Source organism: Lepus europaeus, chromosome X (genome assembly GCF_033115175.1).
Source record: "Lepus europaeus isolate LE1 chromosome X, mLepTim1.pri, whole genome shotgun sequence".
NCBI lineage: Eukaryota > Metazoa > Chordata > Mammalia > Lagomorpha > Leporidae > Lepus > Lepus europaeus.
In genome coordinates this window covers 70607-139787 of record NC_084850.1, presented here as the reverse complement: position 1 = coordinate 139787, position 69181 = coordinate 70607, and the positions used below count along the sequence as shown (strand labels likewise).

The 69181-nt window shown below is 50.6% G+C and overlaps 2 protein-coding genes and 2 pseudogenes across 2 annotated transcripts; 2 read left to right on the top strand and 2 right to left on the bottom strand.

Moving 5' to 3' along the window:
* Nucleotides 1–12302: 12302 nt before the first annotated feature.
* Nucleotides 12303–13241, bottom strand: LOC133753667 (olfactory receptor 10V1-like). Its single transcript, XM_062184355.1, has one exon. The coding sequence runs from the start codon at nucleotides 13239–13241 to the stop codon at nucleotides 12303–12305; it is 939 nt and encodes a 312-aa protein (XP_062040339.1).
* A 34811-nt stretch (nucleotides 13242–48052) lies between these two features.
* On the top strand, nucleotides 48053–50084 carry LOC133753666 (olfactory receptor 13H1-like). Its single transcript, XM_062184354.1, has 4 exons — nucleotides 48053–48059; nucleotides 48272–48369; nucleotides 48634–48837; nucleotides 49101–50084. Exons 1-4 carry the CDS (start codon nucleotides 48053–48055, stop codon nucleotides 50082–50084), a joined length of 1293 nt encoding a protein of 430 aa, XP_062040338.1.
* A 3780-nt stretch (nucleotides 50085–53864) lies between these two features.
* LOC133753664 (DDB1- and CUL4-associated factor 6-like) lies at nucleotides 53865–57271 on the bottom strand (annotated as a pseudogene).
* Nucleotides 57272–57410: 139 nt separating this feature from the next.
* Nucleotides 57411–58213, top strand: LOC133753663 (actin, alpha skeletal muscle-like; annotated as a pseudogene).
* The last annotated feature ends 10968 nt before the right edge of the window (nucleotides 58214–69181 follow it).

Below are 69181 nucleotides of genomic sequence, written 5' to 3'. Positions count from 1 at the left end.
GGCCAAAACCAGGAGCCTGGTGCTCCATCCTGGACTCCAACAGGAGTAGTGGGAACCCAAGCATCTGAGCCATCTCTTGCTGCCTTCCAGGGTGTGCATTAGCAGGAAGTTGGGATGAAGAGCAGAGCTGGGACTCAAACCCAAGCACTCCAACGTGGGAAGTGGACATCCCAAGTACAACTTAACTGCTGTGCCAAACACCCACCCCTGAAAATGTTTTCTTATGGAAATTACGTATCTACACAAACACAGAGAGAATAGTATTTTCAAAAATCTACCTTTCTCCTATGCCAACAGTTCTCAATAGTTTCCTAGACAACTTTGATAGTTGGGCAAGATCTGAGGGTGTGAGCAGTGAGAGCTGTTTTCTTGAGGAGACAGAGAGGCTCAAATACACGGGTGCCCACAACAGGCTTCAAGGGACAATATGTGGGTGGGGTGGGTGTTGTCAGCACCAAGCAGCTGCTAGTTCCATCACTATACTTCTCTGGTTATCACTCCCAGACACTTTCTCTCTCTCTCTCTCTCTCTCTCTCTCTCTCTCTCTCTCTCTCTCTCTCTGTCACATGGATTTTACTCATTCATTATTATTAAAATAAAGAGAAGAGATTCCATGTAGTTCATAGATACAATTCTAAGAATATAATGATATTTCTCTCCTTCCCACCTCCTTCCTTTCTTTTGTTTTTTTTTTATCTTTTTAAACATTTGTGATAACAAATTTTTCTATCTTTTTTTAAGATTTATTTTAGTGGGGGTAGGCACTGCAGTGTAGTGGGCTAAGCCTCCACCAGTTTGAGTCCCTGCTGCTTCTCTTTGGATCCAGCTCTCTGCTATTTTCTGGGAAAGCAGTAGAGGATGGCCTAAGTGCTTGGGTCCCTGCACCCTTGTGGGAGACCCAAAAGAAGCTCCTGGTTTCTGGCTTCAGATTAGCCCAGCTCTGGCCATTGTTACCCTTTGAGGATTGAACCAGCAGATGGAATACCTTTCTCTCTGTCTGTAACTCTGGCTCTCAAGGAAATAAATAAAATCTTTTATTTCTTTGAAAAACAGAGTTAGAGAGAGAGAGAGAGAGAGAGCAAGAGCGAGAGAGAGAGAGAGAGAGAGGTCTTCCATGTACTGGTTCACTCACCAGATGGCCACAATGACCAGGGTTGAGCCAGGCAAAAGACAGGAGCCAAGAGCTTCATCTGGTCTCCCACTTGGGTGCAGAGGCCCAAGGACTTGAGCCATCTTCTGATGCTTTCCCAGGCACATTCCCAGGGAGCTGGATTGGGAGTGGAGCAGCCAGGACTCAAACTGGCGCCCATATAGGATGCTGGCATTGCTGGGAAAACATATTTTTATTTTACTTCATAATCACAGGCTCAGTGCTGTACTAAACAAAGAGTCCAACAAGTAAAAAGCAGAATGATTGATATTCAGCAGGATTGTCGACAAGGGTTATGAACAATGATCAAATGCCAAGATGTCAATTTGACTCATATACATGAAATTGTTTTCTTTTTTTTTTTTTTTGTACTCTGTATATTAGCTACCACAAATCATTTAGCTCTCATTTCGGCTTCCCTTTGGTCAACCTGGGATTGCCACCTAATGCAAGGACTTCATGATGGTGACCCCTTGCTGCCTGTTTCCACCTAAGGATGCAACATTGCCCAGTTCTGAGGGGGAGGCGTGGCCTGAAGAGGGTTGGCAAAATGGAGGCACCCAGTACGGCGCTAAGCTGTGTCTAATCCTCATCCCCATTGATTTGGCACCTGGATGCTGGGCCCTGGGCCATGTGTCGCTCTTCATGTGTCATCTCACGAAATTCTCACTGGGAGATCCGGAAGAAGCTCCTGATTCCTGGCTTCGGATCAGCACACTTCTGGGCATTGTTACCATTTGGGGAGTGAACCAGCAGATGGAAGAACTTTCTCTCGGTCTCTCCCTCTCTCTTTCTGTAACTCTGCCTCTCAGAGAACTAAATAACATGCCTGGATCTCTGTGTGTGTCTCTTGATCTTTCTCCCTTGCTCTCTCTCTTATGCTCTCCTTCTCCCTCTTTTCCTTTTCAGCCCCTTTCCTCTGGTCTGATGGGTCTCCCCACCAATAAACCCTTTTCCTTACTCTGCTGTTTTGTGTATTTTGTGGTGGCCTTACATTGGTGCCGTGACTCAGATCCAGGCTCCCCCAGTGACTTTGCTCTTCCTTCGGGGATCTCTGAGCTGCCTTGGGGTCCTGGATTTCTGCCAGCCACAAAACACACCCCCGGAACTCCTTCCACACCACCGAATGCTTTGTGATCTCCATCCACACACTGGCCTTTCAAATTCTGAGGTACGACATGGAACAGGAAATTCTCATGGCGACTTCCGCTGTGGGTTGTGCTTCTACTCCCTCGCCAGGCACGGCCTTGTGTCACTATGAACACTGTGTCTGGGCAACAGTGGGTGTGGGTGATGACTCAACCTCCTGTTTCCTTTCTATGGGCTAAGCCCTGGGCTCCAGCGGGCACGTGGGTGACGACCCCCACCCTCCATTCCCATATCGTCTTATCAGTTTGATGGCCATGATCTCAGGGACGCCTGATATCTAACAATACGACACTGCAGGTCTCCATGGGTGTTGCAGTTGAATTCTCAACAATGTTGCAGTGGGTTCGTTTCTGAGAAGATCAGTGTGGTGGGGGCAAGAGGCGCGGAGTCAACACAGAGACCCCGGGAGTCGGGTGAAAGCAGGCTTGTGGCGAGCAGCCGGCAGACTCGTTTATTACAGTTGGTACAACAGCTTATATAGCCAAGACCAGCCAATCTGGTCAAGGGGCGGTCTATACCCCAACCAATCACAGCCTGTTGCCAGGCAGTTTCCAGAGCCATCCAATCACAGCCTGTCGCCAGGCAGTTTCAAATCCATCCTATCACAGCCTGTCGCCAGGCAGTTTCCAGAGCCATCCAATCACAGCCTGTCGCCAGGCAGTTTCAAATCCATCCAATCACAGCCTGTTGCCAGGCAGTTTCCAAAGCCAGGTGGGTTTCAAAGCCATTCCTGACTAACTGACGCTCACTTGCCAGTGGCCACCTTCGCATGGCCTTCTTATTCCACTACACATGGGAGCTTCTTTTCTTCCCAAGTTTTGTCTGATTCTCCTCTGGATTGGCCTCTATGTAATATGGTCCCTCTGAAATTGGCTCCAGACTTCAAATGCCGACCCTGATAGTTTTATCACTTCTGTGAGTGATCAGGAAAATGGAAGGAGATCCCATACGTTCAAGCATTCCTATGTTCGATCTAAACCTCTCATGTGTACTTCCTGCTCTCCTGCCCAGGTCCTTTTGGCCTCCACAGTTTTCACTAGAGGTCAAGGGCCTGAGCCGAAACCCCTTCCCTCTACGTTCGCGGCCCCGACTCTTCACTGTCTTGGCTCACTGTAACTCCCCCTCCCACCTAGGAATTCCAACGTTATCTTTTTTTTTTTGACAGGCAGAGTGGATAGTGAGAGAGAGAGAGACAGAGAGAAAGGTCTTCCTTTTGCCGTTGGTTCACCCTCCAATGGCCACTGCGGCCGGCGCATCTCGGTGATCCAAAGCCAGGAGCCAGGTGTTTCTCCTGGTCTCCCATGCGGGTGCAGGGCCCAAGGACTTGGGCCATCCTCCACTGCTTTCCTGGGCCATAGCAGAGAGCTGGCCTGGAAGAGGGGCAACCGGGATAGAATCCTGCGCCCCAACCGGGACTAGAACCAGGTGTGCCGGCGCCGCAAGGCAGAGGATTAGCTTGTTAAGCCATGGCGCTGGCCCCAACGTTATCTTAGAACCAGGCCTGGTCCAAAGTCTACTCTGCCTGTCTTATCAATGATCCTCCCGCAAGTTTGCAAGTGGCCGTCTCCATGCTTTCACCCTCCAGCCCTTGTCCTCCAACTGGTCTCTGCCCCTCCCTCTCCTGTTCCAGTTTTACCATAAGACTAGCAAGGGAGTAGAGATCCCATCCCACTGTGAAACAGTGCCCTTTGATGGCTCTTTTGTTTTATCATGAGCAAGCCAGACAGGAAAATCAGGTCTTTTGACCTCCACCGTATTGGACTTCTTGTCTTTGGTGCGTCGCCGCTGGTCCACAGTCACCTTTGGGAAGTGTCTGGCAGCTGTGTGAACTTTTGTTTCAGAGTCAGTCCCAAGTGGCTGACTGTTGACTAGGACATCATTGGCCTAAGGTGTTCTTAGGGTAAAAAACTAGACACTGAGTTTGAAAAAAAATTTCTCTCTTCAAATCTAGGCAGATCACTACCTTTAAAAATATTGCTGTGTAACTTGCCGAACTTATTTTGCAATTTATTTTAACAGGTTTCTGATGCTATAGCGATAGGTAATCAGTACTTGATGAAACAGCAGTGGGTAATCAGTACTAGTTATAGATGAATGCAATTTTAATTTTAATACATCAGCATCTTAAATCATTTAGGTGTAACTGCTGAATGTAAAATTGGGTAAAGGCAGATGAGATAAATGCGTCTAAAAGTAAACTTTGGTACTCTCCACACATTATATTCTTTTTTTTTTTTGACAGGCAGAGTGGACAGTAGAGGGAGATAGAGAGAAAGGTCTTCCTTATTGCCGTTGGTTCACCCTCCAATGGCCGCCGCGGTAGGCGCGCTGCTGCCGGCGCACCGCGCTGATCCGATGGCAGGAGCCAGGTGCTTCTCCTGGTCTCCCATGGGGTGCAGGGCCCAAGCACTTGGGCCATCCTCCACTGCACTCCCTGGCCACAGCAGAGAGCTGGCCTGGAAGAGGGGCAACCGGGACAGGATCAGTGCCCCGACCGGACAAGAACCCGGTGTGCCAGCACCGCAAGGCGGAAGATTAGCCTATTGAGCCGCGGCGCCGGCCCACACATTATATTCTATAGAAAAACTATTTCGGTTTGCTAACAAATAGGTTTTCATAAACTGTCTATGTAAGATAGTTCAATGCTGCTTAAGAGAAACTAAGGCTCAATTTTGATGTTACCTTATTTTAAAATTTGTCCTTAATTTGGAGATTTTTAACAGGTTATTTCAAAACGTATATCAAACGAGGTTAAGAAGGAAAGAGTGTTCTTGTTAAGGAAGGCCAAGAAGGAAAGAATTTTTTGAATAAAGAAAGGACGTGGTTTGTAAGAATTACTTTACACTGATGGCTAGTTTAGACTGGAATGGAAATGATAGGATGGTTCAAGTAAGTTGAAGAGGGTGTGTGGAAGTCACAGAAGGTTATAAAAGAAAGAAATTTTGGATACAAAACTATTAATCTATTTCTCTTTGACATAGGATTAGGATCTGATCCTCTGTTAAAGCAATGAGTTAAAGTAATCTACTAGGTTCTCTTAATGTCTCTTTGAGGTTCTAATTGTTTAAAACAGCTGAGTTTTCTTTAAATTAAGAGTTTTGATTTGTTTGACTATATGCTTATTCTTTTTTTAACTTTTATTTAATGAATATAAATTTCCAATGTACAGCTTATGGATTACAATGGCTTCCTCCTCCCATAACTTCCATCCCACCCGCAACCCTCCCGTCTCCCGCTCCCTCTCCCCTTCCATTCACATCAAGATTCATTTTCAATTCTCTTTATATACAGAAGATCAATTTAGTCTATATTAAGTAAAGATTTCAACAGTTTGCACCCACATAGCAACACAAAGTGAAACATATGGTTTGAGCAATAGTTATAGCATTAAGTCACAATGAACAGCACATTAAGGACAGAGATCTCAGATGAGGAGCAAGTGCACAGTGACTCCGGTTGTTGACCCAACAAATTGACACTCTAGTTTATGGCGCCAGTAACCACCCTAGGCTGTCGTCATCAGTTACCGAGGCTATGGAAGCCTTCCAAGTTCGCCGACTCTGATCCTATTTAGACAAGGTCATAGAAGACAGGGTGAGGATAGTAACCAATGATCCTAAGAGTGGCATGAACCAGGTCTGAACAATTATACAGCATTCAGTGGGGAAGAGGACCATCAGTACACACAGGTTGGGAGTAGAGCCATTGGTGGTAGAGTAGAGGTTGTGATTACGAAGGAATGAGGCCCAAGTGCACTAGACAGGGTCTAGAACAAAGGACAGAGTCATTATTAGAGGAGCTAAGAAAGGTGCTGTCTAAGCTACAATTAAGTTTTCTGATTGAGAGGCAAATAGAATCTGACAGACGGGGCTTGGTAATAATCTGTTGGGCTTTAGGCCTTGTAAGTGAAGAGGCCCAGACCTATCTATCTCTTCACATGGGGTACATCCTAAGGGAGGTGTGAACCTCCTAGGGGAAGGCACTCTGTTGACTTTCATTACTTAGCTGGCCTGGGAGGAGAGCTGGCCAGGTAAAGGCAGGTGGCATCTCTAACAAGAAATTTACAGTTCTGCCTGCAATGTTGCTGACCCTACTTGGCCATCCCCTCAGCTGCAGTGGTCACTTTGGAAGTTGGGCTGAGTGAAGGTCTTTTCAGCTTAGAGCCAATGAGATCTGTGGCTCTGACCTGGGCATCCTTCGACTTCAGGGCACGTCCATTTCCAGTGATCCAACTCTTGGCAGGGCTCTTCACAAGTTGACTTCTGCTGAAGCCCAGGCTTACCACATTGAAAGCCACTGCAGTGGACTGGCCTGTTGGGTCTGCTTGAGGGCAGATCACTGTACAGATCAGCCATTAATAGGCCTGCCACCCATTGCTTCTGATGCCAAGCTTTCTTTTCCTCCTGGTTTGTGTTAAAGCAGACCAGAGGATGCAAGTCAAGGGAGTGCCCAAGTCCCATCTCTAATCTTCGGTGGCCTGAACTACAAGTCTATAGTCACAGGCATGTTCTGTAGTAGTTTTTCTAAGGTAGACAATGCCCATGAGGAAAATTATATTCTCACTTTAAAACTTTCTTTCCCTTTGGTCTGAAAGGGAGGTTTTTTCTACTTACTGTTTACTTAGCTGATGGTGAAGTAAATCTAGCTATGAGATTATAATTTAAGCTCTTATTTTGGCTATGCTATTACAGAAAAATGTTAGCCATCTCTTTTATAAGGTCTAAAGATTAAATTGTGCGTCCTACAGATTCCTTCATAATAGAATTAGTTTCCTACCTTTAGGAGAATAGAGAAATGCAAGAACAAGTTGGGCTTAGAATAGAGAAATGAGGGAGCAAGTCCTAGATCGCTTGCTGACAATAGCAATATTACATGAATACTTAGAAAACAGTTTCAACCATTAGATAACAACTTAAGAAAACATTTACCAGAAGGTCCAATGCCTTCTATAAATTTTAAGAATCATGTATTTGGAAACACCTCTTAAATATCTAACATGGTGTAGTTTGTTTAACCAGTAAACTTAAACACAACCATATAAAATGTTTTTAGTTTCTTTCTACCAACAAGTATAAAACATATGATGCAGAGATTCAGGTCACATGAATTAAAATGTATCTTTGATTAATTTTAGCAGCTAAATTATGGACAATCTTATCTATAAGCCAATTAAAATAAAATTCTTAATAAAATGTTTCCATGTGGACATACAATATGTACACACATATAACATAACATAATAGGCCAATATAGCAATTTCAATAATAGCTTTTAAAATCTTTAACTCTTTTTGTAGATTGCCAATTGATTTGAATTGCTTTTTGTTTTTAGCAACCTCAGTTAACCATACTTTCTCTCAGTTGGTACTGTTAATACATTATTGGCTTCATCTGTTTACAGAGCCATCCCAAAATACTGAATACAATAGAAGTGGCTGGAAAAAGTCCATAGGAACCTATAGGAGGACAGCTAAACACAGAACCAACAATGCTTTAGTTTTATGAGCAGCAAATCATATATAACTGTGGATGACAAAAGACTTTAAGTTGCCATGTTTAAAATTATAAACTCATCGGCCGGCGCTGCGGCTCAGTAGGCTAATCCTCCACCTTGCGGCGCCAGCAACACCGGGTTCTAGTCCCGGTCGGGGCACCGATCCTGTCCCGGTTGCCCCTCTTCCAGGCCAGCTCTCTGCTGTGGCCAGGGAGTGCAGTGGAGGATGGCCCAAGTGCTTGGGCCCTGCACCCCATGGGAGACCAGGAGAAGCACCTGGCTCCTGCCATCGGAACAGCGTGGTGTGCCGGCCACAGCATGCCTACCGCGGTGGCCATTGGAGGGTGAACCAACGGCAAAGGAAGACCTTTCTCTCTGTCTCCCTCTACTGTCCACTCTGCCTGTCAAAAATAAAAAAAAAAATCTAAACTCATCAACCAACAAGAGGCACTTGCTTACTTCACAGTATTTTTGAAAGCACCTGTAGGATTTTACAAGTATTTAACCCTTTAGGCCTCTGGGGCTTTCTCATTAAGATAACTATCATGTCTAGTAACACAAGATCATTAGACTTTTTAATTCTCAAACATTTGTATTAATAGCATTTTCCATTATAGAAACTTAAAATTTAGTACCACGTCACATCTTGACAGTACTTCTAATATAATCCAAATAGCCTGATTAGTTGGTGTCTCTATAAGATGAGAGACATAGGTCCCTCGATTTTTTCAGTTGGGCCCAAACTGGAAAAACCAAAGTCCAAGATTTACTGGAAATTTTAGAGTCCAGATTGTTTGAAACTTTGATTTTTTTGAATGCCTCTCAAGAATGCCAAGAAGGCTCAAAATCCAAAATATCTGGTTGAAATAAGATTCCTTAAAATCATGACATAACATAGACCAAATTTGATCATTGTTACAAGGTGATTATTCACATCTTTGAAAATAAGCACATATTTAAATAACCCATAGCTCTTAATAAAAATTCAGCTGTTTTTGAACAATTAGAATTTAACAGACATCAAGAGAACATCATAGATTACTTTAACACATTGCTTTAACAGAGAATCAGATTTTAATTCTATGTCAAAGAGAAATTGAGCTTCCTGCGATCTTATGCTGTGAGTTTTCCTTCCTTTACCTTCTTTCACATTGATGACTGTGTTTCTGTGTTTCTGTGTGTAACACATCTTTAAGCATCTTTTGCAGGGCAGGATGAGTGGCAACAAATTCTTTCAATTTCTGTTTGCTATGAAAGCTCTTTATTTCACCTTCATTCACAAATGAGAGCTTTGCAGGATATAATATTCTGGGCTGGCAGTTTTTCTCTCTTAGTACCTGGGCTATGTCTCACCATGCCCTTCTAGCTTGTAGGGTTTCTGATGAGAAGTCTGCTGTGAGTCTAATTGGAGATCCTCTGAGAGTAATCTGACGTTTCTGTCTTGCACATTTTAGAATCTTTTCTTTGTGTTTCACTGTGGTGAGTTTGATTACCACGTGTCGTGGTGAGGATCTCTTTTGGTCATGTTTATTAGGGGTTCTATGAGCTTCCTGTACTCGGATTGTCTCTGTCCTTCTCCAGACCCGGGAAGTTCTCTGCAAGTATCTCACTAAAAAGGCCTTCTAATCCTTTCTCTCTCTCTCGACTGTATGCTTATTCTAAAACATTTGAATAATCACCTTGTGACAATGATCAAATCTGGTCTATATTATGTCATCATTAAGGGATCTTATTTCAATCAGATATTTTAAGCCTTCTTGGCATCCTTGACAGGCATTCAAAAAAATCAAAGTTCCAAAGCATTTGGACTTTGGTATTTCCAGGTGAGGCCCTGGATATATCAAAGGATATATGTCTCTCATCTTGTAGAGACAGCAACTACTCAGGCTATTTGGATTATATCAGAAGTACTGTCAAGATGGGAAGTGGTGCTAAATTTTAATTTCGATAATATAAAGTGCTACTGATACAAATGTCTGAAAGTTAAAAAGTCTAATGATCCTGTGTTACTAGACATGATAGTTATCTTAATGAGAAAGGCCCAGAGGCCTAAGATGGTTAAATGTTCTGTAAAATCCTACGGGTGCTTTTGAAAATACTATATGAAGGAAGCAAGTGCCTCTTGTTAGTTAGGACCCACATGGTGGCTTTCCTTCAAGATCTACCACTCCATTCTGGGAGTGCCCCTGTGGTGGCCCCAAAGGCAGGGTCATCAGCTAGGCATGGCGAGGAAAGGGGTGGGAGCTGTGGGTGGAGGAGAGCAGGCAGGGTTGGAAGTAGGTGATGACTATGGATGTTTTCCATGCCTCAGCTAGGAATGCTGCGGGGGTTCAATCCACAAGGAAAGGTATTGCTGATTGCACCCAGAGCCTGGAGCGAGGTGATCTTGCTGTCGGTTTATTTGCCCAAGGTGAAGGGTCCATCAAGCACTCGGGCTCTCTCCTTCTTGACCCATATAAACAGCGTGTGGGTGTTTCCAAGTGTGGGGGCCGTGGTGATTCTCCCCCTCCTATGAATGAGTAGGAAGCAACCATTGTGTTAAAGTGAATTCTTTCAGTGTCCAAGAGCCCAGGCTGATCTGTGCACTCCTGGAGGGCAGGGACCTTGTCTTGAGTTTTCTCCGCATCCCCGGGGCCAAGCCCAGGGCCTGCTACACAGGAGGTGCTCACTCATTTACTCACGAAATATTTGCTGCTAAGGGCTTCGGCGGTGGGAAGCAGAGGGACCTCTGGCACTCAGGCCAGCCTGTGGGGTGGGAGTGGGTTCAGCAAACACTTTCCTGACGTCCCTTCTCTGCCCTTGAATTACAGAGGCCTTGGCCCGACAAGGGACTAAGTGTTTGTATTCCCGTCAGAACCGGGATCCTACGGGAATTCTCTGCTAAAGCACGTGGGAGTTCCCGATTCAGTCCAACGGCCACTTACTGAACACCTGCCACGTGCCAGGTGCTGCAGTGAGAGTGAGGAGCTTTGGGCCATCAGGGAGACAGAGAACACGTTCCAGTATTGTCATGAGGCACATGGGTCAGAGAGGATGGGCATCTCCCCCACCCCGCCGGGCCTGGGAGGGGCAGGGTGCAGGACTTCTTGGGAGCAAGTGGCCCTCTGAGTGCAATTGGAAGAGGGAGGAGGAGTCAGCGGGCCTGGAAGCACACGTGGAGCAGCTTCCCAGCTGCCCTAGTGAGGACAGGGAGCGGGTGGTGGGTGCAGAGTGGGCGGCCCTGGGCCTCGAGGACGCTTGTGGCGGCAGCTGCTAACGCTGCTGCTTGCCTTTGCCGTGGGATCTCTCCATGAGCTAGAGAAGACCGCCCCTTAGTGAGGCAGGAGTTCGGTTTCTGGGCTGGTCTGCCTGTCCACCGCTCCACTTTACCTAGTCTGGGTCTGGGAGCTCCTTGCATTTCTATCCCCGCTGGCTCTCTGACCGGGGCAGTTGCTGGCTGAGGCCGTCCAGTGGGACGGGGGCACATGGACCCCTTCAGACATCGGCAGAATGTCCTGCACAAGCAGGCTGCCGGCTGCTGCTGGAAAGCCTGTCTCCGGACCGACTGGCACCCCCCCACCCCCCCGCCACTAATACCTTCTCGTGCCGCGTGTGTGACCTCGCGGCTTTAAATCACACCTTCAGGTTGGGTGCAGTCTTTCACTCAGAGCTGGCCGGGGGAGGGGCTGAGCCCCTGGGGAGAGTCCGACTGGCTCCAGGAGACCCTGGCTATCTGTGTGACCTTGAGGCTATAGATCACACCTTCAGGTTGGGTGCAATCTTTCACCAGAGCTAGCAGAGGAGGGGGTTGAGCCCCTAAGGAGACGGGACGTCTCCAGCAGACCCTCACTATCTCCATGAGCCCCAAGCCAATCAACATACACATGTGAAGCCCCCGTCCAATGGGCACCCCCAATAGGATGACCCAGTGAACAGACAGTAATGCCTTAGAAACCCAGGACACTTCCTCAAAGCCAGGGTCCCGCTCAGGCACTCCACCTGCTCTCCTCCCGGACCAGACGCTTTCTCTGCCGCTCGCCAATCAAATAAACGTTTATTTTCTAATGAAAGTCTCTGCCTCTTTGCAAATCGCTTCCCGGCTTTTTATTTCTAGGCTGAGCTGAGGAAGAGAACCCGTGTGACTTCGCTCTGGCAACTGCCCTCCCCTCTGAGACCGGTAACAATGGGCTCCGGGTCCTGTTTGGGTCATCTCGTGGCCTTCCGCTTGCCGGTGCCCACGTCTCAGGTGGTGCCCCAGATGATGGGTGGGGTTGTCCCTGAGGGCGCCGTGGAGCAGCCATGAATGCTCCGAACTGCCACATCTCAGAAGACCTTGGAATGCCATTCACGTTTCAGACCTCAGCACAGGAGCCAGTGGGCGGCAGGTGTGCTCAGAACCATGGATGCGCCCCCACACGTGAGGAGCCGGGCCGCAAGGTCTGCGCTGAGGTGACAGAGTGCGTTCTCCAAGGGAGGCCACGTTAGTCCTGGCGGGCCCGGCCCTCGCCTCCGGCTTGCCCTGGGCTGGGCCTCAGTGGCCGTGGCTCTCCAGCAGTCTCCTGAGGGCACCCTTCACTTCCTTGTTCCTCAGACTGTAGATCATAGGGTAGAGCATGGGAGTCACGTTGGTGTAGACTAAGGACACGATTTTGTCCTGCTCTGGGGTGTAGCACGACTTGGGGCGAATGTAGATGAAGATGGCACAGCCGTAGTGCAGAAGAGAGACCAGCAGGTGGCCCGTGCAGGTGGAGAAGGCTTTGCTCCTGCCCTCAGCGGAGTGCATTTTGAGAACAGCAGCGATGATGAACGCGTAGGAGAGCAGGATCAGCACGAAGGGAATCAAGAGGATGAGCATGCAGACAACGAAGATGGCGACCTCGTTGGCTCGCGTGTCCGAGCAGGCCAGGAAGAGCACAGCGGGGATGTCACAGAAGAAATGGTTGATCTCGTGGGACTGACAGAAGGGCAGCAGGAATATCAGTGTGGTGAGGGTGAGCGAGAGGGCAAAGCCGCTGGTGCAGGCCAGGGCCAGCATCCGCAGGCAGAGGCCCCTGGTGATGAGGAGTGCGTAGCGCAGGGGGTTGCAGATGGCCACGAAGCGGTCATAGGCCATCACGGCCAGGAGGAAGCACTCGGCCCCGCCCAGGGCGATGAAGAGGTGCATTTGCAGCGCACAGGCCAGGAAGGGCATCCGCTGGCTCCTGGACAGGAAATTGGCTAGCATGTTGGGGACAATAACCAACGTGTAGCAGATTTCAATGGCAGAGAGGTTTCGAAGGAAGAAATACATGGGGGTCTGGAGGCAAGAGTCGATGAGGGTGATGAGCACAATCGCTGCATGCCCTGCCAGGGTGACAAGATGCATGATCAGAAAGAGTCCAAAAAAGAGGATCTGCAGGTCAGCCATCTCCCCAAAGCCCAGGATAACAAAGTCAGAGCTCAAGGTGTGGTTCTTCCGCACCGGCTCCATCCCGTGCGCCCCTCCGGACGGCCCGTGGGCTGGGGAGGCCAGCCTTCGCGCAAGTCTCCAGGCCTTGGGAAACCCCGGAGCCCTGTGCACGGGCCAGAGTGTCGTCAGCTCTCCCGGCCCTGCCACCGCCTTTTCCAGGCTCAGCCCCGGAGTTCACCGTGTCAGCCCCGGGACTCCGGCCCTGTGTTCAGTGAGCATGAAGAGCTGCGCCTGGGAGGTCGCCTTGGAACACCTGTGGGGCTGTTACAGAGATGGAGCAGATGAGTGAACCCTAAAGACGAAGCTGTTTTCCAGAGACCCCGACCCCCGGTTTCTGTCCAAACTGCTCTGCGTCAGGAGGAGCTGGCGGGGGCGGGGGTGGGGGGCGCACCATCTCTGCCGCAGAGGTTCAGGGGGAGACTGGGCCTGCGGGGCCGCTGACGCTGCAGGGAGCTCCTGCAGGACGAAGGGTCACTGAGGTGATCTTACACAGTTTGGACTTTGTGTCAACAGACTCCTAGGATTCCTGCTGCCAACAGGCCGCCCGCAGGGGGCTAGGGGGCAAGGCCAAAGCCCACAGTGGCAGCTGCCCCTCCAGCACCCATTGCTCCTCATGGCGAGGAGGCCCTGGCTCATGCGTCCCCTCCTCCCAGCCTTTGCTCGATGGCTACGTTTCCTCAGCGCTCTGGACTCCCCCTAAGCATACTATTTGCCTCCAGGTCCTGTCATTCTCCAATGCTTTCTCCAGCTCGATCCACAGCCTATGAGCCCCATAATGGCAAAAGTGGAGAGCCGTGCCGCCTGTCACACCCTGGCTGGGGCTTGCTCGGGATCTCAGTAGACGTTTGTTGAGCGAATGCCTCCTGCTCATCGGCACATGCTTCTCTGTTAGTTCCGGGCCAGATGCCGAGTGAGACGAGGGCAGAGGGATGGGCTGGGTTCCAGGTAAGGCACCCCCAGGACAGAGCTGGAGAGTCAGGGAGGGACCTGTCTCAGGACGCAAGTTACAAGCCAGATGGGGAAGGAGGGGGACCTTACAAGGAGTCTGGAGATTTAGCCAGGCGTGAATCTGCAGGAGTTAGGGACCCTGTGGGAACGGCGCTGCCACCGAGCGAGCGAGCGAGCGAGCGGGGCTCACTTCTTAGGGACGGCTGAGGATCCGAGTGGTTTTCATGACAGCTCTGCTTGGCATAGGTGGTGGTGGTGAGTCCAGGGGCTCAGCTGCGTGCGGGTTACGCTGAGCATCATTGTTGGCTCCTGTTTACCTCACCGGCACCCGGATCCTTAGAGCTGGACCAGTACCTAGAGGGAAATGTGTCCATTCCTCCGTTGCCTGCATGGCCTCCCCTCCGCAGCCGACAACAAGCCTGGCCGCACCAATGGCTCTGCCCGGAAACCACAGTCAGCCCCTGCGCAAGGGGCCCCTGCCCTGCTCAGGCCCAGCCCTGCGCAGCCCAGCCAGGGCTTCCCCCCGTCACACAGCCCCAGGACGGTCCCAGGAGCCCCAGTTGCAAGGACTGGCAGAGTGCCCGGTGACCAGCCTCCTTCCACACAAGGGCCGCCTACAGCTGAGCTCAGCCCCGTCTCATGACTCAGCCCGGCCTCCCAGCCTCCACCTGCCCAGCCTTCCTCTGAACCCCAGGTTCTCCTTTGCAAGCTCTGTCTAAGCATGAGAACGCTTCCTGGTTTAAGTTTCTCCTCCTTGGACTGTCCCCTGGGCTTTGGCTTCACTGCAACAAATCGCTTGTACCCTCTTTCCCCGTGACAGTGCTGTGGAAATGTGGCGATTACTTTCTCGTGCTTGGGGCCAAAACCCTTGAAAACATCAAAAACACGATGAAAATGGAAGCACAAGTCACGTAGGATTCAGCAACAGCACGATGTGAAAGTCAGCCTGAAAGTTTTCGATCCCTCAGTGCTCCCTCCCACTCTGCAAAGAGATCCACACGCACACACATTCACACACACGCGCACCCATACACACAAGGCTGCTTTAAAATGCTTATGGGGGAGGGCCGGCGCCCTGGCTCACTTGGTGAGTCCTCCGCCTGCAGCGCCGGCATCCCATATGGGCACCGGGTTCTAGTCCCGATTGCTCCTCTTCCAGTCAAGCTCTCTGCTGTGGCCCGGGAGGGCAGTGGAGGATGGCCCAGGTGCTTGGGCCCTGCACCCGCATGGGAGACCAGGAGGAAGCACCTGGCTCCTGGCTTTGGATCCGCGGGGCGCCAGCCATAGCGGCCATTTGGGGAGTGAACCAACGGAAAGAAGACCTTTCTCTCTGTCTGTCTGTCTCTCTCTCTCACTGTCTATAACTCTACCTGTCAAAAAAAAAAAAGCTTATGGGGGAAATGGAAGGGAAGTAGGGAGATATGAGTTTACTCTGGTGCAAACTGCTTTCAGGTAGATGCCCAGTTTTTGCAGAACATGCGTTTTCCACATATTGTGGAAAAAAGTCTGCACCAAAAGGCCCTTTTGCACCAAAGTATACTGATGCATTTTGTGTGGACTTTTTGAAGTACTCTTGCATGCACTTGCAGCTGCATGCTGGTACACACAGTCATTCACATAACTGCACACACACACAAACAAAATGCACGAAGGCTCACAGACACACGCTTGCACGTGCAGCTGCGTAAACCATCGCCGCAAACATTGATACAAAGACCCGGGTGAGAGCCTCGCCTCGGAATTCCGCGCACCGGCTGACTCCATTCTTTTTGACGGCTGCATTGTGGATGCACTGTGACTTCAGCAGGCGTAACTAAGCACTAATGACAAATATATGGAGTTGTATGAAGAAGGATAAATGAAATAAAGACAAGGTAATGCCTTCATTCTGTGATGGCCTCCACGGTGCAGCGCTTTCTTCTCTCTCTGTCACATTCCGCGGCACCAGCCCAGCCGGGTGTGGAGCAGAGACCACTGCCCTGCTCACTCCTCACGGGCCGAGCAGCCCTGGAGAAGAGGCCGGGGGTCACCTGAGAGGGGTGCAAGGGTGTCCAAAGCAGAAATCTGGGGAGCGGCCAAGGTGGGACGGAGGTTCTTCTGCTCCCACCTGCCGTCAGGGAGGAGCTGAGAAGGATGCACGGCCCAGCCTGGGGAGAGCAGCGGCCGGACTGGGCGACCGGGACCTGGCAGCAACAGCTTTGCAGAGCCAGACGGCAGCTCGTCAGCCTGCGTGGACCGGAGGGAGCACCCCCCGGAAGGGTTGCTGCTGGCTGTTATGAAGGCTGCGTCCTGGGAGGAGCAGGTCCGACCCGAGACTCGGGCTAAGCAGCAGGGAGGGCAGGATGGGAAAGCCCTGGGAGAGGTCAGGGAGGAGCCCGGGCTGCAACCCTTCCCCACCGGGAGTGCCTTCCCCAGGTGGCTCAGCCCAAGCCAAACCCAAACCCAGAGCCGGAAGGCTGCCGATTGTCTTGTGAACTAGAGTGTCCTACATTGCATGATGCTGGAGCCCAGTTTGCTGCACCCCCCCCCCACCCCCCACCCCCGTGGTGGGCTTAGCAGGGTGTAAATGGGCCTGGCGGGCTGCGTCCAGTGGCAGAAAACCTCCCGGTTTGGGTTGGGTGGAACCCAGCGAGCAAGCCTTGCTCAGGAAAGGCGTCCAGTGGACAAGGGAGCCTAGGTGATGGCTTTGTGAGCTCCTCCATCCCAGGCTGAGTGCCGGTGGTTCTTTTTTTTTCTTGACAGGCAGAGTGGATAGTGAGAGAGAGAGAGAGAGATCTTTATGGTCACTGAGAGGGGCGGGATCAGGGCTCGCATCTGCAAACAGGAAATGGGAATGGGACCTACCCCGCCCCCCCCCCCCCCAGACATCCCTGTTTGTGCTTAGAGTCACGCACAAGCCTGCTCCAATAATTCTAGTAGTTTCTCCTCTATCCCTGAGAAGGACTCCCAACACTGCTGGCAGGGGCTGGGGGTGGGGGGTCACGGTACCTTTCCAGCCTTGCCACTATCCCCCCCCCCCATTCCCCATACTCTCTGTGCCCCTCCTCACCACCCAAGTTCCTAGAAAAAAGCTCCTTGGCTGTTAGCAGGACAAAGGGATTGAAAGCCTAGTGTCCTCAGCCCTCACGGAGGAGGCTTTGGCAGCAGCTCTGTGATGTGCTCTTGCCCTGCCTTGGGCAAGAGTGGGACTGCACAAGGTCACTGAACCCAGCCCTGCCCAATCTGAGAGGCTGGCAAGGAGAGCCCCAGCAGCCCGAGGGAGAGGCCTGGCCTGGAGGCTGAGAGTGCCCTGCTCACAGAGGCCAGGGGACTCTTGCAGCGGGCGTGGTGGATGCCAGGCTTACCTTCACGTAGGGCCCGCAGGCAGGGGAGGAACGGAGGAGCTTTCACACATACACTGCATGCTTTGGAAGACAGCTGCCTCAGAGGGCATGCCGGTAACTGGGCCTGCTGCCTCGGAAGCCCCCAGACCTTCCAAAGCAACAGCAGCTCAGGTACTGCAGCTGGCAAACTACCCCTAAGGCCTGCTTCTCACTCTGGTTAGACAGCATGAATTCTGGTAGGATTTGGGGTCATCCACTACTGAGTTCTGGGAACGTAACTCTGCTGGGACATTTTAAGACAATGACTTGGGGCCGGCATTGTGGCACAGTGGTTTGAGCCCCAGCTGCTCCGTTTCTGATCCAACCCCCTGGGAATGCGCCTGGGAAAGCAGTGGACGATGAACCAAGTCCTGTGTCCCTGCACCCATGTGTGGACCTGATGAAGCTCCTGGCTCCTGGCTTCGGCCTGGCCCAGCCCTGGCCGTTGGGGGCAATTTGGGCAGTGAACTGGTGGATGGAAGATTTCTCTCTCTCTCTCTCTTTCTCTCTCTCTCATTTTCTCTCTCTCTCTCTCTGTGTCTCTCTCTCTCTCTCTCTCTGTTACCCTGCCTTTCAAAGAAATAAAACTTTTAAAGCAACATTGCCCTGCATTATGAATGTGGTGGGTGTAGGGCTGGGGATCGATATCAAAGACATCCTTTGAACTATGTGGACTCCGTCTAAGAGAAAGCCACAGGTAGTTGGCATTGCAATCATACAGTAAAGCAGACTTCTGAGTAGAAGACAGATTGGAGACCATGACTTGTGACAATTCCTTTCAGCTCTGCCTCATCACATCTAAAGACTTTCATTTTGAGATTCTCTCAAATGTCTTTGAACTTCAACTTGCAAGGAGACTTTTGAACTTTACTGTCTCCCCAGGAAGCTTCTCATGATGATGGTTTAGATTTGGGTCGCCTGGTATGCTGGATGTTTATGACTGAAGTGTCATAGGGTTGCATTTGCTCTTGCTGCAGGATCTCTGATGCCATGCGTCAGGCAATGTATGCTGTACATATCTTTTTAAAAATTAATTAATTAATTAATTAATTTGAAAGACAGAGTTACAGAGAGAGGTCGAGAAAGAGAGAGAGGTCTTCCATCCGCTGGTTCACTCCCCAAACGGCCGCAATGGCCGGAGCTGAGCATATCTGAAGCCAGGAGCCAGGAGCTTCTTCCGTGTCTCCCACGTGGGTGCAGGGGCCCAAGGACTTGGGCCATCTGGAACCGGTGCCCATATGGGATGCCGGCACTTCGGGCTAGGGCTTTCACCAACTGTGCCACAGCACTGGCCCCCATACCTTTTTGATCACGTGGTTCATTCATCAAAAGCTCTGAGCTGAAGGGGCTTTGGTCTCTTTTGCTTCATTTTTCTAAGAATTATTTATTTATTTGAAAGGCAGAGTTATATATGTAGGGAGAGGTAGAGGCAGAGGCAGAGACAGAGAGAGGTCTTCCATTCACTGGTTCACTTCCCAGATAGCCACAATGGCCAGAGCTGTGCCCATCCAAGTCCAGGAGCCATGAGATCCTTCTGGGTCTCCCACACGGGTGCAAGGGCCCATATGGGATGCCACCACTGAAGGCGGCGGCTTTACCCGTTACGCCGCAACAGCACCGGCCCCATCTTTTGCTTCTTCTTTCCACCCAGCTGAGGATGTGGGCCTCCTCTACAGAGCCATCCCCTTCCTCCAACGGGTTGTTCCAAGTGTAGACACCAGAGGAGCACGGCATCAGCAAGCCCGCTCGGCTCGCACAGCAGGCTGGATCCACCACGCAGCCGCAGCCTGTGTCAGCACCAGGGCTGGGTGTGGTGTCCCCAGCTGCTGGCAGGGAAGAGCTGCACTGTGCAGCTGCTGTTCCCTGATCAGCCACATCGTGAGCCTCAGGCCTGATTCAAATTTATCACTTACTTAGTTATTGGGGTGTCAAACACACAGGAAAGCAATCCCAATTGGGGGCCTCAGATTTCCTTTGGCCTTCTCCGCCAGCACTTCTGGTTCCCAGAGCGCAACCCCCGCCCAGTCCCCTTCCTCATGTTGCCCGTGACCTTGATGCTTGTCTGCAGGGAGTGAGGAAGCCACAGCCGGCCCCACAGCTGGGCACTAAACTCAGCAGAACCCTCGCATGGATTAGATTAAAAGGAGATGGAGCAACCTGGTTGATCACTGGTTTCTCATTTGAGCCATCATGGAGGACCGCCTCCCTCCCTCCCTCCCTCTCCCTCCATCGTGGAGGACCCCCCCCTTGCTCCCTCTCCAGCCATAGTGGAGGACCCCACCCTCACCCCCTCCCTCCCTCTCTCGCCCATGGCCTCGGTCCCTCCCTCCCTCTCTCTCCTTCCCTCCCTCTCCTACCTTCCTTTGCCCCCCCCCCCAACCCTCCTCTTTTCCTCTTCCTCCTTCCCTCTTGCCTCCCTCTCCTCCTGGGTTTCCAGTCTAGCATGAATCCGTACTTTTGAAAAATACAACAAAACTTTTTTTTTTTTTGAAGCTTAAACACAATACAAATGGTTTATTTAACAACGGCGGCAGATCATCCCCTGTGCCAAGTCATCGGGACATCCGGGAACCTGCCGGCGGCATCAGCGCAACCTCTGAGCCTCCCATTCTGACTCCAGCAGGGTGAGCATGTCGCCCTCCCGCACGGGGCCTTTCACGTTGCGGATGATGGAGAGGCTCGTGTCGTCCATGAATTCCACGTGCACCTGCGTGCACTGTCCCACCAAGATTGCATGTACCAATGCCATCTCACTAGTCCAAGTGATCAATTTCAGTTCACAATTGATCACACTGATAGGTCAAAGGGATCAAAAGGAGTCAAAGGGATCACACAAACAAGATTAGTGTCTGCGAATACTAACTGATAGAATCAAAAAGGGAGAGAACGATCCAACAGGGAAGTGGGATACACAGCAGACTCGTAGAATGACAGATGTCCTAAATAGCACTCTGGCCTCAGAATCAGCCCTTAAGGCATTCGGATCTGGCTGAAGAGCCCATGAGAGTCTTGTAGGCATGGAAAGCCAAGACACCCTGGGGGAAAAAAAAAAGAAGACCTAAATGAAAGGTCTCTGCGAGTGAGATCCCAGTGGAAAGAATGGGCCATCAAAGAAGGAGGTACCTTTCTCTGATGGGAGGAGAGAACTTCCACTTTGACTATGACCTTGTCTAAATAAGATCAAAGTCAGCGAACTCAAGAGGCTTCCATAGCCTTGGCAACTCATGACTAGAGCCTAGGGAGATTACTGATGCCATAAACAAGAGTGTCAAATTGTTAAGTCAACAACAGAAGTCACTGTGTACTTACTCCTTATGTGGGATCTCTGTCCTTAATGTGTTGTCCGATGTGAATTAATGCTATAACTAGTACTGAAAGAGTATTTTTACACTTTATGTTCTGTATGGGTGCAAACTGATGAAATCTGTACTTAATATATACTAAATCTATCTTCTGTATATAAAGATAATTGAGAATGAATCTTGATGTGAATGGAATGAGAGAGGGAGCGGGAGATGGGAGGGGCGCGGGTGGGAGGGAAGTTATTGGGGGGAAAAGCCATTGTAATCCATAAACTGTACTTTGGAAAATTATATTTACTAAATAAAGTTAAAAAAAGAAAAATACAATAAAACTGGTAGTGAGATTAACTGAATAAATACATTCAAAATGTAACTTCATATTTTTATCACTAGATTCAACAGACATAAAGTCACTCTGTTGCCTAAACCCGCAGTACTTTCCACGGACCACAAATACTTTGGGGACCGTCACTAATCCTTGGACTGTCTTTCTTTTTTGGGGATGTCAGAACAAAATACCACAAAACAAACTGTGTTGCATACAACAACAGAAATGTGTTCCCTTCCAAGTCCTGGAAGTCACTGGTCCAAACTCAGTCCTGGAGGTGGCGGGCATTCCTTGGTTCCTCTTGCCTTTTAGGTGCTGAGATTAATCACTCCAACCTCTCTTGCCTCTGTGTCTGTCTCCACACGTCCAATTTTATAAGCCCACCAGCTTCTGGACCACTCAAATGAGTTCCCTTCAAATAAGTACATGTTCCCTGGTAGTCCTAAATTGGGCTAGCTGGGATACTGTTCCACCCCTCCATGGACCATCATCATTTTGCAAAGCTGACTTTCCGTGGCCCTCACATACAGGGCGCAGGACTGATAAAAAGGCAAAGTCAGGCTGTGGTTCCTTGTGGAAATCACAGATGCTATCCCACAAGGGCCTGGGCTCAAGGTGAGGCTGAGCTATGCAGCAGCTGGAGAAAGGGCAGACTTCTTGCCCTGCCGGCACTCCTGGAAGCCCAGTCAAGTTTTGGCCTCAGTTCTTCTTGTTCCTCCTTCTCCAACTCCTCCCCTCCTCCTCCTCCTACTCCAATTCCACCTCCTCCCCTTCCTCCTCCTCCTCCTCCTCCTCCTCTTCTTCTTCTTCTTCTTCTTCTTCTTCTTCTTCTTCTTCTTCTTCTTCTTCTTCCTCTTCTTCTCCTTCTCTTTCTCCTTCTCCTTCTCCTCCTCCTCCTCCTCCTCCTCCACCTCCTCCTCCTCCTATTCCACCTCCGCCCCTTCCTCCTCCTCCTCCTCTTCTTCCTCTTCTTCTCCTTCTCCTTCTCCTCCTCGACCTGTTCCCCTCCTGCTCCTCCTCCTCCTCCTCCTATTCCACCTCCTCCTCTTCTTCTTCCTCCTCCTCCTCCTCTTCTTCTTCTTCTTCCTCCTCCTCCTACTTTTCTTCTTCTTCTTCTTCTTCTTCTTCTTCTTCTTCTTCTTCTTCTTCTTCTCCTCCTCCTCCTCCTCCTCCTCCTCCTTCTCCTCCTCCAAACACCTACTCCCCTCCTCCACTCCTCCTCCTTCTCCTCCTATTCCACCTCCGCTCTTTCTTCCTCCTCCTCTTCTTCTTCTCCTCCACCTGTTCCCCTCCTGCTCCTCCTCCTCCTATTCCACCTCCTCCCCTTATTCCCCCTCCTCCTCTTCTTCTCCTCCTCCTCCTCCACCTCCTCCCCTCCTCCTCCTCATCCTCTTCTTCTTCTCCTCCTCCACCTCCTCCCCTCCTCCTCCTCCTTTTCTTCTTCTTCTTCTTCTTCTTCTTCTTCTTCTTCTTCTCCACCTTTTCCCCTCCTCCTCCTCCTCCTCCACCTCCTCCACCTCCTCCCCTCCTCCTCCTCTTCTTCTTCTTCTTCTTCTCCTCGTCTTCATACTCCACCTCCTCCTCCTCTTCTTCTCCTCCTTCTCCTCCTCCACCTGTTCCCCTCCTGCTCCTCCTCCTCCTATTCCACCTCCTCCTCTTCTTCTTCCTCCTCCTTCTCCCCTTCCTCCTCCTACTCCAATTCTACCCCCTCCCCTTCCTCCTCCTCCTCCTCCTCTTCTTCTTCTCCTTCTCCTCCTCCACCTGTTCCCCTCCTGCTTCTCCTCCTCCTCCTCCTATTCCACCTCCTCCCCTTCTTCCTCCTCCTCCTCCTCCTTTTCTTCTTCTTCTCCTCCTCCACCACCTCCCCCCTCCTCCTTCTCCTCCAGTCTTCCTCCTTCTCCTCCTATTCTACCTCCGCCCTTTCTTCCTCCTCCTCCTCCTCCTCTTCTTCTTCTTCTCCTTCTCGTTCTCCTTCTCCTTCTCCACCTTTTCGCCTCCTGATCCTCCTCCTCCTATTCCACCTCCCCTTCTTCCTCCTCCTCCTCTTCTTCTTCTCCTCCTCCTCCACCTCCTCCCCTCCTCCTCCTTTTCTTCTTCTTCATCTTGTTCTTCTCCTCCTCCTATTCCACCTCCTCCCCTTCTTACTCCTCCTCCTCCACCACCTCCTCCCCTCTCCTCCTCCGCCGCTTCTTCTTCTTCTCCTTCTCCTCCTCCACCCGTTCCCTCCCGATCCTCCTCCTCCTCCTCCTATTCCACCTCCTCCTCTTCTTCTTCTTCCTCCTTCTCCCCTTCCTCCTCCTCCTCCTCCTACTACTACTCCAATTCTACCTCCTCTCCTTCCTCCTCCTCCTCCTCCTCTTCTTCTTCTTTTTCTTCTCCTCCTCCTCCTCCTCCTCCACCTCCTCCTCATCCTCCTCCTTCTCCTCCTATTCCACCTCCGCCCCTTCCTCCTCCTCCTCTTCTTCTTCTTCTCCTTCTCCTTCTCCACCTGTTCCCCTCCTGCTCCTCCTCCTCCTCCTATTCCACCTCCCCTTCTTCCTCCTCCTCCTCTTCTTCTTCTCCTCCTCCTCCAATTCTACCTCCTCCCCTTTCTCCTCCTCCTCCTGCTCTTCTTCTTCTTCTCCTCCTCCTCCTGCACCTCCTCCCGTCCTCCTCCTCCTTTTCTTCTTCTTCTTCTTCTTCTTCTTCTTCTTCTTCTTCTTCTTCTTCTCCTCCTCCTCCTCCTCCTCCTCCTATTGTACCTCCTCCCCTTCTTCCACCTCCTCCTCCTCCTCCACCTGCTCCCCTCCTCATCCTCCTCCTTCTCCTCCTATTTCACCTCCACCCCTTCCTCCTCCTCCTCTTCCTCCTCCTCTTCTTCTTCTTCTCCTTCTCCTCCTCCAGCTGTTCCCCTCCTGCTCCTCCTCCTCCTCCTATTCCACCTCCTCCTCTTCTTCTTCTTCTTCCTCCTTCTCCCCTTCCTCCTCCTCCTCCAATTCTACCTCATCCCCTTCCTCCTCCTCCTCCTCCTCCTCCTCTTCTTCTTCTTCTTCTTCTCCTCCTCCTCCTCCTCCTTCCCCTCCTCCTCCACCTCCCTCTCCTCCTATTCCACCTCTGCCCCTTCCTCCTCCTCCTCTTCTTCTTCTTCTCCTTCTCCTCCTCCACCTGTTCCCCTCCTGCTCCTCCTCCTCCTCCTCCTATTCCACCTCCTCCCCTTCTTCAACCTCCTCCTCCTTTTCTTCTTCTTCTCCCCCTCCACCTCCTCCCCTCCTCCTTCTTTTCCTCCAGTCTTCCTCCTTCTCCTCCTATTCTACCTCCGCCCTATCTTCTTCTTCTTCCTCCTCCTCCTCTTCTCCTTCTCCTTCTCCACCTTTCCCCCTCCTGCTCCTCCTCCTCCTATTCCACCTCCTCCCCTTATTCCTCCTCATCCTCTTCTTCTCCTCCTCCTCCTCCACCTCCTCCCCTCCTCCTCCTCCTCCTCTTCTTCTTCTCCTCCTCCACCTCCTCCCTTCCTCCTCCTCCTTTTCTTCTTCTTCTTCTTCTTCTTCTTCTTCTTCTTCTTCTTCGTCTCCTATTCCACCTCCTCCCCTTCTTCCTCCTCCTCCTCCTTTTCTTCTTCTTCTCCTTCTCCTCCTCCACCACCTGCTCCCCTCCTCCAGTCTTCCTCCTTCTCCTCCTATTCTACCTCCACCCTTTTGTCCTCCTCCTCCTCCTCCTCTTCTTCTTTTTCTTCTCCTTCTCCTTCTCCATCTTTTCCCCTCCTGCTCCTCCTCCTCCTATTCCACCTCCCCTTCTTCCTCCTCCTCCTCTTCTTTTTCTCTTTCTCCACCTCCTCCCCTCCTCCTCCTGCTCCTTTTCTTCTTCTTCTTCTCCTCCTATTCCACCTCCTCCTCTTCTTCTTCTTCTTCCTTCTCCCCTTCCTCCTCCTCCTCCTACTACTACTCCAATTCTACCTCCTCTCCTTCCTCCTCCTCATCTTCTTCTTCTTTTTCTTCTCCTTCTCCTCCTCCACCTGTTCCCCTCCTGCTCCTGCTCCTCCTCCTCCTCCTATTCCACCTCCTCCCCTTCTTCAACCTCCTCCTTTTCTTATTCTTCTCCTCCTCCACCTCCTCCCCTCCTCCTCCTTCTCCTCCAGTCTTCCTCATTCTCCTATTCTACCTCCACCCTTTCTTCTTCCTCCTCCTCCTCCTCCTCCTCTTCTTCTTCTTCTCCTCCTTCTCCACCTTTTCCCCTCCTGCTCCTCCTCCTCCTCCACCTCCTCCCCTCCTGCTCCTCCTCCTCCTTCTCCTCCTCCAAACACCTACTCCCCCCCTCCACTCCTCCTCCTTCTCCTCCTATTCCACCTCCGCACTTTCTTCCTCCTCCTCTTCTTCTTCTCCTCCTCCACCTGTTCCCCTCTTGCTCCTCCTCCTCCTATTCCACCTCCTCCCCTTATTCCCCCTCCTCCTCTTCTTCTCCTCCTCCTCCTCCACCTCCTCCCCTCCTCCTCCTCCTTTTCTTCTTCTTCTTCTTCTTCTTCTTCTTCTTCTTCTTCTTCTTCTTCTTCTTCTCCTTCTCCTCCTCCTCCTCCTCCTCCTCCTCCTCCTTCTCCACCACCTGCTCCCCTCCTCCAGTCTTCCTCCTTCTCCTCCTATTCTACCTCCGCCCTTTCTTCCTCCTCCTCCTCTCCTTCTTCTTCTTCTTCTTCTCCATCTCCTTCTCCTCCTCCACCTGTTCCCCTCCTGCTCCTCCTCCTCCTATTCCAGCTCCTCCCCTTCTTCCTGCTCCTCCTCCTCCTCTTCTTCTTCTCCTCCTCCACCTCCTCCCCTCCTTCTCCTCCTGTTCAACCTCCTCCCCTTCTTCCTCCTCCTCCTCCTCTTCTTCTCCTCCTCCTCTTCTCCTCTTCCTTCTCCTCCTCCTCCACCTCCTCCTCTTCTCCTCCTCTTCTTCTTCTCCTCCTCCACCTCCTCCTCCACCTCCTCCTCTCCTCCTCCTCCTCCTTCTCCTCCTATTCCACCTCCTCCACTTCTTCCTCCTCCTCCTACTCTTCTTCTCCTCCTCCTCCACCTCGTCCACCTCCTCCCCTCCTCCTCCTCCTCTTCTTCTCCTCCTCCACCTCCTCCCCTCCTTCTCCTCCTATTGAACCTCCTCCCCTTCTTCCTTCTCCTCCTCCTCTTCTCTTCTTCCTCCTCCTCCTCTTCTCCTCTTCCTCCTCCTCCTCTTCTCCTCCTCCTCTCCTCCTCTTCCTTCTCCTCCTCCTCCACCCTCCTTCTCTCCTCCTCCTCTTCTTCTTCTCCTCCTCCTCCTCCTGCTCCCCTCCTCCTCCTTCTCCTCATTCTTCTCCCTTCCTTCTTATCTTCCTCTTCCTCCTCTTTCTCCTTCTTCTTCCTCCTCCACCACCTCCTCCTCTTCTTCTTCCCCTTCTTCTCCTTGTCCTTCTCCTCCTCCACCTCATCCCCTTCCCCTCTTCCTCCTCCTCCTCCTCTTCCTCCTTTTCCTGCACCTCACCTCCTCCTCCTCTTCTTCTCTTCTTCATCCTGGCTGGGCTTCAGCCAGGAGCGATGCCCTCCACCCATGTCTCCTATGACAGCGGCAACCATCACTGCTGCCTCCGAGGGTCTGCATCTGCAGGAAGCTGGGATTGGGAGCTGGAGCCAGGACTCAAACCCAGGCACAAGAATGTGGCATGCAGGCATCTGAACTGCCAGGTCAAACACCCACCCCATTCTCAGTTTTTCTTCTAGACAGTCTGAATTCTGCTGCTTACGTCTCCACGTCCACTCCGAGTGCTCACGTTTGCCTTCCTGTGAGTCCCTGAAACCCTTGCTGAGCATTGCTTCCCTCACCACAGTCAGCACAGACCCTGGCCTTGAGGCGGTGCACACTGAATGAAGACAGTGTGCCCGACAGGGGGCACCGACTCTTGCAAGGCTCTCGAAACAAAGCCTTGACAGGGAGCCCCAAAATCCTATGCGTTGAGCTGCAAGGTCGCAGCATGAACTTGTTTGTTGCAAGTCTTGGCTCAACGAGTCCATCTTTCGCTCCATCAGAGACCACACTTACAATTGCAGCTGCCCTCACAACTTCTGCGTATTCTTGCTGTGCACCTCTAAGGTTTCCCCCTGAGGCTTTCTTGTCAAGATCTTCGATGTTTCCTAAGGCTCTCTTGGTGAATAAGGCCAGCAGAGTCAACTTCCAAGTTGGCTTTCCTCTCCTCAGCCACATTGCCAGACTGGGACACTGGGATTCCCCCCTGAGCCCTGTGACTCTGGGAAGTCTCTCTCTTCCTAGAGTGTGAGTCTTGCTGGAGACGTGCCAGGAATAGTTGGCTTTCATGTGTCGCTAGCAAGGGAACCAGACTTTCATATGACGTCTCCTGGCTTCATGCCACCCCTGGATCGTGTGCATTGGAGCGACAGTGGAGGGCTACAGGGCACCTCCAATTCAGGCTGCTTCTCTGGGGACAGCCCAGGCCTCTGAAGTCCTTTGCAAGCTTGCGGCTAGAGAGCTGTCCCTTTCATCTGTCCCAGGTGGGGCCTCAGCCTCCAGGGACCAACTAGTTAGGAAACGTTGATAGTCATGGAAAAAGAGTGAAGTTTAGCTTCTAACCCCCAGGAGAGAAGAAATACTCATCTCTGTCCACATGTTCATTTTCTACTACACTGCTTTTCCAGAAGCAGAAGAGAATTACCTCTTAAGCATCCAGCCTTTAAAGAAGCAATTGGGAACTAATCTGTTAGTAATGAAGACACACACACACACACACACACAGCTAGGAGGCCCTTGGGTTTAGTTTAATCTCTTACTGTTGATAGCTCCTCAAGCCACTAAGGGCTGGGCCCCTTGGCCTCTGTCAGAAGGAAAGGTTTTTCTGGTCAGGAGACCACAGTTCTGTCTCTCCTCCCTCTCAACCCAGTGAACCACGCGTTAGCACTCTAGGTGCAGGAAGACTTTATATGGGCGTGCAAAATATTGCTGAATCGGGGGCAAATGCATCATGGCACGACAAGAGAAGGGTTTATGAAACATCACATCGTGTTTATCCCATAGCAGATTTAGTCCCAGGGTCTTGGGAACACAAATTTGGCTCAAATCCAAGCAGAAAGGGCTCTTGGCCTGATTTTCTGCACCTCCAGCCTGAGTGTGTGGTCTACTTGAGTCAACTGCTCAGCCCACCACACAGATGCGACGGTGATGATTCTATCTTCCAAGGGGTGATGGGGCAGGGGTGCTATTTTTGGAACTGCATGCCACCCGTGGGGTTCTTGTGGAGAGCCCGTTGGAGCACGTCCCTTGAGGATGGTGGTGGACAACGTCTCAGGTCTTCGGATGGAGTCCCCAGAAGAGAAAGGAGAGTCTAGTCACTCAAGTGCATCTGTGTGAGCACTGGCCCTCGTGGCACCAAGAAGCCACCACCTTCCAGAAGCGCTCGCCTGTTTCATGCCGCAGGGCACGGTAGCAGGCTTCGCCGTGGGAGCTTGCCGTGGAGCACACTCCGTGTCTGTCAGTGGCCTTTGAAAGGCTGTGTGGTCTCAGTGCCTGCTCTTCGAACCCAGGTAGGTATGCATGCTGCCGAGGGTCAACAATGTCGCTCCAAGGGGTGGCAGACTGAGTGTTCATGGTAAGCCAGAATCATATCATGGTGAACTATTCAAACATACAAAAACTATCAGACACTGGTTTGAAGGGGTGTGTGTGTGTGTGTGTAGAAGTGTGTGCGCACAGGTTCACAAAATGCTGCAGGGAGAACAGCAGCCTCCGAGGTGTATCAGACAGAACCTCGGCCTGGCCTCTCCTCTGTCAGCTCTGTGACTAGGAACGTGACAAGTGGATACGGCGACCTCTTCCCAAGGGCCTCACGGGAAACTTACCTTTGCTTCCCCGCGTCCGCCGGGAGCCCCCTGCTTTGTTCTGGGCCTATGCTGGGGCCCCAGGCACCACTGGCCACCAGTTGCAGGACCTGGAAATGTATCAGCTGAAACCCATGGCAGGCACACAGCCCTGGGGAAGAGCAAGGAGGGTACATTCCTGCGGCAGAAGCCCGCTGCTGGAAGAGTTTGGGGGCTCGCACTGGGGAGGGGCAGGCTGGCTTCGCCAGGGCTTAGGTGAGGGTTTTTCTCCCTCACTCTGTCATGGGGACCCCACAATTAGTAAGCATCTGAAAAGCTTTGTGTCTCCCCTCCTTCCTGCTGGAGGACAAAAGCAGAAGACCATCAGGAAATGACTAAGTCGTGTTCAGTCTGGTGGTTCTCAAACTACAGGGGCATTGGTACCACCTGCAGGGCTTGCTAAAGCAGGTGTCTGAGCCCCACTCCCGGAGATTCCGACACAGCAGGTCCGAGGCAGGACCTGAGAATCTGCACCCCTGTCAGGTCCCAGGGCTGCTGCTGCAGCTGGCGCAAGCGCCTCACCTTCAGAGGCCCTGGTCTGGCCACCTGGCATCTGTGTGAGGCCACTGGGATGAGCTGCTCATGAATGCAGTTGTTGCTTTCCTCTGGCTGCCCCCTCCTCATCCTACAGGCAGGGCCAGCCCTTTGGACCCCACTGCTGGAGAGCAGGAGCCAGGGTGTTCCCCTTTGTTTCTTCTCCCCCTCCTCCTCCTCTCATTCTTCATGTCTCAACAGAGAGGGCACCTCCTCCCTGGTGAAAGGGCTGGGCACCCCTGCTGGGTACTTTTCAAAACTAGGACCTCAGACCTCCCCAGGATACTCCACTGATTCTTTAACTCTCATCCGCTTGAGCACCACTTGAGGGCAGGGATTTACAAGTCTAGGAGGTTTCTGGTAGTGAGTCTTGGTGTGAAGTAAGGAGTCTTTGGTCTCCAAAAGCCTAGAGCTTGAGAAGAAAGCATGGATGTGTGTGTGTGTGTGTGTGTGTGAGAGAGAGAGAGAGAGAGAGAGAGAGAGAGAGAGTGGTATGTGTGTGTGTGTGTGACAGAGAGAGAGATGTGTGTGTGTGAGAGAGATGTGTGAGTGTCTGTGAGAGAGAGGTGTGTGTGTGTGAGAGAGAGGGGTGTGTGTGAGAGAGAGAGGAAGAGAGAGGGGTGCGTGTGTGTGTGTGGAGAGAGGGGGTGTGTGTGTGAGAGAGGTGTGTGTCTGTGATACAGAGAGAGGTGTGTGTGTTTGTGTGTGTGTGTGAGAGAGGAATGTGTGTTTGTGTGTGTGTGTGAGAGAGAAACAGGGATGGATATGTGTGTGAGAGAGGGGGGTTGTGTGTGTATGAGAGCGAGAGCGGGATGTGTGTGAGAGAGAGAAAGAGAGGGATGTGTGTGTGAGAGAGAGAGAGAAAGAGAGAGGGATATGTGTGTGTCTGTGAGAGAGAAGGGTGTGAGAGAGAGAGAGAGAGAGGGATGTGTATGTGTGTGAGGGGGCATGTGAGAGAGAGATGTGTGTGTGAGAGAGGTGTGTGTCTGTGAGAGAGGGAGAGGTGTGTGTGTTTGTGTGTGTGTGTTAGAGAGAGAGAGAGAGAGGAATGTGTGTGTGTGAGAGAGAAGCAGAGATGGATATGTGTGTGTGAGAGACAGGGGGTTGTATGTGTATGAGAGCAAGAGTGGAATGTGTGTGAGAGACAGAAAGAGAGGGATGTGTGTGTGTGAGAGAGAGAAAGAGAGATGGATGTGTGTGTGAGTGTGTGAGAGAGAGGGGGTGTGTGAGAGCGAGAAAGAGAAAGGGATGTGTGTATGTGTGTGTGTGTGTGAGAGAGAGAGGGGGGATGTGTGTGTGAGAGAGAGGGTGTGTGTGTGTGTGAGGGGGCCTTGTGTGTGAATGAGAGAGTGAGAAAGAGAGATATATGTGTATGTGAGAGAGACAGAGAGAGATGGATGTGTGTGTGAGTGTATGAGAGAGAGCGGGTGTGTGTGTGAGAGAGGGATGTGTGTGTGTGTGAGAAAGGGATGTGTGTGTGTCTGTGAGAGAGAGAAGGGTGTGTGTGTGTGTGTGTGTGTGAAAGAGAGGTGTATGTGTGTGAGAGAGAAAGAGAGAGGAATGTGTTTGTGAGAGAGAGAGATTGGGGGTGTGAGTGAGAGAGAAAGGTGTGTGTGTGTGTGAGAGAGGGAGGTGTGTTTGTGTGAGAGAGATGTGTGTGTGTCTGTGAGGGTGAGAGGGGGATGTGTGTGTGTGTGAGAGAGAGAGCAAGAGAGATATGTGTGTGTGAGAGAGAGAAAGAGAAAGAGAGAGGTATGTGTATGTGAGTGTGAGAGAGACAGAGGGATTTGTGTGTGTGAGAGAGATGGATGTGTGTGTGTCTGTGAGAGAGAGAGAAGAGTATGTGTGTCTGTGAGAGAGAGAGAAGAGTGTGTGTGTGTGTGAGAGAGAGAGAGGTGTGTGTGTGAGAGAGAGAGAAAGAGAGAGGGATGTGTGTGTGTGAGAGAGAGATGGGGGTGTGAGTGAGAGAGAGAGGTGTGTGTGTGAGAGAGAGAGAGAGAGGGATGTATGTGTGTGAAAGAGGGGTGTGTGAGAGAGAGAGGTGTGTGTGTGTGAGAGAGGGGTGTGCCTGTGAGAGAGAGGGAAGTGTGTGTTTGTGTGTGTGTGACAGAGATGTGTGTGTGAGGGAGAGAGAGAGGGATGTGTGTGTGTCTGTGAGAGAGAGAGATAGAAATGTGTGTGTGTGAGAGAGAGAGGGATGTGTGTGTGAGAGAGAGAGGGGTGTGTGAGTGTGTGTGTGTGAGAGAGAGGGATGTGTGTATGTGTGAGAGAGGGGGATGTGTCAGAGTGTGTATGAGAGAGAGTGTGGGATATGTGTGTTTCTGCGAGAGAGAGAGAGCGGTGAATGTGTGTGTGAGAGTGAGAGGTGTGTGTGTGAAAGAAAGAGAGAAAGAGAGAGGGATGTGTGTGTGTCTGTGAGCGAGAGAGAGGGCTGTGTGTATGTGTGAAAGAGAGGTGTATGTGTGTGAGAGAGAAAGAGAGAGGGATGTGTTTGTGAGAGAGAGATTGGGGCTGTGAGTGAGAGAGAAAGGTGTGTGTGTGTATGAGAGAGGGAGGTGTGTTTGTGTGATAAAGATGTGTGTGTGTCTCTGAGGGTGAGAGGGGGATGTGTGTGTGAGAGAGAGGGATGTGTGTGTGAGAGAGATAGAGAAAGAGAGAGGTGTGTGTGTGTGTGAGTGTGAGAGAAAGAGGGTGTGTGTGTGAGAGAGAGATGGATGTGTGTGTCTGTGAAAGAGAGAGAAGAGTGTGTGTGTGCCTGTGAGAGACAGAGAAGAGTGTGTGTGTGTGAGAGGTGTGTGTGTGAGAGAGAGAGAAAGAGAGAGGGATGTGTGTGTGTGAGAGAGAGAGATTGTGGTGTGAGTGAGAGAGAGGTGTGTGTGTGTGTGAGAGAGAGAGGGAAGTGTGTGTGTGAGAGAGGGATGTGTGTGTGTGAGAGAGGGATGTATGTGTGTGAAAGAGGGGTGTGTGTGTGAGAGAGAGGTGTGTGTGAGAGAGGGGTGTGCCTGTGAGAGAGAGAGAGGGAAGTGTGTGTTTGTGTGTGTGAGAGAGAGTTGTGTGTGTGAGGGAGAGAGAGAGGGATGTGTGTGAGTCTCAGATAGAGATGTGTGTGTGTGTGTGAGAGAGGAATGTGTGTGTGTTTGTGAGAGAGATGTCTGTTTGTGTGAGAGAGGTGTTTGTGTGTGTGTGTGTGAGAGAGAGAGAAGGATTTGGATGTGTGTGTGAGAGAGAGGGATGTGTGTCTGTGTGTGAGAGAGGGATGTGTGTGTGTGAGAGGGATGCGTGTGTGTGTGAGAGAGAGGGTGTGTGTGTGTGTGAGAGAGAGGGGATGTGTCAGAGTGTGTATGAGAGAGAGAGTTGGTATATGTGTGTTTCTGCGAGAGAGAGAGAGTGGGTGAACGTGTGTGTGAGAGCGAGAAGTGTGTGTGTGAAAGAAAGAGAGAAAGAGAGAGGGATGTGTGAGTGTGAGAGAGGAGTGTGTGTGAGAGAAGTAGAGAGATGTGTGTGAGAGAGAGTTGTGTGTGTGTGTGTGTGTGAGAGAGAGGAGAGGTGTGTGTATGAGAGAAAGAAACATAGATGGATACGTGTGTTTGAGAGAGAGGGAGTTGTGTGTGTGTGAGACAGAGGGATGTGTGACAGAGAGAGAGGGATGTGTGTGTCTGTGAGAAAGAAAGAGAGGGGTGTGTGTGTGTGTCTGTGTGTGACAGAGAGAGGGTGTGTGAGAGAGGGTGAGGGGGTGTGTGAGAGAAAGGGATGTGTGTGTGAGAGAGGTGTGTGTGTGTGAGAGAGAGAAAAAGGTGTGTGTGTGAGAGAGAGGGATGTGTGTGTGTCTCTGAGAGAAAGAGGGGTTTGTGTGTGACAGAGAGAGAGAGAAAATTGTGTGTGTGAGAGAGAAAGTGAAAGGAGAGGGATGCTTGTGTGTGAGAGAGATGTGCATGTGTGAGAGAGATATGTGTGTCTGTGAGAAAGAGAGGCACGTGTGTATGAGAGAGAGTGAGGGGTGTGTGTGTGTGTGAGAGAGAATGAGAGATGGATGTATGTGTGCATGTGTGAGAGAGAGTAGTGTGTGTTTTTTGTGTGAGAGAGAAAGATAGAGATGGGTTTTTGTGAGAGAGGTAGAGAGATAAAGAGATGATGTGTGTGTGAGGGGTTGTGTGTGTGACAGAGAGGTGTGTGAGAGAGTAGAGAAAGAGAGAGGAATGTGCATGAGAGAGATAATGGGGTATGTGAGATAGAGATGTGTGTGTGAAAGAGGTGTGTGTGTGTGTGTCTCTGAGAGAGAGAGAGAAGGCGTGTGTATCTGTGTGTATGTGAGAGAGAGAAGGATGTGTGGGTGTCTGTGAGAGAAAGAGAGGTATGTGTGTGTGAGAGAGATAAAGAGAAAGAGTGGGATTTGTGTGTGAGTGTGTTGTGTGTGTGTGAGAGAGAGAGGGATGTGTGTGAGAGAAAGAGAGAGTGATGTGTGTGAGAGAGAGAAAGAGAGAGGGATATGTGTGAGTGTGTGTGTGAGAGAGTTGGATGTGTGTGTAAGAGAGAGGGGGATGTGTGAGAGACAGAGAGAGGTGTTTGTGTGTGTGAGAGAAAGAGGGTGTGCGTGTGAGAGAGAATGAGAAGGATGTGTGGTGTGTGAGAGAGAGAGGGATGTGTGTGTGTAGAAAGAGAAGGGGGATGTGTGTGAGAGAGTGGTGTGTGTGTGTTCAAGAGAGAGGGGTGTGCATGAGAGAGAGAAAGAGAGAGGAATGTGTGTGTGAGAGAGAGAGAAAAAGTGAGAGGGATGTGTGTGTGTGTGGGAGAGAGAGGGATGTGTGTATGTGTGAGAGAGAGGGACGTGTGTGTGTGAGAGAGAGGGATGTGTGTGTATGAGATGAGAGAAGGATGTGTGTGTCTTTGAGAGAGAGAGGTGTTGTGTGTGAGAGAGAGAGCGAGAGCTGTGTTTGTGCGAGAGATAGAGAAAGAGAGGGATGTGCAAGTGTGTGTGTGAGACATGGGGTGTGTGTGAGGGAGAGGTGTGTGTGTGTGTGGTGTGTGTGTCTGTTAGAGAGAGGTGTGTGTGTTTCTGAGAGGGGGAGGGGTGTGTGTGAGAGAGGGAAAGAGAGAGGGATGTGTTTGTGTGAGAGAGGGATGTGTGTGCGAGAGAGAGAGGGATGTGTGTGTCTGTTTGAGAGAGAGAGGCATGTGTGTGAGAGAGATAGAGGTGTGTGTGAGAGAGAGATAGAAAGAGAGGTGTGTGTGTGTGAGTGAGAGAGGGGTTCTATGAGAGAGAGAAATGTGTGGGTGTGAGAGAGGTGCGTGTGTGTCTGTGAGAGAGAGAGGTGTGTGTGTGTGAGAGAGAAAGAGGGATGTGTGTGTGAGAGAGAGGGATGTGTGTGAGAGAGAAAGAGAGAGGAATGTGTTTGTGAGAGAGAGAGATTGGGGGTGTGAGTGAGAGAGAAAGTTGTGTGTGTGTGAGAGAGAGGGAGGTGTGTTTGTGTGAGAGAGATGTGTGTGTGTCTGTGAGGGTGAGAGGGGGATGTGTGTGTGTGTGTGTGTGAGAGAGAGAGAGAGCAAGAGAGATATGTGTGTGTGAGAGAGAGAAAGAGAAAGAGAGAGGTATGTGTATGTGAGTGTGAGAGAGACAGAGGGATTTGTGTGTGTGAGAGAGATGGATGTGTGTGTGTCTGTGAGAGAGAGAGAAGAGTATGTGTGTCTGTGAGAGAGAGAGAAGAGTGTGTGTGTGTGTGAGAGAGAGAGAGGTGTGTGTGTGAGAGAGAGAGAAAGAGAGAGGGATGTGTGTGTGTGAGAGAGAGATGGGGGTGTGAGTGAGAGAGAGAGGTGTGTGTGTGTGAGAGAGAGAGAGGGATGTATGTGTGTGAAAGAGGGGTGTGTGAGAGAGAGAGGTGTGTGTGTGTGAGAGAGGGGTGTGCCTGTGAGAGAGAGGGAAGTGTGTGTTTGTGTGTGTGTGACAGAGATGTGTGTGTGAGGGAGAGAGAGAGGGATGTGTGTGTGTCTGTGAGAGAGAGAGATAGAAATGTGTGTGTGTGAGAGAGAGAGGGATGTGTGTGTGAGAGAGAGAGGGGTGTGTGAGTGTGTGTGTGTGAGAGAGAGGGATGTGTGTATGTGTGAGAGAGGGGGATGTGTCAGAGTGTGTATGAGAGAGAGTGTGGGATATGTGTGTTTCTGCGAGAGAGAGAGAGCGGTGAATGTGTGTGTGAGAGTGAGAGGTGTGTGTGTGAAAGAAAGAGAGAAAGAGAGAGGGATGTGTGTGTGTCTGTGAGCGAGAGAGAGGGCTGTGTGTATGTGTGAAAGAGAGGTGTATGTGTGTGAGAGAGAAAGAGAGAGGGATGTGTTTGTGAGAGAGAGATTGGGGCTGTGAGTGAGAGAGAAAGGTGTGTGTGTGTATGAGAGAGGGAGGTGTGTTTGTGTGATAAAGATGTGTGTGTGTCTCTGAGGGTGAGAGGGGGATGTGTGTGTGAGAGAGAGGGATGTGTGTGTGAGAGAGATAGAGAAAGAGAGAGGTGTGTGTGTGTGTGAGTGTGAGAGAAAGAGGGTGTGTGTGTGAGAGAGAGATGGATGTGTGTGTCTGTGAAAGAGAGAGAAGAGTGTGTGTGTGCCTGTGAGAGACAGAGAAGAGTGTGTGTGTTTGTGTGAGAGGTGTGTGTGTGAGAGAGAGAGAAAGAGAGAGGGATGTGTGTGTGTGTGAGAGAGAGAGATTGTGGTGTGAGTGAGAGAGAGGTGTGTGTGTGTGAGAGAGAGAGGGAAGTGTGTGTGTGAGAGAGGGATGTGTGTGTGAGAGAGGGATGTATGTGTGAGAGAGGGGTGTGCCTGTGAGAGAGAGAGAGAGGGAAGTGTGTGTTTGTGTGTGTGAGAGAGAGTTGTGTGTGTGAGGGAGAGAGAGAGGGATGTGTGTGAGTCTCAGAGAGATAGAGATGTGTGTGTGTGAGAGAGAGAGGAATGTGTGTGTGTTTGTGAGAGAGATGTCTGTTTATCTGTGTGAGAGAGGTGTTTGTGTGTGTGTGTGTGTGAGAGAAGGATTTGGATGTGTGTGTGAGAGAGAGGGATGTGTGTCTGTGTGTGAGAGAGGGATGTGTGTGTGTGAGAGGGATGCGTGTGTGTGTGAGAGAGAGGGTGTGTGTGTGTGAGAGAGAGGGATGTGTCAGAGTGTGTATGAGAGAGAGAGTTGGTATATGTGTGTTTCTGCGAGAGAGAGAGAGTGGTGAACGTGTGTGTGAGAGCGAGAAGTGTGTGTGTGAAAGAAAGAGAGAAAGAGAGAGGGATGTGTGAGTGTGAGAGAGGAGTGTGTGTGAGAGAAGTAGAGAGATGTGTGTGAGAGAGAGTTGTGTGTGTGTGTGTGTGTGAGAGAGAGAGAGAGGTGTGTGTATGAGAGAAAGAAACATAGATGGATACGTGTGTTTGAGAGAGAGGGAGTTGTGTGTGTGTGAGACAGAGGGATGTGTGACAGAGAGAGAGGGATGTGTGTGTCTGTGAGAAAGAAAGAGAGGGGTGTGTGTGTGTGTCTGTGTGTGACAGAGAGAGGGTGTGTGAGAGAGGGTGAGGGGGTGTGTGAGAGAAAGGGATGTGTGTGTGAGAGAGGTGTGTGTGTGTGAGAGAGAGAAAAAGGTGTGTGTGTGAGAGAGAGGGATGTGTGTGTGTCTCTGAGAGAAAGAGGGGTTTGTGTGTGACAGAGAGAGAGAGAAAATTGTGTGTGTGAGAGAGAAAGTGAAAGGAGAGGGATGCTTGTGTGTGAGAGAGATGTGATGTGTGTGAGAGATATGTGTGTCTGTGAGAAAGAGAGGCACGTGTGTATGAGAGAGAGTGAGGGGTGTGTGTGTGTGAGAGAGAGAATGAGAGATGGATGTATGTGTGCATGTGTGAGAGAGAGTAGTGTGTGTTTTTTGTGTGAGAGAGAAAGATAGAGATGGGTTTTGTGAGAGAGGTAGAGAGATAAAGAGATGATGTGTGTGTGAGGGGTGTGTGTGTGACAGAGAGGTGTGTGAGAGAGTAGAGAAAGAGAGAGGAATGTGCATGAGAGAGATAATGGGGTATGTGAGATAGAGATGTGTGTGTGAAAGAGGTGTGTGTGTGTGTGTCTCTGAGAGAGAGAGAGAAAGGCGTGTGTATCTGTGTGTATGTGAGAGAGAGAAGGATGTGTGGGTGTCTGTGAGAGAAAGAGAGGTATGTGTGTGTGAGAGAGATAAAGAGAAAGAGTGGGATTTGTGTGTGAGTGTGTGTGTGTGTGTGAGAGAGAGAGGGATGTGTGTGAGAGAAAGAGAGAGTGATGTGTGTGAGAGAGAGAAAGAGAGAGGGATATGTGTGAGTGTGTGTGAGAGAGTTGGATGTGTGTGTAAGAGAGAGGGGGATGTGTGAGAGACAGAGAGGTGTTTGTGTGTGTGAGAGAAAGAGGGTGTGCGTGAGAGAGAGAATGAGAAGGATGTGTGTGTGTGAGAGAGAGAGGGATGTGTGTGTGTAGAAAGAGAAGGGGGATGTGTGTGAGAGAGTGGTGTGTGTGTGTTCAAGAGAGAGGGGTGTGCATGAGAGAGAGAAAGAGAGAGGAATGTGTGTGTGTGAGAGAGAGAAAAAGTGAGAGGGATGTGTGTGTGTGTGGGAGAGAGAGGGATGTGTGTATGTGTGAGAGAGAGGGACGTGTGTGTGTGAGAGAGAGGGATGTGTGTGTATGAGAGAGAGAAGGATGTGTGTGTCTTTGAGAGAGAGAGGTGTGTGTGTGAGAGAGAGAGCGAGAGCTGTGTTTGTGCGAGAGATAGAGAAAGAGAGGGATGTGCAAGTGTGTGTGTGAGACATGGGGTGTGTGTGAGGGAGAGGTGTGTGTGTGTGAGGTGTGTGTGTCTGTTAGAGAGAGGTGTGTGTGTTTCTGAGAGGGGGAGGGGTGTGTGTGAGAGAGGGAAAGAGAGAGGGATGTGTTTGTGTGAGAGAGGGATGTGTGTGCGAGAGAGAGAGGGATGTGTGTGTCTGTTTGAGAGAGAGAGGCATGTGTGTGAGAGAGATAGAGGTGTGTGTGAGAGAGAGATAGAAAGAGAGGTGTGTGTGTGTGAGAGAGGGGTTCTATGAGAGAGAGAAATGTGTGGGTGTGAGAGAGGTGCGTGTGTGTCTGTGAGAGAGAGAGGTGTGTGTGTGTGAGAGAGAAAGAGGGATGTGTGTGTGAGAGAGAGGGATGTGTGTGTGTGAGAGAGAGAGGGATGTGTGTGTGTCTGTAAGATAGAGAGTGGAGTTTGTATGCGCAAGAGAGAGAGGGGTGTGTGTGTGAGAGAGAGAGAGAGAAAGAGAGAGGGATGTGTGTGTGAGAGAGATATGGTTATGTGTGAGAGAGAAAGACAGAGAGAGAGGGGGTATGTAAGAGAGAGATGTGTGTGTGTGTGTGTGTGTGTGAGAGAGAGAGAGGTATGTTTGTGTCTCAGAGAGAGTGAGGGATGTGTGTGTGAGAGAGGGGGGTTTGTGAGAGAGATGTGTGTGTGTGATAGAGGTGTGTGTGCATCTGTGAGAGAGAGGTATGTGTGTGTTTGAGAGAGAGGGGATGTGAGAGAGAAAGAGAAAGAGAGAGGGATGTGTGTTTGTGTATGAGAGAGAGGGATGTGTGTGTCTGTGAGAGAGATTGGCATGTGTGTGAAAGAGAGGGATGAGTGTGTGAGTGAGAGAGAGAGAGGTATGTGTGTGTCTGTGAGAGAGAGGGTGTGTGTGTGACAGAGAGATGGAGAGGGGTGTGTGTGAGAGAGAGAGAAAGAGAGGAATGTGTGTGTGTGAGAGAGATGTGTGTGTGAGAGAGAGAGGTGGGGGTCAGTGAGAGAGAGAAGTGTGTGTATGTGAGTGGTGTATATGTCTGTGAGAGAGGTGTGTGTGTTTGTGAGAGAGCGGGGTGTGTGTGTGAGATAAAGAAAGTGTGAGGGATGTGTGTGTGGAAGGCGACAGGGATGTGTGTGTGAGAGAGAGGTGTGTGTGTGAAAGAGGTGTGTGTGTGTCTATGTGAGAGAGGAAGAGGTGTGTGTGTGTCTATGTGAGAGAGGGAGAGGTATGTGTGTGTGTGTGAGACAGAGAGAGAGGGTGTGTGTGTGAGAGAGAGAGTGAGAGTGTAGTGTGTGTGAACGAGAAGGATGTGTGTGTGAGAGATATGCATGTATGTGTGAGAGAGAGGTGTGTGTGAGATAGAGGTGTGTGTGTGTGTGAGAGAGAGGGATGTGTGTGTGTGAGAGAGGGATGTGTGTGAGTGAGAGAGAGGGATGTGTGTGTGGGTGTGAGAGAGAGAGAAGGAAGTGTGTCTTTGATAGAGAGAGGTGTGTGTGTGAGAAGCGTTGTGTGTGTGACAGATAGAGAAAGAGTGGGATGTGCAAGTGTGTGTGTGTGAGAGGCTGGGGTGTGTATTAGAGAGAGATGTGTGTTTGTGAGAGGTGTGTGTGTGTCTGTGAGAGAGAGGTATGCATGTGTCTGAGAGAGACAGGGGTGTGTGTGTGAGAGAGAGAGAGAGAGAGAAAGAGGGATGTGTGTGTGTGTGAGAGAGAGAGGTGTGTGTGTGATAGAGAGGTACGTGTGTTTCTGAGAGAGAGAGAGCTGTGTGTGTGTGAGAGAGAGATAGAGGGGTGTGTGGGAGAGAGAGATAGAGGGGGGTGTATGTGTGTGTGAGAGAGAGGGGTGTGTGAGAGAGAAGTGTGTGAGAAAGGTGTGAGTGTGTCTGTGAAAGAGAGAGGTGTGTGTGAGAGACAGAGTGGGGTGTGCGTGTGAGAGAGAGGGATGTGTGTATGTGTGGGAGAGAGAGAGGGAGGTGTGGGGGGGGAGAGAGAGGGATGTGTGTTTGTGAGAGAGAGAGAGAAGAATGTGTGTTTGTGAAATAGAGAGTGGTGTGCACATGTGCAAGAGACAGAGAGGTGTTTGTGTGTGAGAGAGAGAGAGAAAGAAAGAGGGATGTGTGTGATAAAGAGATGGTTCTGTGTGTGAGAGAAAGAGAGAGAGAGAGAAGTATGTGTGTGAGAGATGGGTGTGTGTGAGAGAGAAGTGTGTCTGAGAGAGATAGAGGTGTCTCTGTGTGTGTGAGAGAGAGATAGAGAGAGGTATGTGTGTGCGTCAGAGAGGGGGTGTGTGAGAAAGAGATGCGTGTGTGTGTGAGAGGTGTGTGTGTGTCTGTGTGAGAGAGAGGGTTGTGTGTGAGAGAGAGGGGTGTGTGTGTGTGACAGAGAGGGAGGGATGTGTGTGTGTCTGTGAGAGGGAGAGATTGGTATGTGTGAGGGAGAGAGGGATCTGTGTGTGTGAGAGAGGGATGTGTTTGTGAGAGAGAGAGAAGAATCTGTGTATGTCTGAAATAGAGTGGTGTGTGCCTGTGCAATAGAGAGAGGGGTGTTTGTGTGTGTGAGAGAGAGGGATGTATGTGTAAGAAAGAGACGGTTGTGTGTGTGAGAAAGAGAGAGAGAGGTGTGTGTGAGAGAGAGAGAGAGACAGGGTATGTGTGTGTGAGAGAAGTGTGCATGTCAGAGAGAGGTATGTGTGTGTGAGAGAGAGAGGTATGTGTGTGTCTGAGAGAGAGAGGGGTGTGTGTGTGAGAGAGAGATAGAGGGGTGTGTGTGTTTGATATAGAGAGAGGTGTGTGTGTGTGTGCACCAGAGAGGGTGTGTGTGTGAGAGAGATGTGTGTGTGAGAGAGGTGTGTGTTTGAGAGAGAGAGAGGGGTGTGTGTGAGAGTGAGACAAAGTGGGAGAGAGGTGTGTGTGTGAGAGAGAAAGGGTTGTCTGTGTGGGAGAGAGTGATGTGTGTGTGAGAGAGAGACTGGTATGTGTGAGAGAGACAGGGATGTGTGTGTGATCAAGAGAGAGAGGGATGTGTGTGTGAAAGAGAAGTATGTGTGTGTCCTTGAGAGTGAGAGGTGTGTGTGTGAGAGAGAGACAGCTGTGTGTGTGAGAGAGATAGAGAAAGAGAGGGATGTGCAAATGTGTGTGAGAGACGAGGTGTGAGAGAGAGATGTGTGTGAGAGCTGTGTGTGTCTGTGAGAGAAAGGTGTGTGTGTGTGTGTCTGTGAGAGAGAGGTGTGTGTGAGTGTGTCCGAGAGAAAGAGAGAGGGATGTGTGTGTGAGAGAGAGGGATGTGTGTGTGGAGAGAGACAGGGATGTGTGTGAGAGAGGTATGTGTGTGTGAGAGAGAGAGGTGTGTGTGCGTGAGAAGTAGAGGGGTGTGTGTGAGAGAGAGATAGAGAGAGGTGTTTGTGTGAGAGAGGATGTGTGTGAGAGAGCGGTGTGTGTGTGTGAGAGAGGCGTGTGTGTCTGTTAGAGAGAGTGGTGTATGGGTGTGAGGGGGGTGTTTGTGTGAGAGAGGGGGTGTGTGAGAGAGTTGTGTGTGTGTGAGAGAGGTGTGTGTGTCTGTGAGAGAGAGTGGTGTATGTGTGTGTGTGAGAGAGGGGGGTGTTTGTGTGAGAGAGAAAGACAAGGATGTGTGTTTGTGAGAGAGGGATGTGTGTGTGTGGGAGAGAGGGAGGGATGTGTGTGTGTGTCTGTGAGAGAGATATTGGTATGTGTGTGAGAGAGAGGGATATATAAGTGTGGGAGAGAAAGGGATGTGTGTGTGAGAGAGAGAGAGAGAGAGGGATGTGTGTGTGTCTGTAAGATAGAGTGGGGTGTGTATGTGCAAGAGAGAGAGGGGTATGTGTGTGAGAGAGAGAGAAAAAGAGAGAGGGATGTGTGTTTTTTGAGAGAGAAACAGCTGTGTGTGTGAGAGAAAGACAGAGAGGGGTGCATGTGTGAGAGAGAGGTGGTGTGTGAGAGAGAGATGTGCGTGTGTGAGAGAGAGGTATGTGTATGTCTCAGAGTGAGGGATGTGTGTGTGTGAGAGAGGGGGGTTTGTGAGAGAGAGAGAGATGTGTGTCTGTGAGAGAGAGGTGTGTGTGTGTCTGTTTGAGAGAGAGGTATGTGTGTGTTTTAGAGAGAGAGAGTGTGTGTGAGAGAGAGAGATGTGTGTTTGTGTGTGAAAGAGTGGGATGTGTGTGTGGGAGACAGAGAATGATGTGTGTGTCTGTGAGAGAGATTGGCATGTGTGAGAGAGAGAGGGATGTGTGTGTGAGTGAGAGATGTGTGTGTGTGACAGAGAGGTGGGGGTCAGTGAGAGAGAGAAGTGTGTGTGTGAGAGTGGTGTTTGTGTGAGAGAGAGATGGGGTGTGTGTGTGAGAGAGAGAGAAAGGTGTGTGTGAGAAAGTGAAAGAGAGAGATATGTTTGTGTCTGTGAAAGAGAGAGGGATGTGTGTGTGTGAAAGTGAGAGAGGTGTGTGTGTTTGTGTGTGTTAGGGAGATGTGTGTGTGAGAGAGACATGTGTTTCAGAGAGAAAAGTGTGTGTGTTTGCGAGATGTGTGTGTGTCTGTAAGAGGTGTTTGTGTGTCTGAGAGAAGGAAGTGTGTGTGTGAGAGAAAGAGAGAGGGATGTGTGTGTGAGAGAGACGTGTGTGTGTGGAGAGAGACAGGGATGTGTGTGTGAGAGAGGTATGTGTGTGTCTGAGAGAGAGTGAGAGGTGTGTGTGTATGAGTGAGAAATAGAGGGGTGTGTGTGAGACAGAGAGAGAGATAGAGGGAGGTGTGTGTGTGTGAGTGAGAGAGGGGTTTGTTTGTGAGAGAGGTGTGTGCATGAGAGAGGTGTGTGTGTGTCTGAGAGAGGTGTGTGTGCGTGAGAGAAAGACAGGGATGTGTGTTTGTGTGAGAGGGAGGGATGTGTGTGTGTGTGGGAGAGAGGGGAATGTGTGTGAGAGAGAGATAGAAAGAGAGAGGGATGTGTGTGGGGGGCGTGTGTGAGATAGAGATGTGTGTGTGAGCAAGGTGGTTGGGTGTCTCTGAGAGTGAGAGAGGTGTGTGTGTGAGATAGAGAGGGGTGTGTGTGTGAGAGAGAGATAGAAAGAGAGAGGGATGTGTGTGAGAGAGAGAGAAACAGAGATGGATATGTGTGTGTGAGAGAGAGGAGGTTGTGAGAGAGAGAGAGATGTGTGAGAGAGATATATAGATGGAACTGTGTATCTGTAAGAAAGAGAGAGGGGGGTTGTGTGTGTGTGTGAGAGAGAGAGAGACAGGGAGGTGTGTGTCTGAGAGAGAGAGGGGGGGATGTGTGTGTGAGTGTGTGAGAGAGAGGGGTTGTGTGTGTGAGAGAGAGGGATGTACGCTTGAGAGAGATGGATGTGTGTGTGTGAGAGAGAAGGGTGTGCGTGTGTGAGAGAGAGAGGTGTGTGTGTGAGATAGAGAAAGAGAGAGATGTGTGTGGGTGAGAGAGAGAGAGAGTTTGGGGGGTGTGAACAAGAGAGAGATGCGTGTGTGTGAGAGAGAGAAAGAGAGAGGGATGTGTATGTGCGTGAGAGAGATATTTCTGTGTGTCTGTGAGGGGGAGAGAGAGAGGAATATGTGTGTCTGTGAGAGCGAGAGGGGTGTGTGTGAGAGAGAGAGAAAAAGAGAGGGATGTGTGTGTGAGAGAGGGGGTATGTGAGAGAGATGTGTGTGCGTGAGAGAGGTGTCTGTGTCTATGAGAGAGAGGTATGTGTGTGTGTGTGTGAGAGAGAGGGATGTGTGTGTGAGAGAGAAAGAGAGAGGGATATTGTGGGGGGTGCATGTGAAAGAGAGATGTGTGTATGTGTTTGTATGTGAGAGAGGTTGGTGTGTGTCTGTGAGAGAGAGGTGTGTGTGTCAGAGAGATAGGGGTGTGTGTGAGAGAGAGTTAGAAAGAGAGAGGGGAGTGTGTGTGAGAGAGAGCGAGAGGGATGTGTGTGTGTCTGTGAGAGAGAGGCGTGTGTGTGTGTGACAGAGAAATAGAGAGGGATGTGTGTGTTTTAGAGGTGTGTGTGTGAGAGAGATGTGTGTATGAGAGAGAGGGATTTGTGTGTGTGTGTGACAGAGATAGAGGGAGGGAGGGATGTGTCTGTGAAAGAGAGGGGTGTGTGTCTGTGTGAGAGAGAGAGAGGAATGTGTGTGTTTGTGTGTGTGAGAGAGAGACAGAGGTGTGTGTGTGTGAAAGAGAGAGGAGCTTGTGTGAGAGTGAGAGAGGGATGTGTGAGAGAGATAGTGAGGGATGTCTATGTGAGGAAGAGAGAGAGGGGTGTGTGTGTGTGTGAGAGAGAGAGAGAGGGATGTGTGTGCGTGTGAGAGAGGGATGTGTGTGTCTGTGAGAAAGAGAGAGAGGGGGTTGTGTATGTGTGAGAGAAAGGGATGTGTATGTATCTGTGAGAGAGAGGAGTGTGTGTGTGTGAGAGAGGGGGGATGTTTGTGTGTCTGTGAGAGAGAGAGGGGTGTGAGTGTGTGTGAGAGCGAGACAGAGGTGTGTGTGAGAGAGAAAGAGAGAAAGAGAGAGGGATGAGTGTGTGTGTGAGAGAGATGTGTGTGTGTGTGTGAGAGAGAGGGATATGTGTTTAGAGAGAGAGAGGGAGGTGTGAGAGAGAGAAAGAGAGAGGGATGTGTGTATGTGTGTGTGATAGAGAGAGGGATGTGTGTGTGAGAGAGAGGGTGTGTGTGTGTGAGGGGGGGATGTGTGTGTGTGAGAGAGAGAAAGAGAGAGGGATGTGTGTGTGTGAGAGAGAGATGGATGTGTGTGTGTGTGTGAGAGAGAGAGAGTTGTGTGTATCTGTGAGAGAGGGGTGTGTGTGTGTGTGAGACCGAGAGAGAGAGGGATTTGAGAGCGAGAGGGGTGAGAGAGAGAGAAAAAGATAGAGGGATGTTTGTGTGTGTTATAGAGAGGTGGTGTGTGAGAGAGAGAGGGATATGTGTATGTGAGAGAGCTGTGTGTGTCTGTGAGAGAGAGAGGCGTGTGTGTGAGAGAGGTGTGTGTGAGAGAGGTATGTGTGTGTCTGTGTGTGAGAGAGATAGGGGTGTATGTGTTTGTGTGTGTGAGAGAGAGCTGTGTGTGTGATAGTGAGAGAGAAAAAGAGAGGGATGTGTGTGTGTCTGTGAGAGAGAGAAGGGTGTGTGTGAGAGAGCAAGAGAGAGGGATGTGTGTGTGAGACAGGGGTGTGTGTGTGAGACAGGGGTGTGTGTGTGTGAGAGAGAGGTGTGTTTGAGTGAGAGAAAAAAGAGAGAGGGATGTGTGTGTGTGAGAGAGTATGGGCTGGGTGTGAGAGAGGGGTGTGTCTGTGATAGAGGTGTGTATGTGTCTGTGAGAGAGAGGTGTGTGTGTGAGAGAGTTGAGAGAGAGGGTGTGTGTGAGAGAGTGTGAGAGAGAGTTGTGTGTGTTTTGTGAGAGAGAGATAGAGAGAGCTGTGTGTGAGAGAGCGATAAAGAGAGATGATGTGTGTGTGTGAGAGAGAGGTGTATGTGTGTGAGAGAGGGGTGTGTGTGTGAGAGAGAATAGAGAAAGAGAGAGGGATGTGTCTGTGTGTGTGTGAGAGAGTAATGTGTGTGTGTGAGAGGTGTGTGTGTGTATGAGAGAGACAGGGGTGTGTTTGGGTGTGAGAGAAAGAGGGATATGTGTGTGTGTGTGTGAGAGAGAGGATTGTGTCAGAGTGTGTATGAGAGAGAGTGTGTGGGATATGTGTGTTTCTGCGCGTGAGAGAGAGCGGTGAATGTGTGTGTGAGAGTGAGAGGTGTGTGTGAAAGAAAGAGAGAAAGAGAGAGGGGTGTGTGTTTGTGAGAGAGGGGTGTGTGTGAGAGAAATAGAGAGATGTGTTGTGAGAGTTGTGTGTGTCCTCTGAGAGAGAGGTGTGTATGTGTGAGAGAGAGAGAGGGGTGTGTGTCGTGAGAGAGAGAAGAGAGGGATGTGTGTGTATGAGAGAGAGAGGGGGTTGTGTGTGTGTCTGTGAGAGAGAGTGAGTGGTGTGCGTGTGTTTTTGTGAGAGAGAGGTAGAGAGAGAGGATGTGTGTGTGCGAGAGAGAGATAAAGAGAGATGATGTGTGTGTGTGTGTGAGAGAGAGGGATGTGTGAGAATAGTGGGGTGTGTGTAAGAGAGAGTAGAGAAAGAGAGAGGGATGTGTCTGTGTGTGTGTGAGAGAGGGATGTGTGTGTGTGAGAGAGATGTTGTGTGTTTCTTTAACAGAGAGAGAGAGGGCTGTGTGTGAGAGAGAGAAAAAAGAGAGAGGGATGTGTGTATGTGTGAGAGAGAGTGAAGGATGTGTGAGAGAAAGAGAGAGGGATGTGTGTGTTTAAGAGAGAGAAGGAGTGGGATGTGTGTGTGGTATGGGAGAGAGAGGGATGTGTGTGTGTGTCTGTGAGAGAGAGAGTGGTGTGTGTGTGTTTTTGTGTGAGAGAGAGGTGTGTGAGAGAGAGATAAAGAGAGATGATGGGTGAGTGTGTGAGAGAGGTGTATGTGTGAGAGAGAAAGGTGTGTATGAGAGAGAGTAGAGAAAGAGAGAGGGATATGTCTGTGTGTGTGTGAGAGAGAGATAAAGAGAGATGATGGGTGAGTGTGTGAGAGAGAGGTGTATGTGTGAGAGAGAAAGGTGTTGTATGAGAGAGAGTAGAGAAAGAGAGAGGGATGTGTCTGTGTGAGAGAGAGAGAGATAGAAAGAGAGAGGGATGGGTATGTGTGTGAGAGAGAGAAGGTGATGTGTGAGAGAGATGTGAGTGTGTGAGAGGAGTGTGTGTGTCTGTGAGAGAGAGAGAAAGAGAGGGATGTGTGTGTTTTGTGTGACAGAGACAGGGATGTGTGAGTGTTTGAGATAGAGAGAGAGGGGTGTGTCTGTGAGAGACAGGGGTGTGTTTGTGAGAGAGCGTGAGAGGGAGAGGGGTGTGTGTGAGAGAGGTGACTGTGTGTGTGTGAGAGAGAGGGGTGTGTTATAAGAGAGAGAGAAGCAAAAGAGAGAGGGATGTGTCTGTGTGTGTGAGAGAGAGATGTGTGTGAGAGAGAGAGATAGGGGGGTCTGTATATGAGAGAGAGGAAGAAAGAGGGATGTGTACGTGTGTGTTTGGAGAGGTTTGTGTGCATGAGAGAGAGAGGCATGTGTTTGTGCGAGAGAGAAAGAGAGAGGGATGTGTGTGTGTGTGAGAGAGAGGGATGTGTGTGAGAGGTGTGTGTGTGTGTGTGAGAGAGAGGTGTGAGGTGTGTGTGTGTGAGAGAGGTGTGTGTGTGAGAGAGAGAGGGGGATATGTGTGTGTGTGTGAGAAAGAGATATGTGTGTGTGTGTGACAGAGAGGGATATCTGAGAGGGGGGTGTGTGTTTGAGAGAGAGAAGGATGTGTGAAAGAGAGAGAAGAGAGAGGGATGTGTGTATGTGTGTGTGTGTGTGTGAGAGAGAGAGGGTGTGTGGGGGGATGTGTGTGTGAGAGAGAAAAAGAGAGAGGATGTGTGGGTTTGTGAGAGAGAGGGATGTGTGTGAGGGTGTGTGTGAGAGAGAGCTGTATGTGTGTGAGAGAGAGAGAGACATGGATGTGTGTGTTTGTGTGTGAGAGAGAGATGTGTGTGTGTCTGTGAGGGAGAGAGAGATTGAGAGTTGTGTGTGTGTGAGAGAGAGAGGGGTGTGTGTGTGTGTGTGTGTGAGAGAGAGAGAGAGAGAGAGAGGACATGGGAAGATTTTTCCCAGAGCCTACCCCACAGGATGTGTCTGTAATGCTCATTCAATTCAAGCAGCAGTTAACAAGGCTTGCTGATGGACGGGGATATGGAGAGTAAGACAGAGAAGGCTTCAAACATTTGGAAACCCCCTAATACATCCCAGACCCTGAATGAGACGGCAGACGTGGAAAATGGCATTTACCTAGGGAGGAATGGGGCAAAATCATGAGTGACTTCCACCAAGCGGTGCTGAAGGTGGTAGCGAATGCGCGAGTGGAGGTGCCCGGCTGTTCGGCGGGTCAGCAGATGTGTTGATCACTTCTAGCACAGTGGTCAGGGGCTTTGCAAAGAGCACGGGCACGGGCCTCAGCCACCTTTGTCTTATCCAGCAAGCCCCCTTCAAGATCTCACACTGCAAATACAGTCAGTTCGGGCCAGCTGCCAGGACATTTGCAACAAATGAGCGGCGTTGGCCTGGCCTGCCCCAGCCAGCTGCCCACCTCTATGCAAGAGTCCAAAGGAACGGGGCACCCAACAGGGGAGTCCCTAGCTGGCTCGCGATGGGGGCCTCCCCGAACATCCTGAACCTGCCTCCATTCCCTTTCTCCTTTCTCTCTTCTCTGCCGGGAAGGCTGATGAGCTGCTGCTGGTTGGAGAGGTGGGAGGAAACCCTCGTGGGTCTTTCAGTCTCAGTCCCAGTGCGGGAAGGGACGCAGGACCTCGAGCAGTGAACTCGATCAAGCAGCAAACAGTATCGACCTGAGGACCTTTCCCTGTGCCGCCGTGCTGTCATCCTTCTGCCCCTGGACGACAAGGCCTTGTGCATCCACCCACGCTCAGATCTCGTTTAGCTTGGAGCGGGAGATCACAGGCGATGTGTTTGGCCAGAGGGCTAGGTGGATGCTCTGTTCTCTCTTCCTCAAAGACTGTGCGTGCTAGTCCAGGCTGCCGACCCCGCTTTGCCAGAGGACTGCCTTTTCATTTCCCCAGCGCAGGATGCAGAGATGGGGCTGCAGCTGCTGGCAGGCAGGGCCGGAAAGTTTCCGAGATGAGCTTGTGCCATGGGCTGCTGTGCTTCGACTAACTTGGAGGTTTAACCGGTGGACTCCTGGTTAACAAAGCGCTGCTCCTCTGCTTTCTCTCCCTGCCTGTAGCTGTGCCTAGAGGAAATGAATTACCAGGAAAGTGGAAACTACACCAGAGTGACGGAATTCGTTCTGGTGGGGCTGTCCACGCACCCCGCATCCCAGAGTGCCCTCTTCTGGTCACTCATGTTTCTCTACGTGGTGACTTTGGCGGGAAACGGCATGATCATCTTCCTGGTAGGAGTCAGTTCTCAGCTCCACACCCCGATGTATTTCTTCCTCAGTAACTTATCGTTACTGGATCTCCTGTTCTCCACCAGTGCTGTGCCCTTGATCATGGTGCACTCTCTGCAGGACTTCCCCACCATCTCCTACCGCTCCTGCTTTGCCCAGCTCGCCATCCGAGCCTTCCTGGTACTGGCAGAGTGCTTCCTGCTGGCCATCATGGCGTACGACCGGTTTGTGGCAATCTCAGCTCCGCTCCGGTACAACCTGGTCATGTCTTCTCGAGTATGCGCTGTGCTGGTGCTGGCTGCGTGGATGGCAGCTCTCCTCCTCACCGTTACACCCGTTCTGCTCTTGCCCATCAGCTTCTGTGGGCATAACGCCGTCAATCACTTCTCCTGCGAAGTGCAAGCCATCTTCAAATTGCTCTGTTCCAACACCACTTCCCTAGAGGTTATGATGATGGTGTGTGCTGTTACTTCAATGCCAGTGCCTTTGAGTTGCATCCTGATCTCCTACCTTTGTATCCTCAAGGCTGTCTTAAGAATCCACCCAGCCGAGGCCAGGCTTAAAGCCTTTTCCACGTGTGGCTCTCACCTGGTTGTGGTCACCATCTACTTTGGGACACTAATATATATTTATGTGAGGCCTCAGACCAAAAAGGTCGAGGACGGAGACAAGATTGTCTCTATATTTTATGCAGCGGTGACCCCAATGCTAAACCCCCTCATCTATGCCCTGAGAAACAAGGACGTGAAGGCTGCTCTCAGGAGAGTGACTTGTGGGGCCAAGTCCCGAGGCTCCAGCACGCAGCAGGGTGCTGGGTGACAGGACGGTGCAAGGGCTTGAGCTGTCCTGGCAGCTTTGCATCTGCGAGTGGCACTACGTGAAGGGAAAATGACTTGTGAGGCATCCGCATATTGGAAGAGATTACGCAAGAATGAGGATCTGATGCCACAAACGTAGACAAGTGCTAAATGTCACCTGCATCTCAAATACAAATAAAGTGCAAACTCAACACGAGGAGCAAGGGCTGCAATGTGTATGCCAGAAAAATAATCGACGTAAATCATGAAGCCAGAGGAGAAATACCCCAATGAGACAATGGCCAAAAGGCACGAACATGCATTTGATTAAAGAGGAAACCAGAGCTCAGACCTAAGCAACAGTAAGGTAGCACTTTGTGCATATCGAATTCACAAAAATGAAAAGTGTTTGCGGCATAGGACACCGCTGAGTGTTTAGGTAAAGATGCCAGGGTGGGGGATGTGAGTGGGTGCACGTCCACTCACATAGGATGACCTATTCTGTTGGGGTGGAGATAGCTGGCAGCAGGCAGCGGCCTCGTCTTCTGCATTTGCTGCTCTGAGAACACCGGGGCAGATATACAAGCCTGGTGGGGGCTCCGAAGATGCCCAACTTGGAACATGATGTCAATCTCTGCCCACAGAGACTGTACAGTTGGGGCACTTGCCCTTGCACTCTCCCCAATAGTGGGAGGACCTGGGGTTAAGGATGGTTTCCCTCCAAAGGCAACTCCTCCTCTTCTGCCCTCTGTGTGAGGGGGCTCTGGCGGGGGGGGAGGGGGGCAGTTGGTCTTGCACAGGTGGTCCGCTTTATGTAGAACGGGAGGCCTTCCGAGGACCCTTCTTCACAACTGGGAACTTTGGGAAGATGGGAAAGACCTGCTTTGGCATCTTATGTCATCATGCCACCTCGATGCACCTGTGCCACAGAATGCTTACGCATGCAGGTAACGCGTATGTGCAAGAATGCTTCTTAAAGCACTCTTGGGACTTGTGAGAATTTTGAATAAAAGCCTTAAGTGTCCCTGTATAGTGCAGTACTATGGAACACCATGTAGCTAGGATGGCCCTACTCGGTCTCTCTTCTGGGGCCAGAAGGTGATCTGGAGGGAGCACATACTATGTTCGTGATGAAGACAAAAGTGCAAGGGGGTGGTCAGGATGTCTCCCAAGGCCCAGGGTCAAATTAGCAGGCTGTTACTTTTGTCCGTATTTGATGAGCTAAAGTAGGCACAGTCTAGCTCAACCCAAGTATCAGTGGGGCATGCAGATGTATTCTGTCACTAGAGGGAGGAACACCAAAGTCAAGAGGCTGAGGGCGTGGCTGAAATGGAGGATTAAGAACTAGGGGAAATGTTGCAGTTCGCCATAGAGGGCAAAGATGTCGGCAAGGGAGCTGGCAACTTCACCCCTGGTGTAGCTGGAGTGCTGAGAAAAGAAAACTCCAAGTGTATACTCGAACCCACTCCTCTGGGATATGGGCACATCTGGTGGCTCTGGCTGGTAGGTACCTTCAGCTCAGGACCCCGGGTGAGTGTGGGCCCTTTCAATTGTCTGCTGGGTTGCTGCTAGACAATAAATACCCTCCTCGCAACTCCCACATCTATTCTTAGGTTTCTGGACGTTTGGATTGCAAGCATTTTCAGAAATGTGTCATGTTCGACAGCGAGAAGCTGCCTCTCTCCAGACAGTCTGTTTGGACGGTGTGGGTGTAGGTGGTGAAGAGAGCAAGCAATGGGGCGCAAGGCACCCATGTTAGATCTGGGCTCCTGGATTTCCAATGGGGCGCCGCCCGCGTAGCACAGCTTACAAGCAAGATGGACAAGACACACGGTCAGGTCGATCTTGGGCAGCAATTGTGTTCCCAACTCCTAAAATGTATGTTGATGAGGACAAAGAACAGCCAGAAGCAGAGTAACGAGATGCGACAACTAAAATAGCTGGGGTTGTAGTCAGAGAACAATATATTCTCTATTTTTCACGGAAAAATTCTAAAAAACACGGCAGGTGTTTGGCCTAGTGATGAATATACTGCTTGGAACACCTACATCCCATATCCCAGTACCTGGATTTGAGTCTCAGCTCTGCTCCCAATTCCAGCTGTCTGCTAGTGTGTATCCTGGGAGGCAGCAGGTGATGGCTCAAGTACTTGGGCCCCTGCCACACACGTGGAAGACCCGGATGGAGTTCATGGCTCCTGGCTTTGATTCGACCCCTCCCTGGCCACTGTGACCATTTCTGGAATGAAGCAGCAGATGGAAGATAGCTTTCTCCCTCCCTCTCCCTCTCTCCCTCTCTCCCTCTCCCTCTCTCCCTCTCTCCCTCTCCCTCTCTCTCTCTCTCCCTCTCTCCCTCTCCCTCTCCCTCTCCCTCTCCCTCTCCCTCTCCCTCTCCCTCTCCCTCTCCCTCCTCTCCCTCTCTTCCCCCTCCCCCCACTGTGGCCATTTGAGGACTAATACAGCTATAGTAGATAGAAGATTGATAGCTCTCTATCTCTATATCTGCCTTTTGAATAAATAAATAAATAAATCTGTTTTTTAAAAAGCAAGCCACAATCTGAAAGAAGATATTTACTATGCATAAAACTGACCAAGTAGCTAGATTTTAGAATAGAAAGAGTTCCTATTTCCTAAACAAAAGCCCCCTGCTTACAGCCCATCGACACGAAGTTAATCATAGGATCCATCCTAGTGACGAGAAAGACCAGGAAATGTCTTTGTGCTAGGCTGCCATGTACCAGATACAGATCGGAGAGCTCAGGCAGTGGATGGCAGCCAAGACGGAAGGAGAGGGGAAAGATGAGCATGGCCTACTCGCTTGGCCACAATATCACTCGAGGGTTCTAGCTCACCCCGTTTGCTTGTCAACGAACGTATTTTGAAGAGCGCCTCTCTTAATTTTTTGCTTTCGAATTCATCAACATCTGCTCTTATCGATTTCCTTTGTACTTTTTTAATGTTTATCCTGTAGATGTTTTATTGGCTTCTTGAATCAGACACAATGTATGTCCAGTCTTTTAGGACTTTTTAGACCTTTTCCATGTTTGACTTTTTCTTGTGAAATAATTTTAGACTTACAAAAGGGTCACAAAGAATACAGAGAATTTCTGTCTCCTTCAAACAGCTTCCTCTAAAGTTAACTTCTTAGAAGTTTATTCTGGGAAATTGGTGTTTTGTACTTGAGGTTTGCACATCTTTACGGTGCACAGTGCAACATTTATCCACAGCAGGCGATCAGCACCCCCACTTCCCCACCTTTCTCCCAGCTCCTCTCCTCGGGTTCTTACACGGCATATAATTCATGAGCATGACCGCTAGTCATCACTGTGGTTTGCTACCTGCCACCGCACCTCCTCCTACCCTTCTGCCACACTTCCCCGTCTCCAGTAATCATGACTCTAAGTTCAGGTAGTGATTTCCAATTCCACTTTTCCATAACCATCTTGAAGCACATTTTTTTTGGCAAGTGTAGAATAGTATTTGAACCAACATTTTTCACTATAATGAAAATTACTCTTCAGTGTTGATCCAAGTTCCCACAACCGAAGGTTTGGGGAAGTAGTGCACTTTGTATTTTCTAGCACTTCTCATACACGGAAAAGGTTTTAAAAACATTTTGCTTGTTTTGTCTTACGCACTCTCCCAAATTCATCCACACATTCATTCCAAACCAATGTCAGGTTATCCCAAAAAAGGGGAAAAACTCCCAAAAAATGCACTAAAGTTCTGTAAAGAAAAAACCTATAATAAATTGCCTTATACAAATTTCAGAACATCTAAGTGCTTGCCAAGAGAGGTGCTTATTACTTATCCTCGTTTTCATTCTCCTGGCCAGAGCCATCTGACATGTCACCCTCCAACTGGTGAGCTCCAATATGATTCAGTGAAGCCAACATCCGCAACATGAAAGAGGCTAGAACTGTAATGGTATTTCTAGTCTCTTCCAGCAGGAGTTCGTTTCGAGTTACAACTTCATCAGCAAGCTCTCGGTTAGAAATCCTTAACTCTTCTGGTGGTGACCAGATCTTTATGTCATAATCTAGATTATGCCACATGAGGCTAGAACATTGTCCTGGAGTTGCGATGGCCTTTATAAACCATCATTACCGGTGGCCTTCTGACGTTCTTTCTTTTCCCCACCTGAAGAACTCCTGAATGCGGGCAACAGCAGAGCGTCTATCACCAGGTCCTGCTCGATCCCTTGCACCTGGGATCAGGACTGGGCCATCATCACTATCATCTGTGTCCTGAAGAGCAGCGTCCCTGGCTGATGCTTCCTCATGAGCTGACGGCTCGATGGCTTCTGTTTGGGCCTGAGGCTCAGGATTGGTGAATTTGGATTGGAAGTACTCTCAGTGCTAGTCTGATCTGAAGTTTCTGGTTCCTTGCCTTTTTCGAACAAAGAGGATTCTTCTGGAACCTCACAAAAGCTACCAAGATTGAAGTTATTCCTTTCTCCCGAGTTGGAACCCAGTGGCTCAGTTGCAAATACATCTGATTGTTGCTGTATCTGTACTGTTCCAATCTAGGTTTTCTGCAGATGTGTGCCTGTTAGGTCTGGAATAGTGTGGGGTTCTGGTCTTTTGTACCCCGAGAAAGGAGAGAGAAAAAGGAGACGGAGACCGACCTCAACAGAGACAGGTTGCTGTGCTGGAAGCACAGAGGTTGGCAAGAGTCTGTTCCTGTGAGGAGACTGTGCTGGGTGCATTTGGGACTCAGGTTTCATCCCGTTAGGAGGGAATTGGGGAGGGGTGTAGAAAGCAGCTGGCAGAAGAGTAGGGGGCTCTTTGAAGTCTCTGGGCATTTCCCTCTCATCTGTTTCATAGCTGCCCTGTGCAGTTTATCTGTTTTTCCATTTGCAATGCAAGGAGTTGAGAAGGTCTGCTTAGGCACCAAGGCTCTCCACAAAAGGGAGGATGTGGGAGGGGCAGGGATAATGGGAGGAGGGGAAAGGTACATCCAGTCCTTTAGTGCCTTCTTGACATTTTGTCACATGCTCTAATGATTCTTCAAAACGTGTTTCATTATCTCCTTCTGGTGGTGGTACAGAGCTCTGTGGGACCAGTGATTCTTTCGACCCGCGGATTTGCAATGGCTCCCATTTCCTCTAGAACTTGAGGCTGTACTGCTCCATTCATCTGTAAAGTTCAGTCTTACTGTGCTTGTGGTTGTTTCTTCTGCGCTGTAGGGCAAACTTAAAACTGCTTCCCCTGTCCCTGGGTTGGGGCTCAGCTTTTCATTATTGTTGCCCTGTTGCTTGTCAAGGGACATGGATCCGAGCTGTTAACCACAGAAGAAGGAGAATCTGACCCTCTCTAGGCTGGCTCCATGCTCCTGCGGGGCTCTGTGGAAGAGGGCCAGTACCAGCAGACTACAGGGTGCTGTCGCTCTGAGCAGGAGTCAGCAACTCATGACTTCGGGGGACCAGACTGGTGATGTGTGTAGTGTCCAGATGCCTCAGCAGACGGTCTCTGTTCGCTGTCTGGAGATGATAACAAAGAAGTAGAATGAGGGCTTTCTGTGGAAGATAATGTCAAATGGGCTGGAGCTGATACTGTAGAAGTCGTAGAAGGTTGAGGTAATTGATGAGAAGGAGTATCTACATCCATTGCAGTTTCACCCACTTCCAAATCCGGACTTGATGGGACAGTAGGAACAGTTGAAACATCTGACTGACTCCTTCCACGTCTGGGTCAAGATCTTCCCCATCCTCTATCACTCTGTGCAACTTCATGTGCTTCTCAAGCCATCTTGATAACATATCAGACATTCTCTGCATCAATGACACATTGGGACTTTGTTCTCCATCTCAGTCTCATTCACTCTCAGGCCTTGCTCTGGGTCCAGTATCTGACCAAACACCATGAAGCCTCAAACACTTAACTGGTGGCTGTCGGAACTCTTCTCTCTTCTGCAGAAGGAGTCTTACGTTCTCGTGCTGTGTCATCTTTTGGGTCAAAAAGGTATAGGCAATCTGAAGAGTAACTAACGAGAATCTCTTGGCCACCTTCACTGTAACACAGAGTGTCACTCTGCAGGATTTATTATTAAGATGGGAAGGAATAAAGCAGGCAACCATTCCAGTGGTTCCTCGCACTGCATGATTCACTGTAACTCTTGTGCCCAGCATTCGGCGATCATGTCTTCAGACTGAGTTATCAGAACAACCTACAGCAAGATAATATGGTATTGGTGAATGAAGAGCTATGGATGTGGCAGCACAGCGACAGTCCATCAAAATGTCATCTTTGCAATCTTCTTTTGTGCAGCTAGTTTTGATGTGTGTATCAAACCACCCAACTGTTCCGTCTTCATCACAAGGTAGAAAAGTGTAAGGGTCATTTGGTACAGTCAAAACTCATAAGTAGTTCCAGCCAGAATGGCGCGTGAATTGGCACTGTCTATTACTTTCCACATCTTGCTCAACATTGGTAGAAAATACTACTCCATCTCCAGAGCAGGATACAACCTGCTTATCATCCGTACATGGTAAGAACTTTGCACTAAATATATTTGCTTGATGCCCTGAACCAATTGTCAAAACTTTTCTGCTATAAGGATTACTAATTACTAACTTGGTGTCATTTGAGCCAGATAAAATACATTCTCCAGTGTCATTCCAACAGATTTTATTAACACAGCCATCGGGCACATTTAGAGTCGCTTCAGGTTTTGACCTCTGGATAAATTCTCTTCTTCTGGTACCATCCGTGGGCCAGGGCTTGTGGGTGCAGCGAGTTAGACGGCGGCCTCGGCGCCTCAGCCCCCGAAGACCGGCCCCGCCTGGGCCGGAACTCACTTCATACTCTCCTCCTCAGACTACTCCTACAGGACACTCAGAGATAAGCCTCGAAGCACAGTTGTGTTTCTGTACATATGTGTGTGGGTGTGTGTTTATGTGCATGTGTGCAAGTGTGTGTGTGTGTGTGTGTGTGTGTGTGTGAGAGAGAGAGAGAGAGAGAGAGAGAGAGAGAGAGAGAGAGAGCGAGCAATTTGTAGCCTGGCATACGCATCCACAAGTAAGCTACAGGATGCTTTGGAGGGAGGGCTTTAATGTGCGCATCACAGCCTATCCTATATCTTGCTTTGCAGTTTGCTTTCTACACTCACTGCAATGCCCTTGAAATTTGGGTTAACACGGCCTCAGCCATTCCTTTTCGCTGCTCCATTGTAATTTGCTGGAGGAATAGTCTGTGTGGCACTTGCCCATTGCCTTACTGATGGAAATGTAGATTTTTTTCTGTTGTTTCCTACCATTAACACCCCAGGGCGTGAGTCCTTACAGTCACCATGCACCAGTGTTTCCTCAGGAGAGGGACCTGGGAGTGAATCTGCTGGCCATAGAGGGAATGGACATTTACAGTTTGAATTCTTTCTGTTCAAAGCAAGGCCCTGTCATCATCATGGACTCTGACGACAGAGTTGTCCACATGGTGCCCATCCACATGGGGTACGCCCTCCCCTGGCTGGCCAGGACCTGACTGACTACCTCATGAATCTTCACAGAACGTGGCTACAGCTTCACCACCAAGGCCCAGTGGGAAATCGTGCCTGACCTCAAGGAGAAACTGTGCTACGTCGCCCTGGACATGGAGTGGGAGGTGGCTGCAGCCACGTCCTCCTCCTGCCCCCATGAGAAGAGCGAGCTGCCCGTTGGCCTGCCAGGTGATCCCCATCAAAGACAAAGGACTCTGCTGTCCCAGGGCGCTCTTCCAGCCCTCTTTCCTGAGCATGGAGTCCCGCGGCAACCACAAGACCACCTTCAAGTCCATCACCAAATGTGATATCGACATCCCCAAGGACCTGTACAGCAACACTGTGTTGTCTGGTGGCCCCACCAAGGACGCAGGCATCGCCAACAGGATGCAGATGGAGATCACTGCCCCGGCACCCAGCACCATGAAGGTCAAGGTGTGTGGGTGGCCTGTCACCAGAGCATGGCGCGGTGGGTGGGGGCATTGCCATGAAGGCGGCATTGACTAGAGCCGCTCCCTCCCTGTCCTCGCAGATCATCGAACCCCCTGAACGCAAAGTACTCCGTGTGATGGGCGGTTCCATCCTGGCCTCCCTGTCCACCTTCCAGCAGATGTGGATCACCAAGCGGGAGTATGATGAGCAGGGCCCCTCCATCGTCCAACACAAATGCTTCTAAAAGGACTGTGAGCAGGTGCGTAGCATTTGCAGCATGAGCTGATCCAGAAGGATACATTTTCCCTGGCAAAAGCAAAGCTGGAATAAGCCTTTGAAAAGAAAGGTGTCCTTGAAGCTTGTATCTGATATCAGCACTGGATTGTAGAACTTGTTGCTGATTTTTTTTTTTTTTTACTTTGTATTCAAGTTCACTCACTGTTCCCTTGGTGCATGTTCAATGCCCTGTACACACGTTTGATGTAAACCTCAGGCTGTGTGGCTCGGTCACTACGTGGCTGAGGTGAGAAGTCCAGGTGCGCCTTGGTGGGTCTGCCTGACCACAGTCTGCAGATCTGTGCAGGGCATTGATGCGGCAGAGCTGACAGTCCAGGATTTCTCAGAGGCTGGCAAGAGTTGCTGAACCAGCTGTTCTTTCTGTCTCGCTGGTCTTGACAGAGGAGAGAGGCGGGTGTCCCTGCCTTGGGACCCAGTGTCCTTTCCTACTCACTTTCCCTGCCAGGTTGCACCTGCCTTGAGTTGGAAATGGCTTTCAGTTACACCTGTAAATTCATTCGCCCTCTTAAGTTATGTAAGGTTTCTGTACACCAATCTCAATTCTTTAAGACATGACAACAAAGTTTGGTTTGCTACTGTTAAGTAAGAACATGAGCTAATCCTCCGCCTTGCGGCGCCGGCACACCGGGTTCTAGTCCCGGTTGGGGCACCGGATTCTGTCCCGGTTGCCCCTCTTCCAGGCCAGCTCTCTGCTGTGGCCAGGGAGTGCAGTGGAGGATGGCCCAAGTGCTTGGGCCCTGCACCCCATGGGAGACCAGGATAAGCACCTGGCTCCTGCCATCGGATCAGCGCGGTGCGCCAGTCGTAGCGCGCCAACAGCGGCGGCCATTGGAGGGTGAACCAACGGCAAAGGAAGACCTTTCTCTCTGTCTCTCTCTCTCTCTCTCACTGTCCACTCTGCCTGTCAAAAAAAAAAAAAAAAAGAACATGAGGCCCCAGCAGCCCTCCTGTCAGGAGAAATGCGTGCGTCAGGCAAACAATCCAACAAGCACAGCAAACAAAGCAAGGCCCTGGGCCCTGGGCCCTGAGCCCAGGCCACCTTGTTTCAGTCCTGCTGCAGACACTGACAAGCTCCAGGGCTCTGGTCAAGTTGCTGACCCCCTCTGTACCGTTTTCCTCATCCAGAGACACCAATAACAGTACACACTTCAGACACAGGGTTCAATTTACAAACGGTAGCCTCTTCCATACCTTGTTTTGCAGTTTGCTTTCTACAGGCCTCGGGAGTCAGTTCATATGTGATGGATAATATTTCCAGTGTTCAGAAGAAGGACAAGAGCTTAAGGAAGCAAACGGCTTGCTATCCACAGGTCCCGCCACCTAACCCTGCAAGTGGCTGTCCCAATTTACATGCCCACCAGCACTGTGCCAGACACCAGTTTCCTCATAACCTTATGCTGCTACACTGTTTGTTTATTTTTCTTCGTTTGAAAGGCAGAGTGACAGAGAGGGAGGGGGGAAGGGAGGGAGGGATGAAGGGAGGGAGGGAAGGAGGAAGAGCTATCTGCTTTTTTATTTTAAAGTTTATATTTAACAAATACAATTTTCATAGCTACGACTTCAGGAATATAGTGGTTCCTCCCCATACCTACCCTCCCACCCCCATTCCCGTCCGTCCTACCACCTACCACCTACTCCCTCTCCCATTCCATTCTTCATTAAGATTCATCGTTAGTTATCCTTATGCATATAAAGTTAATTATCTTTATGTATTTAAAGTTAATTGAAGATGAATCTTAAGAATGGGATGGGAGAGGGAGTAGGAGATGGGGTGATTTGCGGGTGGGAGGGTGGTTATGGGGGGAAGAACCGCTATAATCCAAAAGTTGTACTTTCAAAATTTAGAGTTATTAAATACAAGTTTTCTATAAAAATCTTTATGTACAAAAGAGCAACTCTATACTAAGTAAAGATTTCAACAGTTTGCACACACACACACACACAATGTAGAAAATACTGCTTGAGGACAAGTTTTGCAGTTAATTCTCATGGTACAACTCATTAAGGACAGAGGTCCTACATGGGGAGTAAGTGCACGGTGACTCCTGTTGTTCATTTAACAATAACCCTCTGATTTAATTGTTAGCAATCACCCGAGGCTCTCGCCATGAGCTGCCAAGGCTATGGAAGCCTTTTGTGACCACAGACTCCATCAGTATTTGGATAAGGCCATAATTGAAGTGGAAGTTCTCTCCTCCCTTCAGAGAAGAGTACATCCTTCTTTGGTGGCTGTTTCTTTCTGTGCGGGCCAGCCGCACCAGTCGAACGGAACCTGAGGGAGGGAGAGGGACCTAAAAGAGAGACAAGCGATCGCAGAGCATGGAGCCAAGACAACAAGGCTGATCAAGGCTCGTTTATTCCAATGTCTCGGTGGTATTCATACATAACCAGCACAAAGAAGCACAAAAGATAACAACATACGTAAGCAACTTTTTGGGGCCTCTGGTGGCACAGATAATTTTAACAGAGCGTTCCTGATTATCATCCTCCTTCAGGATGGGAGTATGTGAGTTTCTTATCCCAAGAACTCCACAAGCCAAGACTGGCCTTGATTTGTCCAAAGGCTGCCTACATCTCCCCCTTTTTTATTTTATTGAGAATGGCCTCTGTCTTAGGTTGCCCTCAGTCATCTCTGTCCTTACCCATCATTGGTAACTCTGGCAGCTTGGCCTAGAGCCCTGTCTTAGGTTGGTACAGGATGCTGAGCATCTTACCCGTCTCTGAGGACCATCCCAGCTAGGCACTAGGGGAGAGTCAAGGATGGATAAGCTATTTGGCCAAATATCAATTATCTTGATTACAAAGGAGGCTTGGTACGAAGTTTTAAATGATGGATCTCAGTCCCTATAGACTGTAGCAAAGTTAACATAAGTTGTAAAACACACGGAAAACATCCCATACAAAGTAAGAAAAGTAATAACGGTCCAGCCAACATTAATAACCAATGGATCCAGTGGAAATGAACATGTGCTGCATTTCACTCTTAAGCTTAACCAATAACAGACTCTATATGTGGCACATTGTTAGTAATGTTAAAACAACGTTCCCCTGGTACAGATTTACAGCTTCTATGATCTTTTAACAGCAAATAATCGATAGCTGCTCAGTTTAAGAGTACTCCTGAGCGAACTTGATCCAATTCTTTGGCTATATTGGATAGCGCAGAAGCAGTAAGATTGATTGTTTTGGTCACCAAACATGTAAGCCTTCGCAGTCTACGGTTATTTCCATAAGGCAATCCAGGAACTCCTACCAGCAATATAGCCATGGTAAAGGCAATGTCGTCTCCAATTAGGATGACATTATCATCACAGTTCTCAGGTAATGAGCGTCGCTGTCGTATCTTTGGAAATACAAAAGTCAGCATTGCGGCCACACGGCCCAATGAGCAGTTGTGGGAATCATCAAGGCTAATGATGTAAAAGCATATTAGCTGCATAAAAATACCCATCCCTTAGGAGCCCACGTCCCATACCAGTACCGGATCAGGTCCATTCGACTGATTGGTGATAGGATCCCTCCAGTTCACCATTGCTCTTTTCGCAGCTGTTTGTGGATGCCAGTGTCGATCAGCTGCAGAATGACCATCTTTATCCAATGTGAGAAAATTTAAAATGAATAAAGCATGTGAGAGCCATCAGTTACGAGAATGGACAGAAACCCCAAACTCCCCCTTCTCCATTCCATTCAAATATTGCTTTAAAGTATTATGTGTACATCCAACAATGTCTTGACCCTGAGGATCATAAAGAATGTCAGTAACATGAGATATAAAAAAGGTTGCGCAAAAAATGTTTAAAAGAAGTAGAAGTATAAGCAGGTCCATTATCTGCCTTAATCTGCTTTGGAGTTCCTAGGGAAGCAAAAGCTTGCAAGCAATGGGGCAAGAACATGTTTTATAGCTTTACCTGTATGTAAGGAAGCAAAAATTAATCCAGAACAGGGATCAACAAACACATGTATATATTTTTGTTTGCCGAATTCCATGAAGTGAGTGATATTCATTTTGCTAATCCCTCATCAAAGGGACTGTCACAGAACACCTCAGCCACAGTAGCCAATCGATCCATGTTCATGTTGTACTTATGTTTTGTGGAATTTACAGCACTGTGGTCATCACTAGGCAATCTTCACACAGCACCGGAAAAGAATCAAACATCATCAGTAATCATCACGGGCACGTTTAACATTCAGCCTGACTGCGTGTTCCCCTGGGATGAAACAGCAGCAGCAGAGGCTTACTCTGGCTCCCTCTTAAAGCCCCCAAGGACAAGGTGGCTCATTGCCAAGATTTTAGGCAAGCAGTGCGTCCCGTCTCGGATCTTGGCCAGAGAGCCGAGTCACGAAGCATGCCCACCTGTTTATCAGAAACATTCCTTTATCCCCCTCCCCGGGAACTGGCCAAGCTCACAAGGAGCAGGAGAAGGTCCCCCGGCAGCAAAGTTACTTGTTTATCAGAGCCAAACCTAGACACAAGCCTCTCCATCCCAAAAATCTGTCCTTACATTTGGCCCTAGGGCTGCATCGAGGTGTAGGCGCAATTAACACAACGTAAGAATACAATACAAATTTCTCATACAAGTATACATCAAGCAATCAAACAAAATAATATTCAATGTGTTTTAAGGATAAATTGAAACATATCTGAGAGGGAATTAGCCTCTTGGGCAACCATGTCAGGGACATAAAAACAGCACCGTTCCAATACAACTCAAGCTGCTGCAGACAGCCTGAGAACGAGCTAGACAATCCCATGGCATGGAGATCCGAGGCATTGTTACTTGTTAAACAGACACGTTGAGGCGCACACAGTCCAAATAACAAATGTGCTAACAGCTTGCATTACTCTAAAATTAGTGATTTGGGTGTCATTAAATATTTGTAACATCTCTTTTGGATAAGACAACAAATTTTTCGGTGGATGGAACACGGTGGGTAACCATTTAGCCATAATGATAGTAGCCTCTTATTATCTGTAATTGCTACATTCTTGCAGGTTTGTGGAATCTTGACTATTTGTGGCATATTTTGATTTACATTTTTTTTTTGTAAAGCGAACCAAGCATAACCTGCCCAAGCATTCCTATCGATAATATGGGTACAGCTAGTACATAATACAAAAACAGAATGGGTAGTCCGGACACTTTGTCACCACAACTCCTCATTTTACATAGTAATATTAACCTTACAACATGTAACATTTACTTCAGCTGAAATATTTAAATGTAGGGTGGGGGGTATCCAGTGTACACTGATCTATATTTTTCACTCCCGGAGTAAGTAGCTACATTTTCATTGACAACACCCTCTTTAGCAAACCAAGGACTAATTTTTTGGACAGCACTGATAAATTGCTCTACGGTTTGTTTCTTTAACCCTGTTCTCTACGTCTACAGTAAAGTTTTTACAGCCTTTATCCAGGTTGCTTTGTTTCTGTAAATGCACATTTAAATCTTCTCCGAGCAAATCCCAATGTTGCTCATCCACGACTCCTTCTTCTGCGAACCAAGGACTGACTATTCCTATAGCACCAATGAACTGTTCTAGGCTCGCTTTTTAACCCTATTCTCTGCATCTGTAATGGAGTCTTTATAGCCTTTATCACAGCCTGTTTACCATGTTCTTGTCCCGTAATTTCCCCTTTCACACCTGATCCGGAGGCAAGCGGTATTGGGTACTTACCGTCTTCCTGTCATTATGCTGTTATTGCTGCGGTCTTTTTCCGTGTTGGGGCGGGGGATCCTCACTTCATTTCCCTCATACTCAGTTCCCTATCCGGGCGCCACTTGTGCGGGCCAGCCGCACCAGTCGAACGGAACCTGAGGGAGGGAGAGGGACCTAAAAGAGAGACAAGCGATCGCAGAGCATGGAGCCAAGACAACAAGGCTGATCAAGGCTCGTTTATTCCAATGTCTCGGTGGTATTCATACATAACCAGCACAAAGAAGCACAAAAGATAACAACATACGTAAGCAACTTTTTGGGGCCTCTGGTGGCACAGATAATTTTAACAGAGCGTTCCTGATTATCATCCTCCTTCAGGATGGGAGTATGTGAGTTTCTTATCCCAAGAACTCCACAAGCCAAGACTGGCCTTGATTTGTCCAAAGGCTGCCTACACTTTCCACTAACTAGAGTCTCACCCACGGAGGTCCTTCATGTAGAACGTTTTTTTGCCACACTGTCTTTCCTTACCTTGCCTGAAATGCTCCCCTGGGATTTTCACCCAGACCAGAATGCCTTAAGGGCTGATTCTGAGGTCAGAGTGTTACTTAAACCGATTGCCATTCTATGAGTCTGCTGTGTGAATGGCTTCCCACGTTGGACATTCCCTCCTTTTTAATTCTGTCTATTATTATTACCAGGCACGTGATGCTATTTATATGGTCTCTTTGACACTTCATCCTATCCATATGACAAGGAGCTATCTTCTAACCCCTGGTTCACTTCCAAATGCCTGCAACAGCCCAGGCGGGGCTACACTGAAGCCCAGGATCAGGAACTCCACCCTGGACACTAGCCATCAAACAAGAGCGCCTGGTGCAGTCGAGTTCCTCTCTCTCTCTTTCTCCATTTCTGTAACTCTCCGCCATCCAAATACATAGATAAATCGTTTTTGTAGAGAGCAAACTTAAAAGATAAGCTTTTTTTTTTTTTGGAGGGGGGGGCAAACTCTTTTGAAATCCACACACAGTTTTCCATCTCACACGCTTTCCAGGAAGTTCTGGAAGACACCCCTTATATTTGCGTGAATCCCCCAGGTTTTGTTTGCATCAAAGCAGATGTGTGTTTTCATGCCAGTGGCATGAACACTGTGGAAGGCTCTGCCCTGAGCCACTTCTGCAAGTGGCTCGAGGTTTCGGCTTGCACCTGCAGATCGCTGATGGTGAGCGCAGGAATTCCCCCTCCTCTGAGTTCGCTGGGGCGTGGTGCCGACCTGGATCCGCAGCTCCAGTCCGGCCGGCAGGCAGAGCTGTAGTGGCCAGGAGCACTCGTTGACTTGTAGCACGGGGTGCCTTTCCCGCCTCCACGGCCTAGGGCGTTCGCCAAGCCGAAGGTACTTCCTAGGCCGGCCTGCACAGAACCCTGTGCTCGCCCCTGCTGACAGGGAAGCGCGCTCTGCTCTTCGGCCCGGGTGGTCAGGCGCGAATCGACCGCTGCCTCTCCCGGGCCGCAGCACGCCTCCCATGGGTCATGGCCACGGCGCTCAGCCTGGGCGGCCCCTTCCGCACTGCAGAGCCCCAGGCCCAAGCTCAGGCAGCTGGCGGGCGGGGCCGCCGGCTCGGAATCTGGAATTCGACCCCTCCCACGGCGGGCCCCCAGGTCAGGGCGCTCGCTGCATGCTCACTGGTCGTCCCCTCAAAGGGCGGCTACGAGGCGCGCGCTGATTGGCGCGCCGCAGAGCGCGAGCGCGCCGCCGGCAGTCCGCCCCCTCAGACGGCTTCGACGACTGTGCGAGTGCGGATCGCGCCCTCTCTCCCGCGAGCTTCGCTGTGCTTCTGGAGACATGAGCTCCTCGGCTGGGGATGAGGTGAATGCCGGGGTGCGGGCTCTGGGTCGGCGTCACCGGGAGGGCGGTGGTCGCGAAGAGCGGCGGCCCCTGTGAGGGCTTCTGACGGGCGTCGAGGGGGCCAAGGTGTTCCGTGGAGGCCGTGGGGCGCGGGCGACAGCGGCTTGGCTGAGGACGCCCCCTCGGGATGGCAGAGATGAGGGCGGCCTGGGTGAGAGGTTGGGCAGGGCTGCCTCAGGAGGGCAGGGCAAGTGGCCTGGGTGCCCCGCCCCCCCGGGCACTGCCACCTCCTTCCTTCGCCCCTGGCCGGGTCTGGGGAAGGGCAGGGACCGGAGAGGCGCCTGAAATCCCGCTGTGGGTCCCCAGGAGCCCGCTCCAGCCAGCCAGCGGCCGTCAGACCTAGAGCCCTCCAGCCTGCCCTCAGAGGAGACCCCGGAGGCGCCGCTGCCGCTGCCGGCTGGGGAGGTTGCCTCCAGGGAAGGAAGCCCTGCCAAGTCCAGCGGCCCGGAGGACCCCGGAGACGCCGCCGCACGGGACGTCCTTGGGGAGCCAGGTGCTTTCCCAGCCTCTGTTCCCTTGCTTGGGGAGCTCAGAATCTCTGCTCCCCACAAGCCGCCGGCAAAGAAGATGGTGGAGTTGGTCAGCGGGAAGAGAGGCGGCAAGTCCAGCCGCGTGGCCCAGGCCTCTCCGAGCAAGGCCTCCCAGGAAAAGAAGGGCGTGGCTGGCAGTGTCCCCAAAGTTGCCCTGGGGAGGAAAGCCCAGGCCTATCTCTCCGAATTTCCCCCAGGACTGGGAGCTTACCCTCTAGTCTCCGGGCTTCCAGCACTTGGGAGAGCTGAGAAAAATGCCATGGGCCCCTGGGGCCCCAAACAGCCCAGGCACTATACCGGGAAGAAGCCTGCGGCCAGCAGGACAAAGGAGCCTGAACTGGTGGCCCAAGAAGATGCCGACCGGTTCAGCCAGCCGGCCCCAAAGGGCCAAGTGAGTAGGGCACCCTCATCCTCCCCATCTCTCCGCCCCCCCCCCCCCGTGGTTTCCTCTGCCCCACACGTGTTCCCAACACACACATCTCCCCACCCCCACGCCCCACCCCTGCTCCTCTGTCCTCTGATGCCATTTGAAAAGGATCAAATGCTTCCGAGGTGCCAGGCGCTCTTCTCAGCTCTTTACTCGATGTCGGCCTCTTCATGGCAGAGGGGCGGGGGAGGGGGCCCTAACAAGGAAGGGGCACTGGTCAACCCTGTCACGGTTGGGTGTTCCTAACTCCTGCTGTTTGCCCTGAAGTGGCCCTCGGCAACCCCAGGAGAAAGTGCTGCAGAGATTAGGCTTTTGCGTCCCGTCTCTATACCCTGCTTCACCCCAGCCCCGACACACACACGCACACGTGCACACACACGCGCACACAAGCAGCCAAAAATTTCTGTTTTAGTTTCCAGCAAGCAGGCCAAGGCCGTCTCGCCTGTCTGCATGTCATGGAGCAGGGAGCAAGGGAGACTCCAAGACCAAGAGCTCTCGAGTTCCAGGAAACGCACAGCTCCTGGCTATGGCCCAGGGAGATGTCAGCGCCAGGGTGCCCCCACCGACAGGTGAGAAGATTTGCCTGGAATGGAGGGGGCCGTGGAGGGGGAACTGGCTCCGTCACTCCAAGTCCTCACCTTACACCCAAACCGCTCCTCCTGCGCAGACACCTCTGTGAGAAATGATGCAGGGTGGCAGGGCTGGCCTTAAGCCAGGGCGCCTGGGAAGGCTGGACCAGAGAGCCCTTTCTGCCTCTCTCCTCGGCCCAGGGAGCCACATTGTGTGCTCTCTTTCAGATGACCATGGACCAGCTCATCATCATCTGCGACAGAGAAGGAGGCAGCCACCGCCTGCAGTGCAATCCTGCCCTCGAGTAATGCTCTCTAGGCTAAGCAGCGGGGTCTGTGTCCCGGTTCAGCTCATTCCCCTCCCACCTCCCACCCTCCAGAAGAGAGAGCACCTCCTTCCCGACGGATGGCCCCTTTCCGGTTTAGGCGCTGGGCTTTGGGATGGGGTGGGGGTGGGTGCTCGGCAGTAAGGGCCAGAGGCGCGTGAGGAGAGAAGGAGAGGGAGGAGGTAAGAGCATACTGACCATGTTGCTTTCTCCCCTGTCTGCCGGGCTAGTGTCACGTGCTGCAGAGGGAAGTCAACAGACTGAAAGATCAACTTGGTAGGCTGGGTAGCAAGGGAAGACCAGGTGTCTTAGTGCACGGGCTGGGGCAGCATGGGGCTCAACTGAGGATGTAGGGGGCCACTTGGGACCACCATTCTTGTGGGCTGGAGACTCTGGCAGGCCTTGCCCTGGAACCTTGTGCTCATTTATCTGGCTGTCTACACGTCCATCCTTCCATCCCCACCCACATAGAAATAACGTCCTCTGAACCACATGTACGCTTCGCCAGGAAGTCCGGGAGTCATGTTTTAGCCCGGCTGGAGACTCGGCATGTATTTTCTCTTTAACTGCTGCTTGACAGGCAGTGTACATGTTTTATCAGATTCTGGATGATTCTGTTCCTCACCAAAGTCTCAGAGCTACTCGAGCACTGTGTTCCAATTTGGGGAACTTGTCTCTCTTTAACTTGAGTGAGTGGGTCATTCTCAGGGCTGGGGACTGCCAGGTTTGAACGGGGTGTTGGGGTGGCTGAGTCAGTCCTGTCCCACAGGGTGAGGGAAGGGTTCCCACCTCCCTGCACCTGGAGAGTCTAGTTGTGCCTCTGTCTGTTGCAGCGGCCAAAGAGTGCCTTGATGACAAGTCTCAGATGCATTGAGGTGAGTGGGCCCCATCCCACGCCCTTGCATGGTCAGAGCCGTCTGGGAGGCCTGAGGGCTGCCACCCACTGGCGGCCACTGCCTGACTCTGCTTTCCTTGGTTGGTCTGCAGAAGCTGCTGGTACCCCTTGAGCCAGGGTCTACACCACACCAGTACCCCCTCCTACTTGTGTTTCATTGGAAGGCTCTGCTGTGCTGCTCTGCCAGGGTTGCCTGTCTTTCCCAAGGTTCAGTTTGGCTTTTGTCCCCCAGTTCATTGCCGCTTCTCATTAAAGTACTTCTCAGAGTTTGTAGTCTGCCTCTTCTCTGTCGGGGAGCCCTGCATTCAGCTGGCCACGGTGACCAAGGTCTAGGGACCCATCCCCCTGCCTTTGTTTGCACTATGTTGTTCTTTTCATGTCTTCTCTTTCTCAGAGCTCCCATCCCCCACTGCTTACCCTGCAGCACGCACACACACACACACACACACACACCCCATTAGCAGTAACACTCTACCCCCTTCCCGAACTCCACATGGGTTCTTTGCCCTGGTCTTCCTCCATCTCCCCTGGCTTGAAGGTAGTCTGTCTTTCCCCAACAGTGATTATACAGGACACTTGAGCTTGTCTTTCCTCTACC

Coding starts and splice junctions, on each gene's coding strand:
- LOC133753666 (XM_062184354.1), top strand. Junction 48,370..48,633: donor GATCTCACACTGCAAATACA/GTCAGTTCGGGC, acceptor TGGGTCTTTCAG/TCTCAGTCCCAGTGCGGGAA. Junction 48,838..49,100: donor GCGATGTGTTTGGCCAGAGG/GCTAGGTGGATG, acceptor CCCTGCCTGTAG/CTGTGCCTAGAGGAAATGAA.
- LOC133753667 (XM_062184355.1), bottom strand. CDS start 13,241: ATGGAGCCGGTGCGGAAGAACCACACCTTGAGCTCTGACTTTGTTATC.